This window comes from Melopsittacus undulatus, chromosome Z (genome assembly GCF_012275295.1).
Source record: "Melopsittacus undulatus isolate bMelUnd1 chromosome Z, bMelUnd1.mat.Z, whole genome shotgun sequence".
NCBI lineage: Eukaryota > Metazoa > Chordata > Aves > Psittaciformes > Psittaculidae > Melopsittacus > Melopsittacus undulatus.
Genome location: NC_047557.1, coordinates 27,406,853 through 27,473,826, shown reverse-complemented (window position 1 = coordinate 27,473,826; position 66,974 = coordinate 27,406,853). Strand labels below are relative to the sequence as shown.

The 66,974-nt window shown below is 40.1% G+C and overlaps 1 protein-coding gene across 1 annotated transcript; it reads right to left on the bottom strand.

Moving 5' to 3' along the window:
• Positions 1-18,274: 18,274 nt before the first annotated feature.
• Positions 18,275-30,469, bottom strand: ZNF366 (zinc finger protein 366). The gene is made up of 4 exons (XM_005155023.3): positions 29,162-30,469; positions 26,924-27,115; positions 21,210-21,384; positions 18,275-18,869 (listed from the first exon to the last, which is right to left on the bottom strand). Exons 1-4 carry the CDS (start codon positions 30,458-30,460, stop codon positions 18,334-18,336), a joined length of 2,202 nt encoding a protein of 733 aa, XP_005155080.1. The 5' UTR covers positions 30,461-30,469; the 3' UTR covers positions 18,275-18,333.
• Positions 30,470-66,974: the final 36,505 nt, after the last annotated feature.

Genomic DNA, 66,974 nt, shown 5'->3' with positions numbered 1-66,974 from the left:
AGACAATGCTCAGCAAATTGTCTGCATAATGGCTGTTGGAGCCACCAAAAATGTGGAGAGGCATTTAATCTTCTGCATGTTGCTTATTGCACCAAAGTAGCTAGAGAAAAGGAAACTGCTCTCAGATGCTTTACCAGAGTCTGGTTAGCAACCTTCCACATGAGAATTACTTGATTTCAAGTCAGTTATTCCTGGTTTACACCATAAGAAGGCAATCAAGTTCATTGTAAGAAGACAATCAAGTTATATTCCTGGGTCTAAAGCCACTAATAAGAATGAGCAGTAGTTGTAGCAAGGTGGGCATCTATTTCTGTGGAGAGGAACAATTAGGCTTTAGTTATCAATTGAAAGTTATTGTTTCATTGCTCTGACCTTGGGTTGCTTTTTAACTGATTTAGAAATATACTCAGCAGTGTCTGCTTTGCTGTAAAATGAAGGCTTCACTAACTGCTATTTACCTTAATAGTTTTCAGATTGCAACCCACATAGCCGCAAAAAGGGAAACATCAGCTATATTTACAATGTCAAAAAAGACAACATTTTTTTTCCGTAAGCTTTCATCTTGTTTGCTCCCTTAAAAGCACTAAAAATGAATAGAAAAGAATTTCCTGGGGAAAACTCTGAAACACTTAGATAAAATAGAAGGAAATGACAGTGAAAGAGAATGACAGGCCTGTATGTCATGGATGGGGGTGGGAGATTTCAAATTATAAAGCAGAGGGTAAGAAGCAGTGTTTCTTCATAGACAGTGGTTAAAAAGTCGTGACATTATTAATCATTTGTATAGGACAAGAGATTTGCATGGCTCTGTACTGTGAAAGATAAACAAATATATGGATCTGTCATGGGTTTACATTTTAAAGGAAGAGGAAAAGTCAAAGGAACACAGCACTGCACATGTAACCATCACAGCTTTCAAGTTTTAGAGAACAGTTGAAGTTTTTATAAGGTCGGGAGTAGCTACAGTTCAGAAACACTTTCTGAGTAACTTCTGTCAGAAAAAGCTGTTTCAAATCAACCTGTCTCTTTCCTTCAAAGCTGTATTGATTTCAGTGAAAAATTCTGCAGTCAGCAAAGGTTTAACTTCATAAAAGATTCAGATTGCATTGTTATTTGATGACATTAGATGATATTACATAAGTAGCATAAGTTGTGCTTGTATATATTTCTGAGCGACTGCATAGCCAGCAGAGAAAAAGATGTGTTTTTGTTTTCTGTGGTGGTGATTCACAAGAACAGGGAGAGTATATTTGGAAGCTGAGACAGTGGTTGCCCTCCATTTGCTAGAAAGGAACCCTACAAACACTTGAGCTTGGAAAGCATTTTTCTAAGGTAGTGTATGAAATTATTTTTCAGTGACACATACAATAAAACAAACATCAAACTGCCACTCTCATGGAAGTGGATTTCAGACTGCTTTGGGACCAGCCAAGCAGATCGCTTTGACCCTTTCCCATAGATGAAGTCAACTTTCCTATTTGATCCTAAACTGGATTAGGCAGGGATATGCCACACTCCCAAGCAGCAAAGCATTGACTAAATCAGTGTTCATGAGTCACATCTAACAACTGCTACAGCTAAGAGCAAGTTTGGCAGAGGGATCACATTGTTATACCCTCTGTTTTGTATATCATCAGCTAGAGTTATTTTTCAGAACAATGCTGAATGCCTATTACATACTACTTCAAGTATGCAGCATATTTTAATACTACACCAAGCAGACACTTCATTTTCATGAATGTCATGACAGCAGTCAGGGAAGTAATATGTATGTTTTAGATATACAAGGTGACCCTCAGGGATGTGAAACCAAAATAATGTTAAAGAAGATTAAGTAAACTGCATTGAATTAATTTTTTGTATGCTGCTTTTAAGAATTAAATTTTTAGGTAGCTTAATTAAAATTCAAAGGGAATTTACTCAAATCAAATTCATGCTTCCTTAGCCCCTAAGAATCTAAAGCTGTAAGAATGCTCCATTTTAAATACACACCTTTATATAACTCAGATTCATCTTCTCAATTTTGATCATGTTGTCAACCTGCTAGTTGAATTCTTGCATATTCTGAAGTGTTTTCTTTCAATAAATACAACATTTCTAGGATGGAAGATGCTGGTAGCTGTCAGACTTCATAATTTTGACATATTGGTGATGTCAAACCTCAGTATAGCTGGCTGGTAGACTCTCATATAACCTCACTGAGAAAATAATTATATACTCTTTCACCTAGCAACAAGTGAAACAGCAGAAACTGCTACCAAAGTCACAGACCAGCAAGCAGCTAAGGAAAGCCTGGACTGTACCAGTCAAAAAGCTTTTTCTGGGACAATTTGCAAACACAGTTGATGTGTTCAGACTAGATCATAAAGGTGCATATGTGGGAATGCGAAATGAACCTACCAAAAAATGCAGTCAAGGGCCAGTCAAGGAAGTACCAGCAGCATGGCCCTGGAAGAAATCCAAAGTAGGAGTGAAAGTTCTAATTTTGGACAGAATACTGGCTTAAAACAGATTTAATTCTCTAAACAAAGAAGCTGCCTTCTGTTGTTTGTCCCTACTGTGTACTCTCTTTGTAAATAAAGAGCAACACACACCCCAAATCTCAAACTCTCCATATTTAACTTGTTTTCCATCAAGACTCTTGGCTGCAAGCAGAGTTATGTGCCTGGGGTACTGAGATTTGGTTCATAGCTACTGTTTTTCTAAAATCCACTGCCTTTGTTATCTCCATTCTCCAGCTTCTTTTGCACGGCTACAAGGAAGTATTGATCTTTGGCAGAAAAAAAAAATAAAGGTCAGTTCAGGAATCTGAACGCAATTTGTTTTTTCTCCTTGTATATTGTGCATGAATATCTTTCTCTCCCTGCACTGCTCCCTGGCGATGTGGAGCACCTCTCCAGAAGGGCATAGAATCGTAGCATCATAGAATCAATTAGAGTCATAGAATCTGTTATTATCACAGAATTATTTAGGGTGGAAAAAACCTTTAAGCTTGTTGAGTCTAACCATAAACATAACACAGCCAAGTCCACCACTGAACCATGTTCATAAATGCCACATCTACACCTCTTTTAAATACCTCCAGGGATGGTGACTCAACCACTTCTCTGGGCAGCCTGTTCCAATGCTTGACAACCTCTTTGGTGAAGAATTATTCCCAGTATCTAATCTAATCCTCCCCTGGCACAGCTGGAGGCCATTACCTCTTGTCTTATTGCTTGTTACTTGGGAGACTGACACCCACCTTGCTACAAACTCTTTCCAGATAGTTGTAGATAGCAATAAGGTCCCCTCTGAGACTTCTTCATACCGGACACTCCCAGTTCCCTCAGCTGCTCCTCATCACACTTGTGCTCCAGGCACTTCCCCAGCTTCATTGCCCTTCTTTGGACCAGCTCCAGCACCTCAGTGTCTCTCTTGTAGTGAGGGGCCCAGAACTGAACACAGGATTTGAGGTGCAGCCTCACCAGTGCCCAGTACAGGGGGATGATCACTGCCCTGGCCCTGCTGGCCACACTATCTCTAATACAGGCCAGGATGCTGTTAGCCTTCTTGGCTGCCTGGGCACAACCTGGCTCATGTTCAGTTGGGTGTTGATCAACACTCCCAGGGAATAAGTAAAAAGTATGAGTGTGAGAGTATGAGCAGTAAGAGATCACTTTTGTGTCAGCTGAAAAGTAAAATATAGGTTCCCCATTTCTTTTCTCCTGCTATTCCAAACCTCTCTTTCCCTTTCAGGTAAGGAGCTAAGGAGAGCTTTATACAAACACATGGTTTGTATTGGTGCCATGGTGTTCTTGTGTGAAACAGGTGGTTCACCTATCTTGCTGTCCTCCAGGATGAACCTTGTGCATCAGCTCAGGTGACCATACTAAAGAAAACCAATGCAGGCTGAGGTAGCCTTCCTTTAAAAATAGGATTAAGAGCTCTGATAAGGACAGAAAAGGAGAGGAGGAAAGTCATCTCAAATAACTGGTTTAACTGACAGATGATGAATCTCTCTCTAATAGGTTAGCATTCTTGACAGCAAAATGAATGTAATCAAACTGCACTGGCACCTTGAATTCAAATTTAGATTACAATCTCCATGGCCCACTTTATTTAGCAAGGATTTCCAGGTCATACATATGCATATGAATATGGGATAAATGATGCTGAAATACAGCCTTCAGTCAAGACCCATATCTTTATAGGATAGGATTTTTCTTTATCTAGCTCAGCATCTTTGACTGTCTGCATTTCTGTTCAGGCAGAAGAAGAAGGAAGTTCGCATGTCAGGAAGATTGCTTCCTATTGCAGCATGAATAACCCAACTGGTAGCAAGTTGGCTGTGTGCCATTCAAAATTGAACAGCTAAGTCAAACTGGGTCAGGTTTGCACTTTACCAGGATAATACTGTCCAGTCAGACACCAACACAGGAGTATTTTCAGATCAGTCTGCTAAGCCATGGGAGGAGGCAGAGAGAGCAAAGGAAGTTTGGCTCTCAGAAACCTTGTTTTATCTTCTACTGTAGAAAGCCAACTGGCAGCTGATCAGGCATTCGAAGTTGAAAGGTCTAGTGGCACCTGTTTTAGGTACATCCCTTCCTCAGTTATTGGGCTGAAAGTGTAAGCATCTGGCAGCAGCCTTAACTGACATCTAAAGCTGTTTTCCGTTTCAGCTGTGCAGTGGACTACATTGATGTGTAAGTTCTGTGTGCATGTCTTGCCTATGGGCACAAAGCTCTGGCTGATATTGTCATCACTGGTGGATGAGTTAACTGCTTTCTGGCTGACCCAATCTACTGCTTGTTAAAGACAGGCAATAGACCTGGGATACTGCCAACACCTGTTAAAATGGCTCCATGAAGTCCTTTTTACTCTCATATGTCGTAAAGCAGAAGCCGGTTCTGAAAGTCAATTCAGCTTTCCTGTGGATTATGGTTTTAAAATTTACCCTTTTGAAAAAAAACATCCCTCAGATGGTGGAAGACAAGAGAGTTAAAACTGTCATTTAAAGTTGGAGAGTGTAATTGCATTCCACCGTTAACACAAAGCTACTATTACTTTTTTGCACAGTGAACCTTAACATTCACAGAGCAGCATGCAGTTTTGCTCTGTATTTTCATTTGTTCTTATATTAGTAACATAACCACCTACCTACTTCCCACCAGAAGAGAGGATTTTCCAGTTTCATCTACCTACAAGAAAGAATTAAAAAATAAGCTAAAGAAAGAAGGAGCAGAAGGGAAAAAAAAAAGGTTGCTTGAAAAGACAGTCTGATGGCACTTGCTATTCCTTCTTTTACAAATAGTGGTGCTATTCCTTCTTTTCCAAAGGAGAGCTCCTTAATTACAAAATGTTCCACTAACAGGACATTATTCAGGCTCTACATAGGTTAGGAGGTGGGTTCTGAGCAGGTGAGGAATGAGTTCAAGCACCTCCATCAACAAGTGAGGTCACCCACTCAATGAGGGAGATTTGTCAGTGGGAGCAGCAAGATGGAAAGAGGCAGTCTGAAGAGAAGAAGTTTTGTTTCTCCAGTGCTTGGAGGGAAAACTGAGGTTTTGATATGTAACTTTGCTTTAAAGGTGTTGGAAAGCTATAAGGAAAAATGAGAAGAGGAGCATAAGGACTGGTTATCCTTGTCAGATGGCTATTGGAGGCATTATGAGACAGGCTCGTACTCCGCAGAGGTAAAGGACCTTGGAAAATGGAGGTACGTCTAAGTGCAGGGAGAAGCTAGAAGAAGTGAAATACAGAACTGTGTCTCAGTTATGACTATATTTTTCTGCCCTGATGAGTTCTGGGGCTGTTTTTCAACAGAGCTGGTGACTCCCAGAAGTATTCATGCTCTCCTGAGAGGCATGTTTCTTAAAAATAATTCCTGCTGATGCAACAGAGCAGGTCAAAACAAGATCCTGTCTCTTTCATCCACTCACTGAGCTTTATAGGAGAGAGTGTGTGACTCATGGTAGTGGTGATGCACAGATATAGTGTAGTCCCTTTTTGTATGCCTTTTGCATCCCTTTCTCCCACCAGTGGCAGGCTGACCCCAGTGCCCTAGCCTGGGAGTGCATCATTTCAGCAACCCTAGCAGCAGTGCAGCATCTGCTTCGGCCTAGAGCCATTGGGTCAGTTTGAAGCTTGTCACCTTCTAACATTGTGGGAAAAATTCTCACATCTCTTCTGTACAACTGATCTCAGTGGCTTGCACTGCACAAGAACAAGCTGGAAAGCTTTTGCCCAGTAACCAGTTTGCAAAATACAGTGGTCAGTAGGTATCAGCTGAGGAGGTGCCTTGGCTGGAGAGGACAGGAGGCTGGAGATGTGTGGTTGCTCTGATGGCCTTTCTTCTGGGCATGCTCCTGCTTAACTGATTCAGAAAGTGGCAGGAGGGTCAGTAATGTGAAAGTATATTATAACAAAACTGCTCCATCATAGCGCTTGAAAAGCCAAGTATTTAATTAAATGTCCTTGAAGAATTTCCAGGTTTGAATAACGTAGGATAGTTTTTTACTTCCTGGGCAATTAGGCCCTGTCTTCATGTTAACATCATACAGAGACTCTAAAAAGAAAGACATTTTAGGGATATTCAATGTATACTTTAGAAGGTGCTTAATATTGGTAAAATTATTTATGGTGCTGCTTTATGAAGCTGGTTTTTGGGGATTATATGAATGGGATGAGACCACCCTTCATATCGTTATTGTAGGTTTTTATGGTTGTGGTCTATACAAAGTGATATTTTTCATGTGTTTTTTTAATGTCACATATGGAAGTAGCTGCATTATAAATATACTCTTTTAGACTAGATTGCTATTTCATAGGATATGAAGACAAAGGAGAGATTAACAATCATTTTCCACTATGGGTGAATCTGTGTTTCCACTGCTTGCTATTACTCACATATTTACTCCATTACATTTTACTCCATTACAATTTTACTTTTGCTGAAAAGTTCAAACCCAGAAACACTGAAATGTTGACATTTTTTATTAATCTAAAAATGTTTTAATAGAATCATAGAATAGTTAGTGTTGGAAAGGACCTTAAGATCACCTACTGCCAACCAATGTCACCATAGGCTCCGTCCAACCTGGCCTTGAACACTGCCAGGGATGGAGCATTCACAACCTCCCCAAGCAACCCATTCCAGTACCTCACCACCCTAACAGGAAAGAATTTCTTCCTTGTATCCAATCTAAACTTCCCCTGTTTAAATTTTAACCCATTACCCATTGTCCTATCACTACAGTCCCTAATGAGGAGTCCCTCCCCAGCATTCTTATAGCTCCCCTTCAGATACTGGAAGGCTGCTATGAGGTCTCCACGCAGCCTTCTCTTCTCCAGCCTGAACAGCCCCAACTTCCTCAGCCTGTCTTCATATGGGAGGTGCTCCAGTCCCCTGATCATCCTTGTGGCCCTCCTCTGGTCTTGTTCCAACAGTTCCATGTCCCTTTTATGTTGATGACACCAGAGCTGCACACAATACTGCAAGTGAGGTCTCATGAGAGCAGAGTAGAGGGGCAGGGTCACCTCCTTTGACCTGCTGGTCACACTCCTTTTGATGCCCAGGTTGGCTTTCTGGGCTGCGAGCGCACACTGCTGGCTCATGTTCATTTTCTCATCGACCAACACCCCCAAGTCCTTCTCTGCAGGGCTGCTCTGAATCTCTTCTCTGCCCAACCTGTAGCTGTGCCTGGGATTGCTCTGACCCAGGTGTAGGACCTTGCACTTGGCATGGTTAAACTTCATGAGGTTGGCATCAGCCCACCTCACAAGCATGTCAAGGTCCCTCTGAATGGCATTCCTTCCCTCCAACTGAACCACACAGCTTGGTGTCATCGGCAAACTTGCTGAGGGCACACTCAATTCCATTGTCCATGTCAGCGACAAAGATATTAAACAAGACTGGTCCCAGCACCGATCCCTGAGGGACACCACTTGTTACTGGTCTCCAGTTGGACATTGAACCATTGACCACAACTCTTTGCGTGAGGCCATCCAGCCAGTTCTTTATCCACTGAGTGGTCCACCTATCAAATTGATGTCTCTCCAATTGAGAGACAAGGATGTCCTGTGGGACAGTGTCGAACGCTTTGCACAAGTCCAGGTAGATGACATCAGCTGCTCTACCCCCTGTCCATCAGTTCTGTAGTCCCGTCATAGAAGGCCACCAAATTGGTCAAGCAGGATTTTCCCCTAGTAAAGCCATGCTGGCTGTCACCAAGCACCTTGTTGTTTTTCATGTGCCTTAGCATGCCTTCCAGGAGAATCTGCTCCAAGATTTTGCCAGGCACAGAAGTGATACTGTCTGGTCTGTAGTTCCCTGGGTAATCTGCACCTTGCTTTGAAGAGAGGACTAACGCGTCTTACTCATGGTCCTGGCTGTTGGAGATGATGCTAAGTGTACCTGGGGTTGTCATTCTCTCTGCTTGTCTGTCACACTGGAGTGTTCTTTTTTCTTTGAAACATTTCATAAGAATGGCTCTGCAGCAGTGGTCTCAGAGAAGATCACCCTGAAAAGTCCATGTCCCCTGTAAGAAGGTGATCGGTAGTTTATTACACAATAGAGCCCCGAAGAGTTGGTCAGAAAAAGTAAAATGGAATAGAAGGAACCTTTTTTTAAAAATATGAAATAAAAAAGCATAAGCATTAGATAATATTTGCTAGCCTGCCACTACCTGTCAAAAATGCATACAAGTAGTTACTTGCACCTACTCTTCTCAGTATGCATTATCAGATCTAAGCAAGTTTTTTTTCTACATGGAAGCCTAAAAATGCAGAACTAAATCCATGGGAAAAAAAAAGTTGTGGAAATACACAATTATAAGAAACAGAGGAAGCAGGTCAAGCCATCAGCAAGGTTAATAGACTCCTGCAATTAGACTAATGGGGCAATGGAAATAAAAAAGACCTACATTGTCCAACAGGGTATCAGTGTTGTGTGGTTCCATTCTGCACAGGGGTTGGATCTGCTGATATAAATCAGGTAGAAGGATCGCTAACCTCACTGCTGAAATCAAGCATGTTAGTGGATGTCATCATCAGATGCTCATTACTAAAATATGTACAGTTATTCAAAATGTATTTGTCCCATAGCTGTATGTTACAGAAGCATGGGTGGAACAGGCTGCACAATTATGCCTCATCACCTTCAGAGTGAAATTAGGCAGGCTAGCTTAACCTGGATATGATATAATTAGAATGGACGAACTACACTGGCATGGGTGACATTTGCACAAACCTCTCTCATGATCCATCCTGCTGGCTGGCTGTGGGGTGGTTGCCTCACACAAAGTAATGGTAACACTGGGAACCCCAGATATTTCTGTAGAAAATATTTCAGTGGCATTAATTTTGCTGGTGTCTAGTGTGAACTCATGTGAAGTCTGCCTCATACAATCCTTTGAGAACTTGCATTGTTTTTAATCCCAGTTTAAAGAAAACTCTCACTGGGGACAGCTTCTAATTTTTTCCATAAGTAAGAACAGAGTTTACTGGCTGAGTAAACTCTCAGGCAGTACATGTGCATTTAGCAGACCTATATCATCTTGGACCTGTCTGGTTTTGGTGTTGCTCTCACACTCTTCCAAGATAGATTATAGTAGGCACAATCCTGTTTCAATTTTAGTGTAACTTTCTTTTCAGCAAGACTTTACCACTGTTGTCAGTTTTCATTATATTTATGGTTAGCTGGAGGGTTGATTCTCTCTCTTGTATAAATGCTTTATATACTAATTTTAAAAAGTCATCTTGGTCTATGAAACAAATAAAAAAGATGAAGAGTTAGTGTTTCTAGAAAAGTCACATAGCTTGTAGCAGAAAATGGCAAGATACCACTCTGTATTGATAGATATTTCTCTGGGTTTGTATCTGCCACTTAGCTTGCTAAACAGTATTTCTTTTAGGCACATTTCTGCGGCACCTTGTCTGACAAATTTGTACTGCTCCCATCTCTGTTAATTTTATAACAGGTAGAAATACATTTCATATTTTCACACAACTCCATCATTCTCATTTTATTGCATCCTGTCTTTTAGTTGCCTAATCAGTGTCTTGATCATAATCTATTCTTCAATAATTTTCCATTCAGAAGTCTAAGGGTACTTAAATACTGAAAATAGTACAGTACAAACAGAGAATCTCAGCTCCAAAAATACAAGCCAACATCATCCATGGATGTAAATTGACAGAAGCTTGTTAAATAAAATGCCTACACTATAAGAGATTTTTCAGTCCAGGAAGTAATTCACTGTAAGGCAATGGTGTCTGGCTCCTTCCAAACAAAATCAACTATACAATTGCACTGAATATACAGTGCTTTTTCAGACAGGGTAAACAGAATGATAGGACACCAGAAGGTTTATCCACAAAGTGTCTGTTCTCTGTCCAGCTGTACTTTCTTTGCAGGCTGATCTGTAAAGAAAATTATGCTGTATGATCCAACACACCATCATATCATATCTGGGAACAGCATTAGCAGTGATCTCTATATAGTGTTTCATCATTTGCAAATGCTGAAATGACTGATGCCCTGCATGTGTTTTTAGATCAGATTTTTGCACCATGAACCAGTGGGCAAACACATTTAGCTGTACCACATTACACAAGCCATAAAGCAGATTAATGGGGCAAATTTGGCAAGAAGTTGTATATGCAGCCTTGTTTCTTAAACTAGAATGTTAATTTGTTGAAAGTCTAACACAATGCAGTTTGACTGTGACTTACTCAGAGATACCCTGTACCATCTGTATGTAACTAGGGTTATTTTTTATGCAATATTTCACTCCTTTTTGTCGTATCATTGGTATTAATTTGTCTGTCTCCATGAAAATACTTTGGATATTCTGGGCCTGTCACCATTTTGCTACAGGCACAGAAAAGCCCCCTGGGAAAATCTGAGAGGCTCTCTTTCTCTTCTGCTTAATTTCTGCTTGTTTGAAGACATAAGTGAGCATAGCTCAGTTTTCAAGAAAAATTAAAAAGGAAATTTGCGAAAAGGACCAAGCATGCATTCCTAAATTATTTGACTGGCAAAGGTGAAATTTTGAGATTTATAATCTTCATAGCTGTTTTTACCTGTGATGAAAACAGAAGGGAAAATAAGGAAGTAAGAAAACAAGAAAGCAAAAAAAACTTATTTCTGTTTCTTTTAGCCTCTTATATGCATTTCTAGTGTTTGTATAAACCTTCTTGCACTTCTAAATGTATGTAACTTTCAGAATTAGAATTATATCTATTTTCATTATTGCTTTAGTTATTGTATATCCAACATTCCGGTTGCTTTCTCTTGGTGCTCAGAAACAGATTAAAGTGTTCTCTGTAAAGTCTGATGATGCCAGATCCATCAGGTTTTCATCAAACCAAATTCAAGAGTTTAATCATCACTTAAAGTGATGTATTCCATTACAAAAAGAAACTCTGAGCCTCCAAATTCAGAATCATAGAATCATAGAATCATAGAATAGTTAGGATTGGAAAGGACCTCAAGACCATCTAGTTCCAACCCCCCTGCCATGGGCAGGGACACCTCACACTAAACCATGTCACGCAAGGCTTCATCCAACCTGGTCTTGAACACTGCCAGGGATGGAGCATTCACAACCTCCCCAAGCAACCCATTCCAGTACCTCACCACCCCAACAGGAAAGAATTTCTTCCTTATATCCAGTCTAAACCTCTGCTGTTTAAGTTTCAACCCATTACCCCTTGTCATGTCACTACAGTCCCTCATGAAGAGTCCCTCCCCAGCATCCCTGTAGGCCCCCTTCAGATACTGGAAGGCTGCTATGAGGTCTCCACGCAGCCTTCTCCAGCCTGAACAGCCCCAACTTTCTCAGCCTGTCTTCATACAGGAGGTGCTCCAGTCCCCTGATCATCCTCATGGCCCTCCTCTGGACTTGTTCTAACAGTTCCATGTCCTTTTTATGTTGAGGACACCAGAACTGAACACAATACTCCAAGTGAGGTCTCACAAGAGCAGAGTAGAGGGGCAGGATCACCTCCTTTGACCTGCTGGTCACGCTCCTCTTGATGCAGCCCAGGGTACAGTTGGCTTTCTGGGCTGTGAGTGCACACTGCTGGCTCATGTTCATTTTCTCACTTACCAACACCCTCAAGTCCTTCTCCGCAGAACTACCATGAATTTCCTTTTTGCCCAACCTGTAGCTGTGCCTGGGATTGCTCTGACCCAGGTGTAGGACCTTGCACTTGGCATGGTTAAACTTCATGAGGTTGGCATCAGCCCACCTCACAAGCATGTCAAGGTCCCTCTGAATGGCATTCCTTCCCTCCAGTGTATCAACAGAACCACACAGCTTGGTGTCATTGGCAAACTTGCTGAGGGCACACTCAATCCCACTGTCCATGTCAGCGACAAAGATATTAAACAAGACCAGTCCCAACACCGATCCCTGAGGGACACCACTCGTTACTGGTCTCCAGCCAGACATTGAACCATTGACCACAACTCTTCGAGTGCGACCATCCAGCCAGTTCTTTATCCACCGTGTGGTCCACCTATCAAATTGATGTCTCTCCAATTTAGAGACAAGGATGTCATGTGGGACAGTGTCGAACGCTTTGCACAAGTCCAGGCAGATGACATCAACTGCTCCACTCCTGTCCATCACTTTTGTAGCCCCATCATAGAAGGCCACCAAATTGGTCAGGCCATGCTGGCTGTCACCAAGCACATTTCTCTTTTTCATGTGCCCTAGCATGCCTTCCTAAAGAATCTGCTCCCAGATTTTGCCAGGCACAGAGGTGAGACTGACTGGTCTGTAGTTCCCTGGGTCATCCATTTTCCCTTTCTTGAAAATGGGGGTTATATTTCCCTTTTCCAGTTGTCGGGAACTTCACCTCTCTGCCATGATTTTTCAAATATGATGGCCAGTGGATTTGCAATTTCATTTGCCAGCTCCTTCAGGACCCACGGCTGGATTTCATCAGGTCCCATGGACTTGTGTACATTCAGGTTCTTAAGATGGTCTCGAACCAGATCCTCTCGTACAGTGGGCCCAAGGTCTAGGTTTTCACAGTCCCTGCGTCCGCCTTCCAAGGCTCCGATGCTGCGTTCAGAGCCTTTGCCAGTGAAGACCGAGGCAAAGAAGCCATTCAGAACCTCAGCCTTCTCCAAGTCCTGTGTAGCCAGTTCTCCCGAATGTTTCCGGAGGGGGCCTACATTGTCCTTAGTCTGTTTTTTAGCTGCTACATACCTATAAAATCCCTTCCTATTATCTTTAACATCCCTTGCCAAGTTTAGCTCCAATTGGGCCTTAGCTTTCCTAACTTGGTACCTAACTACCCTGACAACATCCCTGTATTCATCCCAGGCCGCCTGTCCTTGTTTCCACCTTTTATAAGCCTCTTATTTCTTGTGAATTTTTCTCAGGAGCTCCTTATCCATCCAAGGAGGTCTCCTGGCCCTTCTGCTGCACTTCCTTCTGAATCTTTTGCTTATTCCTCAAGTTACAAAGATGTATTTACTTACTAAACTTCAGTCTTATAACACGTCTGGTTGTTTCTTTTTTCTTTCTTTTTACATGTTGCAGATCTTTGAAATATCTTTAAGATAATGATTACATCTTTGATTTTTATCTGGTGTAAAGCCACATTAACAAATACCATAATCATCCCAGAGCATTTTTATGTCATCCCTGCAGTCTGTAGTAACAAAGAGATCTCTCTACCTCAAAGGATCTGGCAGCTCTTCTGCTCTTGTCTTCAAGGCTTCCCTTTACAAGGACCACACTTCAGCGGTGCTGAGTGAGGCATGACCTTGTCAGACCAGCCCCATACATTTACTATATAAAATAGCTAGAGTTCCAGAACTTCAGATCCATTTCAATACAAAGCACAGCAGCTTCTCCAGTACATATTTATTTGCTTAAATTAATACAATACCTCGTACATGCTTTTACTGTTGAGTTATAAAGCCAGAAGCTGAGTATTCACAGATATTTGGTCTATTTTTTGAGCTGGGGCTTTGAATAAGAACACAGCATTCTACGCAAAATAAATATACATCATTTTATTTGCAAAATCTGTTAGAAGTACAAAATGTTAGCTCTGTTACATCTTGTTCAGCTAAGCAGACATGACATTTTCCAAACTGTTAATAATTATTAAAAACTTCTTGGAACAATAAATACAGTACTTATATTACTTCTTAACTGTACACTCATAATAGCAGAGTCCAGCAGCACCATATGAAGAGAGAAATAGAATAGCTAGTAGATCAACAGAGAGCTGTAAAAAGGTGGGTGCAGTAGCATTACCTGGTCTTTCCAACAACTTGTTTTACAGGACACAGCATAGGACAAACTTCTATTATAATATCACAAGTGTTTTATCATTTGAGATGCTAAACACAGAACACCTGTCTTTTCATTTTCAGGCTGGAGGCTGTCCTCAACCAGGAAGAATTCAGGTTAACAAGGAGACGGCTGAGACCTGGTAGCTGGATATAAACCAGTTTGTTCTGTGGTTACCTACAACTTCCCCTTCCCAGTAAATACGTTGTCTTTCTTCACCCAGTTTTTGACTTTTCATCCACATGTACTCTGTTTTGTACAGTGTCTTGCAGAATTCTCCCTGCTGACCTTAACAGCAGACAAGCCTCTAATATAGTAAACCACCTGCATTCACTTGCCCATACTCATTATGGTGTGGCCAATTTGCCTCTCCTTAACATGGCTTCTCGAAATGTTATATGAGTTTGGAAAGCATCTTGGATGTATGAGTTTGTGGCCACTCTTATTTGCTCTGGTGCTGTTCAAGAGGATGGAATTAGGCTTCTTACAATAATACACAGAAAGAGTATGGATATGATTTAATACAGAGGTGGTAAAGATTGGGCTTTAGTTTTATGTGTTACCACAAGCTGAACACCCAAATAGCAGAGAAGAGTCAGGCAAATACCTTTTTTTCTACAACATAACAAGAAGAAGTTACATAGATTAGGAAGGAAGAAAATGAAAAAGAAAATATATCCCCTAAGGTCCAGGACACAGTACTTCTGAACCTCTATTCAAAGCATAACAAGGAAGCTAATCTCTCAAAAATTAGAAATGGGAAATAACTTCATTATGAGAGCAAATTTCTATAAAGCATTTTCAAAGCTATTAAAAAGCAAAGGCTGTTACTGTCTGTTCCCAAAATGGTGCCAATGTAAATAGCGTGAAAACAACTTATGTTTGAAAAGCAAGGTGCTTCACAATGAAGACTGTTATTTCACTTTTAATTTGTCCCTTGGGGCCTCTTTTTAACAAGTGTCTTAGACCCAGCTGCATTATGCTCTTCAGTAAGGAGGACTATCATCTCCTAACCTTTTTGCTTGGGTCACTTGGCACTGTCTCCTTATCTTAGTAACAGTTTTGTTTGTAATTCCTCTGACTGGTGACTTAATGGTTTTAGATGAGTTCTTTACTACTCTAACATGAATTAGCCTTGGGTGTTTGTGAATTAGTTTTGTGTGACTATGTGACTGGGCACAGTCTCAAGGATTCATTGTAATGGAATATTCTCTGCTTTCTAGGAAGAATGAAAGAAAATGAATTCACATTACAAATTATTCTCAAATAACATTGCCATTCTGGGGGTCTCTACTCCTTTCCACCTACCTGTATGTGGCTGGCAGTTGGTTTTGCTCCAGTAAGAAGCAGGATTGTAGAAGTGGGTAATTTGGCTGCAGTGACAATGTGGCTGAAAGTGTTTGGGTTTACAGACAATCCAGACAATCCAGAACTGTTTGCAGTGATTTCCTTTCCTAAGGACATGTCTGGCACTTTCCCTTTTGGAGTCTGTAAGGGAACTTCGAATTGTACACATACTTCCAGCAGATGTCAGGTTTGTGGTTATGCTATCTACTGGGACCTGAGCTCAGCTGAAAAAGTTTCCTCTGCTCTGTTTACCTGGAGTGCTTCTGGTACGTATCATTTGTCTCTTTCATTATAGGGTTGGTCTAGCTGTGCCACAACACTCTCCAATGCATAGACAACAGAGCTTTACAATGCAAAGGCTGCATGTCTTTACCTACCACAAAAGTGAAGGGAATTGCTATGTTCATTTGCATGTTCACCATTCTAGAAATTACAACCAGGTTCCTGATTTGCTGCTTATTCTTATTACAGGAACTAATATGCCTGCAAAGACAGAGTGGACTGATCTTGGTTCATGAATATCTGGAAAGCACACTACTTTGAGTGAGACATTTCTAAGAGTCAGTGGCTCCCAGATCTTGGCTGTATGCACTCTCAAATAGGAGCTTTTGTCTGACAGAGACAAGGTACTGCCAAGAAGGTAACCAAAGAACTTGTTCCTATTTCTAACAGGCAAACTCCTAAACCATGCTGGATTTCTACCTGATCATTTCCCCTCTACTCTGAAAATGTTCTGATTCTTCTGCTTAGCCACAGTGTCTTCCTGAAAGGAAGATGGCTCCTTTTCCAAGAGGAGTTTATAAGCACTGGAAACAAATTGAATGTGTATGATAAAACAATTCATCACTGAAAAAATATGGATATGCATCTCTGAAATACACCTTATTTTGAAATACATTAATTCTAGGCCTAACATGACCTACATTCCACTTCAATTTGGCATACACTGTATGCCAGCTGTAGAGTTCATTACATTTTAGAAGAGAAACCTGTATGTTACAGCTTCTTCTATCAACAGCTTTTCTGCTCTTCAGAATCTTTATTATACTGTACTTGAGCCATGAAAATTGAAACTGCCTTCTGCAACCTCAGACCACACAAACCCAGTTTTATATGATCATTAAGGGCTGCTGCTTTGTGAACACTGATTAACTGGTAGGTATGAGAATCATCAGTTCTGAAAGATGAGTGGTTTCCAATAATGGCAGAGAGTTGTAGCTACATGACTTTAGCCTTAGGAAGCCATAAGTCTATGATTATATTTAATTATAACTTGCTATGTATTAAGCATGACAGCAAGGTAATTCAAATCAAGACCTTGGCAGGTAAGGGAAGAAGGCAATCATATTTGGATACGATGTACCATATATATAGATTTAAACTATTTCAGTGGGAATGTCTAAATGACATAGGACTAATTAAATGACTTATTAAATTTTATTTCCTTATAAGCAATAGGGTAGAGTGGGGCCGTTTGTAGTCTACTTTGAAGATGCAGGAATCAACAGTCTGATCAAATTATGCAATTAATGGAATGTTCTTAATGGAATTGTGGTTTCTTAGCATCTGTTATGAGAATCAAAAGAATAAAAAGTTGTGAATGACTCAGTAAAAACAGCATGAGTGGAATTCTTCTGAAAGGCCTGGAGGTTACTGGTCAAACCATGTTGATAAAGGAAAAATTTCTGACTCGGTAAAGAGGAAATACAAAAACAATTTTCCTCTGTGATGTGGTGCTTGGCCTCTAAGGGCTCTTTATTCCATATCTCCTAAAATAAAATCTACTCAGACCTGTGTATTTTGATGTCAGCCTTGCTAGCCAAGACAAACTGAAGAAATAAATGGCAAAATTGCATCATTTTCTCTATTAAATTACTCATATTGCTTTATGTGTAATTACAGCAAAACTTGCAAATGCTACATGCTGCTACTGTTCATTATATATTGGTCTGAGCAGACAGTTGAACATGTCAGCACAGTCCATGATACTTCACTTGAAGAACTGATGAATACTCCCATACTGACTGAAACACAGCAAAGCACAAACATCTTTGTGCCAGAGAAATAGCTTCTGTGACTGCAATAAATTCCAGTCCTCACAAAGCTGCCCTTCACCATATCACAAAACATTACTATTTCTTCTTAATTTCTTTCCCATTTCTCATTGTAAGTGGTTGAACTGTCACTTCACTAGATGGGAGTATTTGGACTGTGTTAGTTCTGAGAATGACAGCACTTCCATGTGCATCGTGTTTAACAGTACTCTTACTTACACTGTGAAATACTTAGCACTGAGATTTATATTTTTTGAGATTTATAGTTAGGATTCTTCATATGTTTAGTCAGATAATAAATCAAATGCTAGAATATGTTGCTTTTTGATAACTAGAAAATTGCATATGTCTCTACCATCCCAGATGAAGGAAAAATAAGCTTCTTTACCTACCCCACTGTCTGACTAAACATAAATGGGTAAGTATTAAAATGTTATTTTGCAATATCTGTTGCATTTCTTTGTGACCTTAAACTGCTTTATACTTTTAATATATGTGTTTTACCTTAAATTATTTTTATTCATTGGCTTGTTTGTTTCTGAAGACTACTACAAAATTCCAGGCTTTGGCAAATTACAGTTCATGTTAAAAGTTATCTAGTTCCCATTTTCCACATTTTTTAAATGTCCATTTTAAATGCCTATAAGCATTGCTTGTTTTTCAACTTTTCTTTCCAGCAATTCTTTCAAGCTCTTGTTCCTGTGCTTGAAATACAAGTAATCAGAGAGAGAGTGGCCAAGCCCGGCCTTTTCAAAGGATCTAAAGCCGAGGTGTTCTTTGTTGTTTGCAAGGTCTCTCTCTCCTTGGCTCTCCTGTTTGTTTGAGCTTCCTATTCTATCCTCCAGTCGTCCCTCACTTTGCACTTCTTCTTTCTCATTGCAGTAGGACTCTCTGAAGTCTTTCATCATGCACTCAGGTTTGCCAGACAGATCATGAGCCGTGTATAGCTTATTGTCATCCTGGTGGTATATGGCAGGGGTGTATCTCTCTGCCTCATAGCAGTTGTCTTCCTCCTCTTCCTGGCAAGAGCTTCCCTTGGCACTCTCACCATCTGAATGAAATGAGATTCCCTTTCCTTGGCTTTTCTGGGAAAGATCAAAGGGCTCTTCCTGTTCCAAGCTTCTTAAGACATTTGTCTGGGACAGAGCAATTCTTCCTCTTCCAAAACCTTGTAGTGGTTTGAGGGAGGAGAAAAGGAACAATTTATATATAGGAAATTTTACGTGATACATGGTAAAAAAAACAGAACGTGAGGTGGCCTCCTATTTCATACTTTACATTTGTTTTCCATTCAGCTCTCTTCAAGTACTTTACTGTTTACATCTCATGACATCTTTTTTGAGATACTGTTAAATAAGTACTATTGTATACACTTCACAGCCAGGTCAGGACACAGAAAACATTGTGCTGGACATGACAGACATTGGATTAGGGAGTTAGGGGTAAAAGTGAAGTGGCCTGGCCTCTTTTAACTATTTTTGCCAGTGTACATTCCCTCTTCCTTATTTTTTTAGAAATGAAAACTTTGATCTGAAGCATCACACGCCATGACCAAAGCCGCAGGTTTTGTACTTTTTTTTTTTTCCAGAGGGTTGGAAAAGATTAAAAACATTTTAATGTGATTGTCCTATAAACACTTCTGTTCAAAGTTACTACTTCAAAATGAAATAATAATCAAGTTTCGGCAGCCTACAACCTTTACTCTCTGTAATTGTTCCTCTTTCATCCACTGAGAAGCCATTCATGCCACTGAAAAAGCTCTGTGCAATAGGTAGTGCTTTAGCTTGAGGAAATAATTCTGAACAAATGATGATTTTGAGCAGTGCAGTGTAACTCTGAGCATAGTCCTGGATCTTGTTTATCTCAATACTTGCCAGCATCTCCTATCTTGCTGGAAATCCAGGCATTACCTAGGAGGCATCCATGGACTCAAATACACTCTGAGTACTGGTACACACTGAAGAAGATTTGGACATTGCAGGCTTAGTCCATTTTAATTAAAAGAATAATGACAGTACTAGGGTGAAGATTTCGCTTATTAGCAAGTACCTATGAAAGCTTCTATTTTATTTGCTTTAGTTTGGTTTGGGTTTTTTTCCCTTAGTAATGATCTATGCAGCCTCACTAGATACAGCTGCTAATTTGCAACAGTTTATATTTGTTAAAATGACTCATGAGGAGGTGGCAACCCTTACAAATTGCCTTGTGTCTGACAGCCTCAAGGGCTGAAAAATCCATGCACACTGAAAAGCTCTTAGGCTGTCTTCAATTACAAGTGATTGCGTAACCAGCCTGGTGCTGTGGGAGATTTACAGGGAAAAAAAAGAGCCATTTATTTCATTAGCTGTTGGGAACTTTGTAAATTTTTATGCCTAATGTAGTTAGAGTGTGTGTTTTATGTTTTGCATGTGTGTTAAGCTGCCTTGAAGCTTGAATTTGAAGAACAGCAAAAAATCTTACCCATGAAAGAATTATTTATCCAGAAAGTCTTAAGACACAAATATCTTGGATACTGAAACTTTTGAAACTATCTTCCCTAATTCCCCACTTCCCTGGGTAGTCAAAAGTCTATGTCTCCTCCTATCCACGTTTCTTTGCAAACTGGCTCTTGAGCCTTTGGTAACATCAGCTATGTCAATATGGTACAGAATAGCCAAGGCTTCTGGACATAGAGCCACGCAGGCTTCCATTCCAGACTGGAATTCAGAGCAAGATCCATGGAATGTTCTAGCTTTTTTGTTCATGTCAGTTTTGAGAGAATTTATGATGTATGTCAAACATAAGAGAAAAAACAAACTCCTATGCAGATATGAGTGGGGAAAAAAATGCCTGCTTGTCCATAGCTGCTAGGCTGTGGTCTGTCATCCTCTAGGAATCATGTCTCTTGCAATTGTAACATTTATTCAAAAATAATGGAACTACGCCCTCAGTCAGGCAGATTATGTCATCCAACCATTCCCCTGCCCAGCTACATGCGCCACAGCCTCACCGAGACTGAATCTCCACCAGCTCGCTCCCATTTGTATCTCAGAGTACCTACATGCTGGGAGAAACTCTATGGTGCTGTGGACGTTACACCTTCTCACAGCAATGGATGGGGAGGCCTGGGCATAAGTACAAGAAAATTTGGTATGGCTTGATAAATCTTCTACACTCATACTACTGAATGTATTCTCCCTAACACCTGACAACAGCAATCTAGTACACTAAAATTATTTCTTTTCTGCTCATAAATGCTGTCACATTTTGTCTCCATCTATTCCTCCATCTTGGTCTGTACCTGTGTGTTATCAAATATCTAGTCTGAAAGATCTCCAAGACAAGGGTCACTACCTTGAGGATCTCTGATCTGTATCACTGAAGTGACACAAATAGTTAATGACAACCTCCAGGGATTATGGTATTCAACCTCTTCCAATCACATTGGATCTGTGGTACAAAGCCCATTTGGGTTTAAAGACATGCATCTTCAAATCTCTCAGAGAATAGCCTTGCTGAAAAATATTACCTTGGGAATGAAATCCTCGTTCCATAACCCCATGTTTGACTTTCATGTGCCTGGTTAGGTTCCCCTTCAGGGTGAATTTGCTGGGACAGTAGAGGCACTTGAAAGGCTTACTGTCCGAGTGCAAGTGCATGTGTCCCATTAAATTATGCATTCTGTTAAATTCTTTTCCACAAAGCTGCAAAAAAAGTAAAAATTAAAATTATTAGCTCAAGCGGGTACAAGCAGAACATTTTGAAAGGAAATAGGACCTGTTCTTTGCAACTTGAGCCCTGGCAGCTTCTGGCTGCAATTTGTTTTTCAAAGATTCAGGAAAAAAACTATGGATCGGAATATGCATCTGAGTCTGATCTACCTAGGGCCTTCTGCCCTGCTGTCATATTTTAAATCTGGTGAGTAGAACACACAGTGAAGGGTTCTCCAGAAGCAGGGAATGTTCTTGTAAGGAGGTGAGAGGCCTAAGTGTGTAACCTGGAAGGCTCTTAATTTTAATGAAATGCAAAGTATAACTTTCTGCACTGGTGAACCATTTTGTTTGCAGTTTATAAATCTAGCCTTTAAACAGGAACAACACCAGACAGAGACAAGAGATACAAAATAAAACTAATGAAGAGTTTCTGTGAAACAGTCAAGCAGAATATTACTTCTCGTTAAGCAGAAATGAAATGGCTGCATGTTTTGCTTAAACTAGAAAAAGCAATTCCTTTTTTTTTTTCCTTTTTTCTCCCCCATTTTTCTCTGATCCTCTTATCTTCTGTTTACCAACTTCTGTGTTTCAGTCTCTCTGGTGAGTAAGCTGGAATTTAAACAGTCATGGGGCTGCAAGAATGACTCAGCTTTTCCTGAAGCATGCTCCTCACTGATCATGTTCAACGAGCCATTGATTGTGCAAGTTTGCCTTTGATGAAACAGTAAGGGGGATTTTTTTTTCACTGTTATTGTTTATATAGATGGATCCTTTTGTAATCTAGTTCCTTGTGAGTCAAAGGTATTTTCAAGACGTGAGAGTTTGAAATCACTATTACAAGCTTCTAGTCTTGTCTTCTGTTCTTTCCTTATTAGGATTTATAATTTTATTCACATGCAAGTGTCTGTTTCCAACCTCTGCAAACTTTGGTGTTTGCTTTCTACTTCAGGTCCTTTCTTAGGAATACTTTTACCATCAAATTTTTTGGGTTTTTTTACAATCTTTATTGCTATATGAACCAGAATCATCATTACTGAGTAAAAGAAAATTCTATCAGGCAGTGTACTCATTGAGGAGAAAATGACTAAAAAACAATTATTGAGAATCTACCAAAATTTTGGTCTAATCTGAATTCTGATTTAATTTATTTGGATAGTACAGAAGGTCTGTTACAGCACTTTTTGGTTCAAATTCACAAAGCCATCACCTGGAATATGTGGATGAAATGTAGATAGTGGAATGATCTTTGGTGACATAGTACTGTATCTTTTGTATTTTAAACCATTTCTTGAGGGGAAAATAGAAGCATTCCATTAATACAGAAATTTACAGGGATATTGTGTTCAAATAAAAGCTTGGGCTGAGTTAGTGCTGCAAAAAGAGAGTTTGGAAATACTCACTTGCTTTCAAAAACTATTTGCTTCAGCTGTGTAAGTTCTTTTCCATTATTTGCTCTCTATGATCTTGCTAAAATTAATATTCTGACAAATTTATCAGCAAAATTTTCACCAAGATGGCGAGCTGGGGTGGGGGAAGCCACTGAAAATGAGTTATCAATCAGTAAAACTAAAATGTCTGATTCCAAGGGTCATTCATCCACTTAGGAAAGAGGACTGTCTCCTTGCATTTGAATGAAGTTAATATGCTGGATGACTTGTAGTCAGGGAAATGAATGCACAAAAAACCCCCAAACCACTCTGAAAGTGATGGGGGAAACAGAGAGGAGAAGCAGCACTGATGAGCACAGAAAATTTGCAAGGAAGAGCAGCAGCTGATTATATCTTAACAGCTGCTGGAATGACCTATGACATGTCAATGTTTCTCAGGCTACAAGAATGACAATAATAATACCCCTCAGCAGAAGGCTTCTAGTCATCTGCTTGTGTTGTGGCTGATCTGTGTTGTCACCAGCTTTTGCTTTCTGACAGCTAGGTCTTTACTTCTCTATCTAAACTGGTAATCAGGAAAATAAGGTTAATCAGGTGCTATAACTTTATAAGGTATTGATTATTGAAATGAGTCTAGTAGAAGCCTTTTTTGTTGTTGTTTTGTGTTTGTTTTATTGTGGGTTTCTTTTTTTTTTTTTTGTCAAGGCAATAATTATTTATCTCCATAATGAAAGGCCAGGACTGAAATTTTGGGTCTCTGAATAAATGGGGTAGGTTTTCTATTTCCCAGTCTTAGGGACGTGTAATATGTTCTTGTCCTGAAATCTCCCCTGAGAACATGAGGAAATGGTACCACAGTGGTGTGGCAGGAAAATGAAAGAAATGCAGATATTAAAATTGTTTTTTGGGATGATTGCTCTGTGTGGCATTGTCTCTGGATAACCTATACATTTCAAAATGCACGTGATGACCTTCAGATGAGTGTTCATGATCCAGAGGATGAAAGGAGCAGGTTTTGTGCTCATATGCTGGAAGAGAGTGACCTAGAGCTAACTGGGTTTCACGGCTAGTGCTTAAAGAATAGCCTGAGCTTGCAGACCAAACCAGGAAGGTGTACAAGATTTTCTGTCTCTGGGAAAGGGCAGGGTTGTGAGCACTGATCAGAGTCCTGAGCCAGCTGCGTGAGAGGGAGCTCCAGCAGAATTCTTCACAGAGCCCCTTAGCAGTGAAGGGGAATCAAAGGTCACGCAAGAGATCTTGGGACAGCAGGAACAACACGGACCTTTTGTTAGGCTGTCTATCTTAGACAAAGTAAAGTTCAAGCCCTGAAGAGAAGGACCTCAGCTGCAAGTCTGCTGAACACAATTCGTTGCACTAGCTGGTGAAATGGACTGAAGTAATTTAGGTCAACACTAGATTTTGTCTTCCTAAGTCACCAATTGAAGCACCACCTTTTCTAGATTTGTCAGTCTGCTTTGTTTCTTCCAAAATACTTATCTCTCACATTTCCTTTGGCTTTGATTCCTGTTCTAAACCCATGATTTTAGATGGGGAAAAAAGTGGAGTTCAGAACATTTACTGCAAAGTGTATTTGGCTGTGCTGCAGAAAACTTCGTTACATTCTCTACTGGAGGTCTAAAATATTGCTGACTTCAGCACTAAAAGCAATGGTAAGTTTCACAGAAGCTTCCTCTACATATCAGAATTTTTCTATTGCACCAGTTGGTGCAACTCCTTCAGAACTCTTCAGTGGTTTTGGGTGGAGGGGGGTTGTTTTTCTTTTAAACAGAAATTAAAAAGGCAGCGTGGGCTCAGGCCTTTAAACACTACAGAGAAGTTCAATCTTCAGAGGAAAATTAGACACGGATCCTGGCTGCAGCTGGATGAGGAAACAGAAGGGACAGCTATTTGCTACTCCCTCACTTCAGATAGTCTGTGCTTAGCTGTGATTAGACACATAGGAAAGACTCATGTTTTCTTTTGCTGTGAGAAAAAGGTAAAGAAAACCATTGCATGTGGTGAAGTAGAAAGGCTACTGGCTGTGCTCTCTTTCCCTTACATTCTTCCTTTTTTTTTTTTTTCTTCATAAGAAGGGTGTTCCTTTCCTCAAAGAGAGAGGGAGAGGGAGAAAGACTGTAAACTGTCCAAAAGGACCGTGAGAAAACAGGAAGCTTTGAAAAGTACAAGAGAAAGCAAGATGAAATCTATTTGCAGGCGGTTCCCCGGGGGACATGTGAGCCATTGTTAAAGCAGGCTGTTCATACAGCTATATCCTTCCTTCTGCTGAGGAGGAGCTTGGTGCCAAAAGGCTGCTATCTGGTCATTGCCTTAACCCTCTGAATACCAGCCAGAATACGTGCCCAAGTCTTTCAAGGGCCCTACCAGAGAACCAAGGGATGTTTCTAACACAAAAGAGCAAATCCTGATTCTCCCTTTGCTTATTACAAGCTAGATTCTGTTCAGGGGCATCCCTGCAGTCATGGGAGAAACTGGTTTACTGTGCTTACTTGTTTCTTTCCTCCTCAGAACACTGGGTGGGGACAAAGATGTAAAAAAATGAGAAAAACAGGTGTTCCTGGTGGTACTCCAGTTCCCTGTTCAAGCTATTGCCATCTCCAAGTAGAAATAGTCTGTCATCGTCAAACCCTAAGCTGAACACACACTTCCAGCTAATCTACACATGCTAAAAAATAATGTGGGTTCAGATACTGTATCAGAACAGTTGATCAAACAATTGAGTTTCTTTTCTGAAATTTGAGGGATCACAAGAGGACTTTGACCAAATGGGAACAAAAGGACAGGTTTGCGGGTATTAACACAGAATGAAAGTCTACAGAAGATTTGACATAGAATTATGCAAGCAATTCAGTAATAGAAATTATTTTATCAGTCTAGACTAACACAAACCTAGTATACAAAATATCTTTCAATAGGACATAAATTAAAATTAAACAAAACCCTAAAGCTGGAAGATTTTGCTGCTATTTTTTCAAGGTTGTCAAAGCAAAATGCATTGACTAATTCTAACATTTTCCAACTAAGATTATCACTGAATGCCACATTTTCCTATGACATTTTGAAATTCTACATCTTTCGAGACAAAATAACACCATTTAGTTTTTTTTCACCCAACTCTGCTTCTCAATGACACTTTCTTTCTAAGAAAATATTTAATTCCATAAGGATGTTGGATGAAAGAGTTCTAGAAATTGCTTCCAGATCAGTCTTCAGTTACTTATGCTTAAACTGGATAATATGCTCCACTCTGTATTTATAACCCTCTTAGAGGAGATCATAGTAGGAATAACACCTACAACCTTTGACTTGACAAGGTGTGACTAAAATAACGAGACAGATAGGCAGCAAAGGAGCAGATTAATGCCCAATAATGGATAAGAATAAAAGCACAAACAATTCATAAGGAAGATATTAGAAATAAGCATAGTCAAGAAAACCAAAGCTTTAAAGGTTTATGAGGAGGGAGAAGAGAGGACAACCTCCGATGGGCTGGTGGAAGGCAGCAAGCTGGAATTCACACAGAATCCTAAAAAGGCCAGATGGTCTTAGAGGCTGCTTTGTTGGGATACTGATGTCCTACCCTGAATTTCAGCCTGGTAATTACACTTGGCCCATTCAAATCCCTTCTGCAGTTGTATTTTTCTGTAGCTTTCTTTGGGTGTTTCTCTGAACTGTCTCACAGCATCACTACGTGAAATTGTGGCTGCTGCTTTTCTATAGTCCTCTGTGTGGGGTGCATAACTTGAACTGTGTTTTTAGTCACTGTTTCAAGCTGTTAAACACTTACACTTCTGTTTGGATGGCTGTACTAAGCAAATGTCAGGTATGCCTGTTGTCCTCAAACTGCTGTGGCATTGAAATGATCACAAAGCAAAAGAAAAATACTTGAGGATGAAAGATACTGATATTGAAGGGGAAAGGAGTAAACCACAGATGTTTACCTCCATTATTTTGTGCTATATAAGCAGAACCTTGATAAAGGCAGAAAACCGGGCCAGTTTATGCTAGTTTAAATGCAGCTGCAAATTAGTCATGTCTTATTTTTCTATTGCTATCACATCACAAGATCATAATATCACAGAAATATCCAGGGTGTTAATGCCTCTGCCACCAAATGCACTTACCTTGCATTTAAAAGGTTTGACATCAGAATGAACAATCATGTGGGCCTTGAGAGTCTGCTTCTGCACAAAGCTCTTGAAACACAAATGGCATTGATAGGCTCTGATGTTGGTGTGGATCAGAACATGTCGCTTCATGTTGGCCAGCAGAGTAAATTCCCGGCCACAAATTCCACATTTGTGCTCTTTCACACCCTGTGAGAAAAGGAAAAAAAATAAATCAGAAAAATCTGTAGGTGGAAAATTTTCTAGGTCATTAAATGTTCAGTACAAAAATACATGAATTATTTATTCTTCATTAGCAAAGCAGGTAATAAATTATTTCAGTTTTAACATCATTTGCTTGAGTGGTAGATATTTATGTATTTCTTTCCTGGCAAATTCTTACAAAAATCTGAGAAAGAGAGAAATATAAGCTTAATGTTTTGTTTCCATCAGTAAGTTTACAAATCAATGAGACATAGTCAGGAACAGAGCTTCTCTGTCCTACTCTGTTGCATATATTAGGTATTGGTCAATGTGTGTACTTAATAGACAAGAATAAAAGTTAACCAGTTAAGAGGCTAAAGTAGTGTTTGCTTTTGAATGTCATTGGCATCTAAAAAAGCCATAGCCCTGTTTTGAAGAAAGCTATAGAAAATAATCTGAAGCAACTGAGAACTAGTCAAGCAATGTAACCAAATGAGGATACACATGTTACATTCGATTTTTACCTGGTGTTTACAGAGCATTTCTAACACCTTTTATGCCATCCAGTCAATTTTCTAATGCATAATTCAATATTCTTGCTTATGCCCATGTGGTCTTAATGCCAGCTCCTCAAAAACTCATTTAGATGCTATGAAAATCAATGAATTTACCACTAAACACTTCAAGAGTTTGAGGATAACTTGCTGAAGGTAATGGGAATTTACTAGAGAACTGCTGAGAGCAATTACTCCTTTTGCAGGCCCCATAACAAAGAACACTCTAAACCATCCCTACTTTTGTGCTAATCACTGTTTTTCACAGTTACTTGCAAAGCTAAAATTGTGAACACCAACAGTGTCTTTAAGTGTCTGCCTGTCTAATGTGAGACTATATTTGGTCAGTTAAGTGCTGTTAATTATGTTCACAGCTGAATCCACCTGCAGCTGTGGACAAAGAAGCAGAAGCTCTCTAAAGGCTCAGGGCATTGCATTTTCTGTGACAGAAAACTACCAAAACTGATAGAATTTGGCATGGTAAATCCAACGACCAGGGAATCTCCAAAGCCAGCAAAAAAAATATAATGACGTAGTAGGAAAGAAAAAGCAAATGTGGATGTAGAGGTTGTTGGTTTTTAAAAGCACATGTGTCTATAAAACTGAAACGCTGTAGCTTTCTGTATTTTTAATGTCTTTCATATAAAAGCCAAAATTCAAGTCTTAAAAGTATGCAAAGCAAATTTTTATAAAATGCATAGAGTTTTGGCTTAACAGCATTTTTGTAAAGGTGGATAAGCCAATTTCAGATATTCTTGAACAGTTATGTTTTCGCTATTTTTGAAAGCAGTCTTCCTGGAGGTGTTCCAAAGCCTGCTCCAGCCTAAACTGACTCTGCTGTCATTGTTGCCAGCAGTGGCAAGACTCCTACTTGATACAAATTACCATCCTGCTTGTCCACTTTTGTTAGCCGGCATAACTTACGTGAGAGGGGGAATTTTTCTTAGGTTGTTTTGGTTGTTGGTTTTTTTTCCCCCAAATGTCTCATTATGATGATTCTTCCAAATCTGTTGAGTAATAATATCTCTTTTTTGCTGCAGTCTACTGCCAATCCACCTACATCCCAATTAAGGGAGCATAGCGATAGATCTGTTTTTTTTGGTGGAAAATTTCTGTTGAAATCTCAGGGGGGGGTTATACAGCTCTACAAAATTATGTTATGTTACAGGAGGTCGTTCTCAAGATAAAACACAGAGATGGAAACATGCAAATACAGTTTTGAGAAGTAATATAGGTGGTTTAATTGGACTCCCACTTATGACAGAGCACTGTTTGTGTGTACTTTCTTAAGACAGACAGAGACATATGGCACATACTATTGCCAGTGCTGCTGGGGCTTTTGCTCTACATAAAACTCTCCAGCTGGCAAAGGGCCAGCATGAGGCTCTATGATCTGATTATCTTTTTTCCAAGGAGATACATACATGTATCTTTAGTAGCCTGTAATCCCTGTGCTACCTTCTGATGCAAAGTGAGACTGCAACCGGTTCTGGCTTACCTTGTGAGTTAAGGAGTGTTGTTTGAGGTGGTGGGGTTGCACAAACTCCATGCCACACTCAGTGCAGATGTATGGACGGATGTCTTTGTGCTTCATCATGTGATTTTGCAGCTGACTTGGGTACTGGAATGTCTTATCGCATTCAGTGCAGTTGTATTGTATAGGGCCACGGTGGGTTGTTAGGTGTCTCTTCAGCTGAGCCAGGGTTGGGAAGTCCAGACCACACTCCACGCAGATGTTCTCCCGGCCGCTCTCATGCTTAGACTCGTGTGCTTTCAGCTCACTGGGGTAGGCAAACCCCCTGCCACAGATCCTGCAGTTGTAAGGCTTGATGTCACTGTGTTGCATCATGTGTCTCTTGAGGTGGCTGGTTTGGGTGAAAGCCTTGTGACACACCTGGCACTTGTGTGGCCGAGTGCCCTGGTGTGTCAACATATGTGTGTGCAAGTGACTCAGCTGCTTGAAAAGCTTGCCACATCGGGTGCAAGCATGTGGCTTAATGCCACTGTGCCCCAAGATATGGGTGACCAGGTTGTACTTGGATGTGTAGGACTTCTCACACATGGGACACTGCCAGCGTTTCTGTTCACCCCCCACATCAACATAGTAACTGTCATCTATCTGAAGGTTGACATCTACTCTTTCCACTTTCTGTTTATTTTCACCACTTTCTCTTACTTCAGATCTCCTGAAGGGTGGCTCTGGAGGTCTTTTCATTTGAAAGGGGTTCCTGAAATGAAAGCTTGGTGGCACAATAAAAGGAAACATTAAGCCAGGATGGACTTTATGATAATAAGGGTAAGGAGCCTGCATGAAACCTGGGCTACTGGGCCATGTCATGTTAGGCTTCACTGATTCTTGCTTAATGGGCTTGGCTCCAAAGTGCTCCAGAGTTCTGTAGAACTGAAACCCAAAGTTGCAGAGGTCGATCATCTGGGAACTGTACTTGGGCTGTGCTGGCTGTTGGAACACCAAGGAGAGACTAGAAGAGCTTATATCATTGTGGTCTTCAGGTCTGTCTGGTGGTGATGAAGAACCCTCAAGGGCAATGGAAGGAGGCATTTTTGTTGGCATGCTCTTACGTTTCCGAGACCCTCCTTCCAAGGACCCCTGAAATGTTTCCATGTCTCCAAGAGGAGGAGGGCCATAGTGGAAATGTGAGAGATGCGGTCTGAATTCTTCACCAAATTGAGTTGTTCTGTGTGGCTTTGTAACAGGGCTTAATGGCTGCAGGCAGCGAGAGAAGGAAGAGGCTGCAGTACTGTCCACATTGAAACTCGTTTCTTCATTCTTCATCATGTTTGATTTTTCCTGTGTTGCACAAATTCCTTCAAATAAACAAACACCAAAATCTCTTTATTTCTTCCTGTTCTCCTCGATTTAACATTTTATGTTATTTATCAAGTTTGACCCATACAAAATCTTTGCAACATAAACAAGTGGTACCATGTAGTGACACATTACTTTGTATCTGAATTTTTATGGCAAGATTTCTGCTTAATTTAATTCAACCACTCTACCTGTGGGCAAAATCTTGTCCTTGGCTGTGCATGCACAGGCTCTAGAAATTGGCGGTGCATCTAAAGGATATAGCAATACAAACAGTAATGTGCACATTTATTATGGTTGTGACATGAAAAGCCAATGCCAAAAATTGTTAAACTTCTTTGTATCATTAACATGTGCTGCTGTGAGAGAAAACAATGGCCAAGAGATCTAAGGACACTGTGTACCATCAGGTTTTGCGCCATGTTTCCTGGCTTCTCTCACTTTGTATTGTAATAAGAAGGCGGAGATTAATTTATTTTCTTTGTTTTAATCCCAGAGATATTTACCTGGCAGATTTTGAGGAGGAAAAAACCTTTGACAACTATCCAAATTGCTTCCAGTTTTATAGGCTTAATGTGGAGGGTTTTTTGTTTCTAAATAAATGGGCAAAATCACCACTATCAAACCAAATACAGATTTAATGTCAACAACCCCCCAGGTCTCCAGAGGAATTGATACTTAAGAATGCTCCAAGCCTTACTAGTCATAGACTGTCACAAAACAGATTAATAATTATCTTCTGGCAAAATTTTATGTTCCACTGATCAGCCGTATCCTGGACTGCAGCAAAAGAAGCGTGACCAGCAGGTCAAAGGAGGTGATCCTGCCCCTCTACTCTGTTCTTATTGAAATCTGACTTGGCAGTATTGTGTGCAGATCTGGTGTCCCCAACATAAGAAGGACATGGAACTGTTGGAACAAGTCCAGAGGAGGCCACGAGGATGATCAGGGGACTGGAGCACCTCCCATTTGAAGACAGGCTGAGAAAGTTGGGGCTGTTCAGGCTGGAGAAGAGAAGGCTGCATGGAGACCTCATAGCAGCCTTCCAGTATCTGAAGGGGGCCTACAGGGATGCTGGAGAGGGATTCTTCATGAGGGACTGTAGTGATAGGACAAGGGGTAACAGGTTAAAACTGAAACAGAGGAGGCTTAGAATGGATATAAGGAAGAAATTCTTTACTGTGAAGGTGGTGAAGCAGTGGAATGGGCTGCCCAGGAAAGCTGTGAATGCTCCAGCCCTGGCAGTGCTCACCGCCAGGTTGGGTGACATGGTTTAGTGGAATGTGTCCCTGCCCATGGCAGGAGGATTGGAACTAGACGATCTTAAGGTGCTTTCCAACCCTAACCATTCTAGGAGTCTATGATTCTATACACAAAGCTTCTCCTGAATTTAGGGTTCACCTAAAATATTGAATTTTGTTTCATGTTAAATAAGGCTGCTACCTTTTGTCTTGGTTTTCCAGAACCATGGAATCATTTAGGTTGGAAAAAAACATTAAGATCCATGAGTCCAACCATAAATTTAACACTGCCAAGTCCACCACTAAACTACGCCCACAGCTGACACATCTACATCTCTTTTAAATACCTTCAGGGATGGTGACTCAACCACTTCCCCAGGCAGCCTGTTGCAAAGATTGACACCCCTTTTGGTGAAGATATTTTTCCTAATATCCAATCTAATCCTCCACTGGTGCAACTAGAGGACATGTCCTCTTGTCCTGTCACTTGTCACTTGGCAGAAGAGACCCACACCTACCTCACTACAACCTCCAGTAGATAGCAATAAGGTCCCCCCCCAAGCTCCCTTTTCTCCGAGCTAAACAATCCCCCTTCCTTCAGCTACTTCTCCTAACACGTGTCAATTAGACACTTCACCAGCTTTGCTGGCTTTCTTGACATGCTTCAGCACCTCAGTGTCTCTCTTGCAGTGAAGGTCCCAGAACTGAACTCAGGATTCAAGGTGCAGCCTCACCAGTACAGAATCACTGCCCTGGTCCTCCTGGCCACACTGTGTCTGATACAGGCCAGGATGGTACTGACCTTCTTGGCTGCCTGGGCACAAGCTGGATCATTTTCAGCACCATCAGTCAGCACCTCAGGGTCCTTTTCCACCAAGCAGCTTTCCAGCCACTATTCGCCAAGCCTGGAGCATTGCATGGGGTTGTTGTGGCCCAGGTGCAGGACCCAGCACTTTGCCTTGTTGAATCTCATACCACTGGCCAAAATCCATTGATTCAGCTTGCCCAGATCCCTCAGCAGAGACTTCATATCCTCAAGCAGATCAACACTCCCACCCAGCTTGGTGTGATCTGTAAACCTATTGAGTGTGCACACGATCCCCTCATCCAGATCATTGATAAAGATATTAAACAGAACTGGCTCCAGTACTGAGCCCTGGGGTACACCACTAGTGACCATCTGCCAACCGGATTTAACTCCATTCAGCACCACTCTTCTTGCCCTGCATTCCAGCCAGTTTTATACCCAATGTAGAGTACACCCATCCAAGCCATGAGCAGCCAGTTTCTCCAGAATGTTGTGGGAAATTGTGTCAAAGTCTTCACTAAATTCTAGATAGACAACATCCACAGCCTTTCCATCATCCACTACCCTGGTCACCTTGTCATAGAATGAGATCAGGCTAATCAAGCAGGACCTCCCTTTCATAAACCCATTATGATAGGGCCTCATTGTGCTTGTCCTGTACATGCTGTCTGATGGCATTCAAGATGATCTGCTCCACAATGCTCCCTGGCACTGAGGTCAAACTAACCAGCCTGTAGTTTCCTGGATCATACTTCCAGCTCTTCTTGTAGATGGAGGTCACATTTGCCAATCTCCAGTCAACTGAGACCGCCCCAGTTAGCCAGGACTGCTGATAAATGGTGGAAAGTGCCCCAGTGAGCACTTCTGACCGCTCCCTCAGTACCCTTGGGCAGATCCCTCATGGCTGCATAGACTTGTATGTGCCTAAATGGTGTGTCAGGTCAATAACCATTTCTCCTTGGATCATGGGGGCTTAATTCTGCTCTTCATATCTGTCTTCAAGGTCAGGGGGCTGGGCACCCAGAGCACAACTGATCTTATTATTAAAAACTGAGGCAAAGAAGTCATTAAGTGCCTCGGCCTTTTCCTCATCCTTTGTCACTCTTTCCTTTGCATCCAATACAGGATGGAGATTGTCCTTAGCTCTCCTTTTGTGGCCAACATATTTATAGAAATACTTTTATTGTCTTTTAAGGCAGTAGCCAGATTAATTTCTAGTTGGGCTTTGGCCATCCTAATATTCTCCATGCATAACCTCATTACATCCTTGTAGTCCTCCTGAGGGATACACTTATCTGTGTGTGCATGTGTGTTTATGTACATGCATCCATCCAGCCAGGCAGAGGCTGTGCTGGAAAACCAGACATATTTTCCCTCTGTCACCTGTGACACATTGACGCTATTTATAACCCCGTTCTTGGAAATGCTGGGGGGAGAGCGTGAAGGTGGTTGGAGTATTAAGATACTTCTCTTTCTTTTTTAGGAGGCTCCATGTTGGTTAAAACTGCTTCTAAATATAGATAAAAGCACATCTCTGTGACCTAGTTAGGCCATGGACAAAAGAAGGCATTTTAAAAATGTGCTTGCAAGCAAATTATTTCCTTATAACAGGTTAGACTGTAGAATCATCTTTGAGATACTGTTTGAAGCCAAAGGCTCAGTGATGAAATTTTAAGATGGAAAATTTGCACAAAGGGATCAGTCAGTGCACAGATAAGGTGTAGTAACTGAAGCAAAAATTGTAGGAGCTCTAAAATGTTTATCAGAAAACACCTGTGATAGTAGAAAAGGCTGGAAAAAAATGCTTAAAACTGGGACAAGTGTTTAATAATTATACCAGGATGTGACTTTCAGTCCCTGGCTCACTGACTGGATATAGTCTAAGTATATATACACACAGCATGTGTACACCATTTTTGTGTTTGTATGTGTATATAAGTAATATAACCATGCAGTGCGTGATCCATCAGAAAGGATTGTTAGGGGATATGCATTCTGCTATGTTTCCTTGTCATCCTAAGTCCCTGGGCAAAATAAGGAGCAGTTAAATCTCAAAGACTCTTTGGGTGCAATGGCTTGGCTTACTAAAGAGGAAAAAGGGGAGAGGAATCCTTTGAATAGCGAAAAAGACTCCACTCAGTTTTTTGTTGTTTTTTCTTCAAAATTCAGTTTAAGCAAAGTTAAACTCCCACAGTTTGAACAGAAATTATGCCTGTACACCAAAGTCTTCCCTTCAAGTATCTTTCATCTTGTGTAACTGATTCTTTCCCAGCAATACGGGTATAAAATGCTTCAGAAAGCCCACAACAATTGAAAACCCAGCTATGTTATTTACTGCTTTTGTTAGATTATTGGAATACTGCCAAAAATACACAGAAGTGACAGAGTTGTGACTAATTGCTCTCTTGTCTCTTGGCTGCCAGTTACTCCCTTCTTCCACTGCCTGAATTATGCAAAATTTCCATCTTTCTGGAATACAGAGTCATGGCAAAGGCTGTAGAATGGCTTGAAATTACTAGAAAGGGTTAATTTTGTTGCACTACTAACCTTTCGCTGCTTTCACTGAGCTTATGGCTTTATTCCACTGTCCACAGCTACACACATCACAGGACCAAACCTACAGGGGAAAGTATTTAAACAGTCAGTGACCAGCAGTCAGAGAGGTGCTACACAATCCAACAAAAGAGGACCTAAAAGGGAGGGAGAGCACAGATTTGCAGTGTAAATATTTTTTTTATATTTACAATATATTACAATATATTGAAGTGTAAATACTTTCTGTTCTTTATTTTTTTCTCTTCAATCTGCCAAACAATATGGTGTAGAAATTAATTAAGGAAAGATTAGCTGTAACCTATCATCTGTTTTCATGATGGTAGCAAACCCTTACTAATTTCTAGGGAAGCATGATCTTCACTTGACCAGAACTTAATTCCATAAATATGTGAGTCCTGAAGAAACCGTAGAAGAGACTACAGATCTGACCACCATGCAAGAAGTATCTAACGAGCTTTGAAGCTTTCAACTGCACCCCCCCAGTAATTTTGTTCTGTACGACTCTGGAGTAGCTGATCTCATTTTAATACCCAACAATAAATAATGAGGACGTAAATTGAAAAACATTTGTTTCAAATATCTCTTAGGGATCTTTTATGTTTCCTATAAAAGCACTTTAAAACCTCTTTCTTCCGCACTTAGTATTTGAATTGTAATGCTACGGCGGCTTGTGATTCTAAACACTGAGTTTAGTTTAAACCTGGGTAGATATTATAAAATCCTATCTTTTATCAGTAGCATTTCAGCTCCTCAGTTTTGAAAACTTGGTCTGGAAATCTCACTGAGACAGGGGTTTTCATGCTGTATTGGCACTTAAACTTAAAAAAAAAACACTAAACCTAGCAGTCCAGAGCTTATTAAAAAGTTAATTTCTTTCAAACAGACAATCATCCTTACAGTTTCTTTCTATATGTAAATACTTGTAAATACATGATTTTGAAAAATAGAATGTCAAATAAGCTCCCTCCCCACACTTTCAAAAAAAGAAAAGAAATACTACAGTGAGTTCAGGTACTTATTGAAATATTTCCACAATAGAATATTTGTGCAACACGTAATGACGTTGTTAACTTCCATTAAAGAGGAACAGTTTAATACAGAATATGAATCCCCTTTTATTTTCTCATTTATTTTTATCATATTTCTACAAAGGATTAAAGATGTAAATCATGATATTCACTCTACAAGCATATGATTGTTACAGTTTCCAGTCAATATACTGCACTGAAGTCAGCAGCAAATTTTCTTTAGACTTCAGTAGAGCAAATGTTCTGCATGAAAGTGTCTTCTAATAATAAATGTGAGGCCGTGAATTTTCTCAAGCTCAAATACTGAATACTACCGTTCTGATTTTGCTCTTGGGCAACACAATGCTAAAACCAGAAACAACACCAAGATGAGTGAAGGTTTTATGTACTCTTTGACAAAGGGGAATGGTCTACTTTATTAGGAGGTATGCATTTGTGTTTGCTGTTTCACAAGAAGATGAAACAGAGGAAAGTGGAAGAAGTGTAAAGGTGGTTGAATAGACTGAATGGCTTCTCTTACTGGAAGAGAAGTTCCACATTTGATGGAACATGTATGACTGTAGAAACTGTGCCCTGTAAGAATGTATTTCTGTTTTCCTTTTGAGGCCTGAAATATTGGCATCTGTAGGGAAAGAATGAAATCTAACAGCTGTTTCTGTATTGGAAGTGGTGTAGATCAGTGAAAAATTACACACTACTATATTTCTTGAGGTAAAGTTGACCAGCTGGAGAGCTTCTGCCTTATTGAGCAACCAGCTGGGGTTTTTTCAGTCACTGACTGTTGTAACCTGTTATATACCTATGGTCATGGTTGTCTTAATAGAATCTCCTTCATTCAGTTCACATTCCCAAATAGGTTTTGGAATGTTTTTAAATGCACTAAATGTTTTGGAATAGGTTTTAAATGTACTCAGTCATACTGCTGTTGAACTAAGCACCAAATTCTTTGCTTAATTTTCACTTATTTACTATTTCTATTTATGCAAAATCCACATCAGTCTCTGGATCTGACCAAAAGGAGTTTTAAGAATTCATCTCATTTCAGCAGTGAAGCAGTGTTTCTTACTGCATCTACACTGATTTATCTGTCAGACTTCGAAAATGCTAGGAATACTTGTACAAACATGAATGCATCCACTCCTGGTAACTGAATATTTTGAGTAGTACACATCTGATCGCTCCTTATATTATCCATGCTAATTTCCTTCAGTGATGGCATGAACTCTCCATGAACCCCTTTTTTCGTTTCTCTTCCACTTCTTTTCTGCTGCCTCCAGAGTGTGAGTGAAGTCACGCAACAATGCTGCCATTCCTCATTTCCTCTTCTATTGGGAATTTAATAGTTTTAGAAAGTTGTAAATCAATCATTTAGATGTTTTTAACCTGTAATTTTCAAATGTTTCTTTTTTGTTTTCCTGGTTTTATAGCCTGTTGTGAGTAAAAAGTTAGACTAGATGATAATAATCTTCCATAGCTGTAAAATCTGTGCACCTGCTTGTTATTTGTACAGTCAATTTTTTGTTTGTAGGTAATAGTGCTACAATACTGCTGCAATAATGAATGATGCAGAAGTTCTAAATATGCTTGGAAGACACAAAGTTATTTCAATACGAGGTTCACTAGATATTGGCTCAGACTGTGATGGTTATTCAATATGGATTATTTGTATAGGGTTTTTTTCAAATTAAGGTATATTATTTACTCTAGGCTTGAGTGACTGTAGTCATTAGAGTAGGGTAGAAGATAAAAGATCACGTTCAAACGCTTACCAGAATTTCTCTAAAATCTGTGTCAACTCTCTAATTCTTTAGAGAAGCCCATGCAAAGTGTGTTGTCCATCCATGTTCTCCCAGTATAAACATCCACATTTCAAGCACACGAATTTGAAAAATTTACTCCATTAACATATACTGAGTACATGTTTTTATACTTAAGTATATGAACCGAGTATGTGTTATATACTCAAATCAGCCTTGAAGTCCTTAAGCTACATTACTTGAAGCTAACCTAAAAGCTGATTTACATTTTAAACGAAGAGAGCACTTCTGCTGCAGTGTACAGACAGGAGAAAACAGAAATTTGGACTACCTTGCAAAAATAAACATGGATTTAGGGAAAGTATCCAAAATCAATGAGTGCAGATACTGATTAGGAAGACAGAAATGGTGGGGAAACCTTAAAGAAACAGGCCTGTGCTGGAAACAAAAGCCATTGTGGAGTTTCGTCAAAACTTCTCCATACCACTTCTACAAACAGTCATTTTCTCTCTCTCACATGCATGCAGACCTGGTATTAAATGAAGGCCATGATTTAACATCTCCTTTATTGTCATTTAAGCTAAGGCTTCTTGTCACATGCCTTTGGAAACAAGTTGATCATGAAAATCATCTGGAATACTGAAAATGAGAAGTGGACCAGATCATGTTTTTTCTTCCTACATTAGTATAATAGTACTGAGGATCTCAGTGTCTTTTTCACTTCTCCCTGGGAAATTACCTTCATCTGTTGGTATCAGGCTTCAGGAGAAAACTTCTTCTTTCCATTAACAAATGTGTGCTTTTTTTCTCAGCATATGGTAAAGGAAAACTGGTAACATATGTAATTCTTCCTAAGGCATAATTATTGCTCACTGAGGTTTATGAGAAGACTTCTAATGAACTCTGAAACTAATCCGTCACAATTTTCTTTGTTATTTGTTACAGATTCTGTTGTCCAGTGAGATATGAATCCAGCTATGCCATGACCAAAATTTACTTTTAGCAAATGTATTGTGCATATATGAAAAAATTTAACTCCTATCCTGAGACAACATGCTAGCAGATGGTAACCTTTGCAGATAAATGTAGTAGAAAATATACGATCACACACATAAGAAATTGAACTGACTAAAAATCTGACATGTTTAAACATTTTAACATGACTCAGTAAACAAATGCAGCAAGAAATGAACTTTCAAAGATGTCCTATATGTTATCCTTTTTTTTTTCCTTCGTTGACTCTGTTTTGGCATGTCTTCCTTGCTTCATGTCCAAAGTTTGATTATTTTGGATATTCCTTTCTCTAAGTTCTTCCTGTGCAGTGTAGCTGCATTAATATTGTTTGGGGATGACACCAATGTGAAGAAATGGGTCTTTTTTCAGAAAATTGTCCAACACAAATGCCCTCCCTGCAATGTCTTTGTTATTCCCAAATTTTAACATTTTAAGTTACATCCTTTTTGATTTGTTTTAGCTGGAAAATACAAAATTAAGGAAACATACCAGTTTGCCTGGATTGCCTATAAAGTGGCTTTTGCAGTCATCTTGGATACATGTGTAACTTGGTTTTGTACTCAATTTTCAGGGAGCAAGACACTATGAGCACTTTTCCAGTAATACAGTTTTTTTTTGGTATTTCTTGTAATAGAAAAAAAATATTAAAATAGGATCAAAATTAATGTGCATTCACTTTTGTATAACCTCCAGATCATTTTTGTTTTGATAATTATAGGAAGTGCTAGTGAATGCCCCATCCCTGGCAGTGTTCAAGGCCAGGTTGGACAGGGCTTTGAACAACCTGGTGTTGTTGAAGTTGTACCTGACCATGGTAGGGGGGTTGGAACTGAATGACCTTTAAGGTCCCTTCAAACCCAAACCGTTCTGTGATTCTGAGGTGTTAAACTAGATTCTGAGATTTCCTCTGCTGAAAGTGTGGAGCCATCCCATCACCCACCCTACCAAAGCTGAGGCACTCTTCGTGGCATCATGAGCGCCTATAGAGTGGTTTATGGCATAACTTTTCAGTGGTGGCATTAATTAGACAGAAAAAAATTGCCTGGTGTTGTACTGAGCTGGTCTTATATAGAATCATAAAATCATAGAATAGTTAGGATTGGAAAGGACCTCAACATCATCTAGTTCCAACCCCCCTGCCATGAGCAAGGACACCTCGCACTAAACCATGTCACCCATGGCTTCATCCAACTTGGTCTTGAACGCTGCCAGGGATGGAGCATTCACAACCTCCCCAAGCAACCCATTCCAGTACCTCAGCACCCCAACAGGAAAGAATTTCTTCCTTATATCCAGTCTAAACCTCCTCTGTTTAAGTTTCAACCCATTACCCCTTGTCCTGTCACTACAGTCCCTAATGAATAGTCCCTCCCCACCATCCCTATAGGCCCCCTTCAGATACTGGAAGGCTGCTATGAGGTCTCCACGCAGCCTTCTCTTCTCCAGCCTGAACAGCCCCAACTTTCTCAGCCTGTCTTCAAATGGGAGGTGCTCCAGTCCCCTGATCATCCTCGTGGCCTTCTCTGGACTTGTTCTAACAGTTCCATGTCCTTTCTATGTTGAGGACACCAGATCTGCACACAATACTGCAAGTGAGGTCTCACGAGAGTAGAGTAGAGGGGCAAGATCACCTCCTTCGACCTGCTGGTCATGCTCCTCTTGATGTAGCCCAGCATACGGTTGGCTTTCTGGGCTGTGAGCGAACACTGCAGCTGGCTCATGTTCATTTTCTCATTGACCAACACCCCCACGTCCTTCTCTGCAGGACTACCATGAATTTCCTTTTTGCTCAACCTCTAGCTGTGCCTGGGATTGCTCTGACCCAGGTGTAGGACCTTGCACTTGGCATGGTTAAACTTCATGAGGTTGGCATCAGCCCACCTCACAAGTGTGTCAAGGTCCCTCTGGATGGCATTCCTTCCCTCTAGCGTATCAACAAAACCACACAGCTTAGTGTCATCAAACCTTGGTGTCATCAGAACCACACAAACTTGCTGAGGGCTCACTCAATTCCATTGTCCATGTCAGCGACAAAGATGTTGAACAAGACCGGTCCCAACACTGATCCCTGAGGGACACCACTCGTTACTGGTCTCCAGCCGGACACTGAACCGTTGACCACAACTCTTTTGAGTGCAACCATCCAGCCAGTTCTTTATCCACCGAGTGGTCCACCTATCAAATTGATGACACTCCAATTTAGAGACAAGGATGTCATGTGGGACAGTGTCGAACACTTTGCACAAGTCCAGATAGATGACGTCAACTGCTCCACCCCTGTCCATCAGTTCTGTAGCCCCGTCATAGAAGGCCACCAAATTGGTCAGGCAGGATTTCCCCCTAGTAAAGCCATGCTGGCTGTCACCAAGCACCTTGCTCTTTTTCATGTGCCTTAGCATGCCTTCCGGGAGAATCTGCTCCCAGATTTTGCCAGGCACAGAGGTGAGACTGACTGGTCTGTAATTCCCTGGGTCATCCATTTTCCCCTTCTTGAAAATGGGGGTTATATTTTTCCTCTCTCCAGTGTGAGTGTTGTATTCTCAGCTTAGTCCTGCTGCCAACAGGACAGTGAGTGGAAACCAGAGAGCAGTATGGCTCTGTTAACCTCTGAACATCTGTAACAGGGACTTATTGGTGGTGCCCTGAGCAGTACTTAAGCCTCATGGACCACCTCTAGTTATTTTGATGTACATACAAAATGCCCTGTGAGTATAGCTTGTGTTTGCTGCTGGTTTGGTTCTTTATTTATCTTTTTCTTATCCTCCTTTCTTCTTTTTTTCTTTTTCTTCCCTCTTGTGAGTTTTCTTAGTTCTTCTCTTATGTTTCCTTCCCTCTTCACTTCTCTATTCTATCTGTGGTTCACTCCCTCTCTGCTTCTCTATTCTATCTGCTAAAATTGTCAGCAGCACATAGACAACCTAGATAATGAAATGGATGTTAAATCCACAGGCTCTGAAGCTGTTTTCACAAAGTCACCCCAAACCAGACACACATGATAGGAACCTGCAAAGCCCAGCAAATTATCTCATCTAAAAGTGTGTAATGGAACAAACATTACAAATATCCTCAGATGAGCACTTCCACCTTCCTGATTCTTTGGTACCAGCAATGAATTCAAGGCTACTTTGGGGTAGGAACAAAGTGGAGAAGGAGCAGTTATTTGCTGGCATATCTATGGGTACACAGCGAAGCCCTGCCTTATCTCTGCCCACAGCAGCATGGGCCTTTCTCTTTCCCCACACAGAAACCTGTTAAGTGTAGCCTGAAATAGAGCTGCTGGTGAGGTAGAGGAGGATGTAAAACCAGACATATCAGCACAGGCTACTAGTGTAGCTACACCAAGATACTTGTGAAGGATATAAAAACCAGAAGAAAGTATTGTGACAGCTTTCCAGTATCGTCCTCAGTCCTCCAGCTCTCTGTGGCTCAGAGCTTTCCTGACCCAAAGATGTTGAATTCTGACTTATTCTATTCCTTGAAGAATGGATGAGGATGAAAGTTATTTAATATAAAAATTAAAAGACAACTGTTTTTTGTGGGATAAGGGACATACAAAGATAGGAAGTGAGATAGCTTTGAGTGCTTTGGTGGAGGCTCTTGTACCTCCAGAGAATTAGAGGGAAGCCAGAACAGTGAGAGCTGCACTGTGCAGGAGGATAGATGCCTACCTACTCTCTTCTCAATCTACCTCTCTAGGAAACACTTCTATTTCTTCTCCTGAAAGTCCCCTGAAACCAATGTGTACTGAAGGTTATTTCACTCGTGCCTCACTTTCTACCCCCCCATCAAGTCTTTCAACAGCTGACACTGTCCTGTTTCAACTTCTCCTGCCTTTAGAAGCCATTACTTAGCCACTCTAAAGCTAGATAATTTTTTCTGATAAGCCTTTTACTGTATAGCCTTTACGTTAAGGGGTTTTAATGTACAATACCTTTCTTTTGTTCTTTCCTTGTTGACCAAAATGGGAAAGTGAAACACGTCCATATACTGAATAGAAGTTTGGAAGATACATGGGGGTGAACTATTTGCCTCAAGCAGGTTAACCAGTGCCATAGAATCATAGAATAGTTAGGGTTGGAAAGGTCCTTAAGATCACCTCATTCTAAATACTCTGCCACGGGCAGGGGATGCCTTACACTAGACCATGTAGCCCAAGGCTCTGTCCAGCCTGGCCTTGAACACTGCCAGGGATGGAGCACACACAGTGTGTGGCACTGGAGGCACACCTATGTCCATGTCAAGAAGAAATTTTCTTAGGTACCCCAGGCTAGTTTTGCCTGTTTTCAAACGAAAACACAAACACAAAGCTGAGCTCTGAGACCTGTTTTGCAGGAAGGCCTGAATTTAGATTGAGGATGTACCGTAAAAAATTGTACTCACCCATACTTGTCCCTTCTAGAGCTTTTGCACTACAGAGAAGGGGTCGTCTGTCAGAATGAACTAAAGGGAGCCTGACACCATAGCCAAACCATAAACACAATCACTCAGGAGGCGGATGTGCCTTTAACTTTCAATGAACCTGGAGAAACAACACCTGGAGGGGTGCCCAGACCTACAGTTACATGGATGGAATCTGCAGCCCCTGTCTATCCCATTTGTCTTCTCTCTGCTCCCTGCCCCTTGGCAATGGCATTTTTGTCTGTGTAATGGACCAGATTCAGCAAAAGGGGAGCAGGGTTACCCTTACAAGCTCTAGTTAGGACACTCTCTTAATAGGCTGGAGATGTGGGTCCAAATTCCCTGGGGAGAAAGAGGGAAAATTAATCCAAGTCTCCCACCTTGTAGCTGTTCTATTTTGCACCAGATTTGATGTCTTTGGTGTATATTCAGTTTTATACAAATACTCTTACAGGACTGGGTCCCCAGGAGCATTTTCTCATAGGTATACTGAGTTTTCAGACCTTGCCCAGCGTTCAGGGCTGGCCATGATGGTGACATTGAGAGCACATATACAGCAGTACAGCTTCAGATATGCTGTCTATGAATTAGCTGCTCAGTCAGCAGTGCTGCTGGCTCCTGGGCAAAGCTTGATGAGGACCTGGGGCTCCCTTCAAGACTGCCCACTCAGGAGCCAGACTCCTGGTTCCCACACTCCGGTGCTGAAGGCATCCTCCCCAGAGCTACTCACCTCGGCAAAAATCCTATCTCTCCATCCCTGCTTCCTGTCTACTTCCATATCTGCCAATGCAAATTAAAATAGTACATTTTTGGCACCATAGGAATCCTATGTATTAAATAGTTTTTCCTCTGAAAAATTATCAAATAACACTAATGAGGGTTTAGGATTTTTTTTTTCTTTTCTCACCACACAAATATTAAAAGAGATGGGCTGAACATGAGAACAAATAAATGGTATTAATGTAAGGAAACATCTAGTAGTAATACAGTAATATTGAACAGAGTGTGTGTGGTCCCTGAAAGAACACTTTGGGCATAATCTCTCCACCTACAAAGCACAGCCATTAAATGCTACAGAGTGAAGTGGAGACAGAGGGTTTTGAGCTGTGCAGTAGTATTATTTTAAAACAACGGAGCTACACAGAATACCCAAAATTAGAATGATCAGAAAAGCATGCCCTTCCATAACCCTTATGCTGCCCTGCTTGGGCTGTTGTTTCAAAAGTAAACCTTTCACTGGCATTCATGACCTTTAAAAAGGAAATAGATTGAGCTTTCCTTCCTACTGTAGTCCCTGTGTCGTTATCATCTCTGTGAAGGCCAGAAAGATGGTCTGGTCTCCTCCTACCTCTTTGTTATCGTAAAGGGTAACTAAGGGCCACTTTCAGCCTTGGTTCTTCAAGCCATCCTGCTGGCACCCTTAGCACCATTAGCAGTTAATAGCACCTCCCAGGCATGGCATTTGTAAAGCAACAGGTATCTCAAAAAAGAAAGTACCAGGTGAAATGTGCACTTCTGCCTGTAGAAAGGCCAAGAGATGATAGGATTGTATAGGAGACTTTCATATAAAGTCTCCAAAGCAGATTTTTTTTCGTAATGAAAGTCTAGACATGGAGAAGTATTATTAATCTTCAGCAGGACCATTGGTTTAAGTGTTTATTTTGCATTCAGTTCTTTGTTTCACACAATACAAAACTCATAGTGAAACTGAAGTAAAGTAGTAGGTATCATGTGTTTCAGTAAGACATTCTATGTCCTAAAAGAAGTAAAAGAAGAGGATTTAATCCAGAAACTGACAGAAATAAGAAGAATATATCTGCTACTGAACACTCCCTTTGGTGTCCAGTTATTAAAAGTAATTACTATATGAGGCTTTCTTAGATTTCAGATGAAGTTTGAGCAGACTTGCTGGAAAAGCTGCTTGGCTGAAAGGACTACTTAAGCCCTATTAACCTCTATTACTCGCAATAAAACTGGCTCAGTAGTGACTTAGACATTTCCCTCTGAACATAAGTTCAATAGGAAACACAGCAAAGGAATGAGAGATGTCAGTGACATTCCTAGGACACCACTGTGTTTATTCCATTAATACCTAAATAGAAAAAAAACATATAGGAATCATAAGCAATGACACAGAGTTAAAGATGGCTCTTAAGGCAAATTTCTGGGGCATTGGAACTGACTATTTTCTATGTATCTGCACCATGATTAAGGAGGTCTGCTTTTCAGTCTGTCAGAGTTAAAACATCAAAACCACTTTGATTAGGTATCTATTGTTAAGAAAAATATCACCTTTACATACACCTCACAACTGCATTCAAATAAGCATTAACTTCTAAAAATCAGTTGAATTTATTTAAAGAGTAATGTACTTAGTTATTCAGTTCCAGCATAAATGGTATGTTTGATCGATCACTCGAAGTGCCTACAAGAAAGCAGTTTAAGATAACTTCCTCCCTGACTTTGCCCTTCACCTGTACTACCACACTTGAGCTTTCTCCTTGACTAAACAGCAAAAAGCAAATGTTCTCCCTCTCTGATCCCCAAGATGCATCATGCCTATGGTCTTAATTCTTTTGTTGGCTTCTAGAAAGTTTTTAAAATAAACAGTTTGTTGCCACAACTGAAGAAAATCTGAAATTTAAAACAAATTTTATATTGCTTCAGTGATTTTGATCAATTGGAAAGCAAACCTCTATGTAAATCAACTAACAGGGAAAAAATCTTGAGGTTAACTTTTTTTAAACTGAAACAGATTTAAAACTCCAATTTTACTGAATTCAGTAAATTAGCATGCAGAGTGGCAATGGCAGCTCAGACTTAGCCAAATGTCATAAGCAGACACTGGAACAGAGTCCAGAGCTACAAACAAATAAGAAATTACCTTTTGCCAAAGGTGGGGTGGTGGAGGTTGGAGGTGAAGAGTGAGAAGAAACCCAACATAGTTTCAAATCTGAAATTCTGAACGTTTCCCAAACCACTCTAATACTAATCCTTCACCATTAGTGATGCCAAAGGCTTGTTCTGGGTACTAACTTATTTCAGATTTTCATTACAAGAAAAAAGAAACAAAAGAAAACATCAAAACACAGTGATGCTACCCCATGACTAAGAATGGCATCCAACAATATAAAATGAAGTTCTGTGAAAACCACCTTATATATCAAAACCATTTCCTTAGCAATCTGCTCCTCCTCCCCTCAACTCCTCCACCAACCCCCTAATTCTATTCAGGGATTCTTGCCACATGCAAAAACCTGGAAGATTTTATAGAATTTATTGCTGTGTTTTGGAAGGAATAGCTGTGTTCTGGGAGGAAGAGCAGGCAAGAGGACATTACCCAGCGAATAAATAATTGTGTGAATTGTGTTCCGATTCACTGTCCTAACTGTGCTCAGTAACTTCCACTCATATTTTCTTGTGTTTGGTATTGAACGAGCTTGTGAAAATCCTCACTGCAGTTATGAGGGAGAATCCAGATCCTGATCATTTGCCTGCAGAATCCAGTGATACCTGTTCGATTGCATTTCTTTACCTGCAGCTTAAGCTTAGGTGGGCTTGCCTTTGTAAAGGACATGAAAAAGTAAATTAGTGTATTTGGGTAAAAGCACATACTTTTTCCAGTTTATAAAGTCGTTAGTAGCAGACACAGCACAGAGGCCTCCACAAAACAAAAGGTCTTTCATTGCTGCAACGAAGAGTCTAACAGTTATGTTGCAACCCTAACCATAGAAGACTAAAGCATTAGTGTATTCTGCACAGTCAGAAATAGTAAAAACCAGTGAAGAGGAAGACTGGAAGTCATCTTGTCCCTCCCAGCCAACACACATGTAGCTTATCAGAAGGCCTGGTGTCAGAACAAGCTTCTCCCCCAGAAGGGACAAAACTGTGTACTCCCATTCCAGAACTGCCACAGCTGCTTCTGTACCCTGGGAACACCACCCTGCCAAATTTTTTCCAGAAGGAGAAATTAGGTGGTTTTTAGTTTTCATCAGGCCTCAAGAGGCTGTCATGAGTGATGCCTGCTTGATGTGAATTATTATTCCTTGTAGTACAGCATCATCTAACAATTAAAAATGTATGAACCTTCTTGTAACCTTGCTTTCAATTTAAAATCAGTTGTACCTTTCTCTAATTCATTACCAAAAAGTGATGTTAGCAATGTATGAGACTCAGTTTACCTTGTAGCTCTTTGCAATTAAATGAACCTTCAGATTCAATGAACATTTGTATTTCTCAGTATTCTCTGAATTCTAGGGCTGCTAATGAGAATAAGAAGCTGGAAAGTTTGATGTTTCCAGATTACTTTTTTTACGAGTATTGGTAGAGAGTAAATGGGTTTTCAGGAAACACTCTTTTATCCTAAGTTTTTCTTGTAAATCACATGAATGCATATACATCCACAAAGTAGAAGGGAAATGTGTCAATGTTTTAGCTTTCACAGTGTCAGACAGAGGGAAGAGAAAGTTACTATTTTTTTTCAGCCTTCATTCAAATAATTAGTAATGTGCCGTTCTAACATACGAAGCAGGAAATAAGGAGTGAAAGTAGAAAGAAAAAAAAATTACAAATATTCACGTAATTTCTTCCCATAACCTTCAGAGCACAAAAATATTTTCTTTCAATATATAATTACTTTGCTTAATTACTTCCAGTGACGTTAGAAGTCTTTACAATATATTAAATATTTTCAGTTTAGAAGGAAAATGCGATGTTTTGCTTATCAAGATTAGGGTAACACTAGTATAAAACTATTTGTTTTACAAAAGCAAGTCACCAAGTTATTAAGTTGGAAGAAACTAGAACAAAGATTAAATACTATTTTTCTTTGGATCATTAATATTTTAGAAACCAGACAAGATACAAACGTAGATGCCAGATGGACATAAAGAAAAATCAGACATCCAGTATGCAATTCAATACGTGTTTCAAGTAGTCAGTGCGTATATTAAAACATATTATAGACCTCTTTGTTGGATGAAAATCTTAGTATCATTCCACTACATTTAACAGCAATGGAGAGCTGTGGTCTCAGTTTCCAGATATCAACTTTCCAGCAGAAAGAAGATAATCCCAGGTCACCTTTTTCCCAGATTTGTTTCTTTCCTTTTAAATGATTCACACTTTTCATCTCTCTATAAGGCTGACATTCCTTCCTTTTCAGTGATCTTCTGGGCTTGTAAACTGGAATGGGGAAAATGAATGCATTTAAGAAGAAAATGCTCATAACAGGGGGTCTATTTCTAAAAATCATTCGGGGTATAAACTTAGTTCATCAAACAAATGAGTGATTTTGCAACTCTCTGTAGCAGTCTACACAGCACTAATAAGGTCAGTTTGTTTTATTGGGTCAGTTACTACTGGGGAACACACATCAGTGCTCAGAAGCAACAGACCATTTCTTATCAACTAATACAAAGCTATTTTTCTCTGCATAGCTTTACCTGACTTGTGTCCTTAGACCATGGTCACAGAAAACCACTGTTACCTTATGCAGCCTTTACTGCTTTTGTTTCTCATGGTGATACTCTGATGACATGACTGGCTGATTGGAGCAGTCCGTTCAGATAGATATCTTTCTGTGGCATCAAGCCTTTGCAATATCAAGGATTGCAAGCAATGTTAAGTACTTTCTGGATAATCCATACTCTTCTGCCTCTATATAAGGCTTATTTTGGATTGCTACCATGATTCATCCCCCTGTGCTTCTCCCATTCTAAATCCTGCCTGTCTGATGCTACTAGAAACAGCACCTAAAAGACATGCCAATATGCTCTTCTGTGAGATGCACATCATGCCTCTCAGTCCACCACTATCTGCTCTACATCCAGATAGTCCTGAAGCAAGGCTCTTACTGATGTTCTTATTTGAAAGAATGCAAAACCAGTAAAAAAAAAATTCAAATTATCTCCCGGTCAAAAATCTACATTGCAGGTTCAAAAATGGTAGTAGGAATGTAAATCTATGTTACTATCCTGCCTCCAAAACTCTGATTATCAACAGTTTTCATTATTAAAGAAGCTGGTCCTAAATACAAAAAGGCAATTGACATTTAAAAGAAAGACTTTTATCAGTGTCTATGCTTTTTGAATCAGACCTGTTAACCTAGGATTTCCATAACTATGACTTCATTGTAACATCTTCGCTGTCACTGTTGTAGTTTTGTTTTTAATTTTCAGAACAAAAGCAAAATCTCTATATATTTTCTTCCATTATAATTCCAAACAAATCAAATGGAAATAGTTTATTGGAAATGCAAATGAAACATTAAATAATTCTCTGAGAAAATACATACACTGACTTATGTATGATATATACATAAATACAGCTCTTAGCAAGAGAAGCAATAACACTTTAAGCAAAATAAACCGAGCCTCTCTGTTTTTACTCTTGGTTTATTGCTTCAATGTTATTTTTTTATTAACATAGAGGTGAATAACTGAAAATTCCTTTCACAAGCATTTAAGTTGTACCATAAGATGGTATTAGATTTGTACTCAGTGCTGTCTCAGACTATACCCTTCCCTGCTCGCAAATATCTCAGCTTCTGGGATAAAGATTACACATCAGCTAAAAATCTCCTCTTCCTGACACCTGAAGGAAGGTATTAGTTGTGTTACAAACTACCATAATACTAAATCATTTACAGTTATTTCAGCAATAAATTACACAATTTGAAAACAAATAAACTCCAAAGGATTGCTCAGATGTACTATTTGAAGGAAAAGTAAGAACTGTAAGTGAAATCTAAGAATTGATTTCAAAATTCAAGGTCTGTTTTTCACTGTCAAATTATTAAGCGTTTATTCAAGAAATGCTCTTTCTGTGTGCTTAGTATTTGGGAATGGGTTTAAAAACCACATATACTGCTTCTGGCCGCCTACTATGGATATGAATGCACATTCTTATTTATGTATTTCAGACAATCTCCCAGAGAAAGAGTGCACTGTATACATGTCCAGATTAAGAATACATTAATGTCTAGTATCTTCAGAATCAAAACTGGTACCTGAAGGCAGCAACTGGCTCTTACCTACATGACAAGCTGAATTTCTGAACTAACCAGACCAAAACTTACAGGCAATTGCAATCCAGACTAACACTCTACAGCTTGAGAAAAATCCCACTGCAATTACAGAGCTTATGTTTAGGGTTTGTTGTTTGGGTTTGGGGTTTTTTTTATGTTTGGGAGACTATTTCTCACTTAAAGTGAAAGTGTTTTTCCATATATTTGACATGTAACTTGTCACAATAGCTGTCCAAATCATCTATTTCATTTGAATCAGTATTTAGTCACATAAAACATAATCTCATGTGTCCCAAGCGAAAGATATGGAAAGTGGTTTTCATGGCAATATCTGGCATTTACTTGCTGTTAGCAGAGGATTCTTCGTGGGTTAAGTATAACCATATAAACCTAATAACTGGTACCAACCTAAACCAAGCTGCAACATTAAGGTGCAGAGTTCGAGAAACTTCCTTTGGTAGAACCCATCTGCTGCTCCTGAAGCAAAGGGAATCTACAACTTACCCAGAAATCGGGCTGACATGGGGGTAGATCACTTCTTCCTAAAGAAAATCTTGCAGAAATACCCCAGATGCAGGGAGAAGAAAATCATCTCCACTACTTGGTTCAGCGAGGGGTGGGAGCAGAGGGCTGTCCTGGGCCAGAAGCGCAGCCCAGGTGCCCCGGTGGGAGCAGGAGCAGGGCAGCTCGAGCTGTCTTGCCAGCTCCCCGGGATGCCTGCCCGCCATTTGGAGACACTCTGACCGAGCTCCAGGCATCCTGCAGAGGACCCTGTGCTTCAGAGAGCAGCAACTTGAAGAAATACTGAATCAGAAGACGACCAAGCTTTCCTTTTGCAGAGAAATTGACACCTGTCCTAATTCTTCCCCCCCCCCCCCCCCCCCCCCCCCCCGGCATTCTACTTCTATAAAAGCCTCTGTGTGGGTGATATTTGAAACATATGCTCACATTCAATCACTCATTTTACATGCAACTGCTGATCATTCTGATACATTTAAGCCCAACATGAAAAATATTGATACCTACAACAATGCAAACAACAAATAAAAATTTGAATCCACCCTATTACCAATGCTGGTGATCAGCCTCAGTTTGACATGAAACTTTTTGTTTTCAAGTGAGAACCTGGAAGTATCTTACCATGTCTTAAAAGTCACCATTCCTACACTAATCATATACACAGATGAGTAGAGGTAAACATGTGTAATCATAAACACAATACAGTTTCAAGGGAGAAAAAAAAAAGTCCTAGTAATTCTTCTCCCACTATAGCACAGGATAGTGGGTTGGAGCAGACTTCAGTAGTGGCAGATGATATATGAAATACATCGATTTGCATATGACAAAGCTTTTGTCTGTCTTTCAGCAATGGCCCAGTGAACCTTGCTGAAACATCCAGGATAAGATTAGTGAAGCCTGAAACAAGATTCTGGTAGCAGAAGGGATATATGCAAAATTCTCAGCAGATTATGTTATGAATATTATCAGTCTCAATGGAAAACATTCTCTTGTCTGTGCTGGTTAAACAGTATGCTATTAACACCAGTATCTAAAAAACAGACTATAGGTAACTATAGCATAAATATACTCCTTGTCAATGCATATGGTTATTATCTTTTTATCAGTTAAATGTGCATCTGATTAATGCCTTTTCTTAATACAGAAGCATATATATTGTACTTGTAAAGAGTTAACCATAAATACATTTTTACTTAACTTACCAGTTGTTGAAGCTGGAAGGAGTCTTGCCCTAAACTCTCTACCTGCTGTCATGTTGGTAATCTCTGTCTCTTTCTCCCTTTCTCTCCCTCCCCCAGTGCAGAGATTGCAGTAAACTTAGAAAACTAGCAGGGACAGTGTTTCAAATGACTTAAGAAAGAGAACAGGAACAATCATTTCGTTCTCTTTTTTTTTCAGATGAGTACAGTACCTTCAGAAAGAAGGAAGGAAGGGAGGGGAGAGGAAGTCAACAACCCTTTGCTTTCCTGCAAAAAAATAAGGAAACAGAAGATAGCAATCTCATTTTCTCTCAAACAAAATGTTTGGAAAAATAAATATATCTAAATTAAAAGGAATTCCTCAAGTATTATATCTGAATTATTGGTGTCATAAAACCTACTTTACAGCTTGCTATGTGCAACTACATGAAATTAATTTCCAACATAGTGGGTAGGAATAAAACACAAGTATCTTATGCAGAGCAATTAGCCATAAGCTTTCATGAACAGTGTAGGCTTTTACTATAGAGAAGGACTGATCATAGCTGTATACATATGTCTTGTTTCCATGGTGATATAGGTACCCTCTTTACTGTGATCACAAGAAAATAGTACATTAGGTATTTATAGAAAGCTGTGAAATAAGAAATGGGATAAAAAGGGTCACAAGATTGATAAGGGTTCAGTAATCTGTAACTTATCTCAGAGATTTTCATCATAGAAGGCATGCTGCTGTATCCAAATGAACCAATTTGCTATTTTTTTGGACACATTTTATACTGTATTTTGTTCCTTTCTTTACTCATTAAATATATTTTGACAAAGAGATACTGGCCAGCTGGCAAGAGTTACACCTCAGATAAGTTTAGTCTATTGTGCTCTACTGTATTTTTTGTTTGCTTGTATGTTTTCCCCTAACTTCATCTATCATCTGAAGTTCACTTACAGTGATATTTTTTTCCTTTTTTTTTATATATATTCTTGCCAGTAAACACCTTCACACTCTCACTGGGGCTGCATTTTTCAGTTAATCTTGTAATGTGGTGCTGGAGATGGGGCTCCTCATTGGTGACTAATTCAGGGGCGAGTTGTATAAAAGACATAAAACAAAAAGCCATTTGAAATGGCCCACTCCTATAATCTCTGCATCCAGACTTTGCTCTGAGAGCAATAGCTAGATGAATGTTGCTAAAGTAAATTGAGATATTGCTATAAATCCATTGTTAATGGGAAGACAAGCTGGTATTCTATCCCATAAAAATTATTATTTCTTTTATTGTACAGTAATGAAAATTGATACGCTGCAAACCGACATAAGAAGTAGCTCTCTGGCACCTGTGTTCCTTCATGCAGTTCCTGGTGCTATTTCCAGAAGACATCTAACAATTTTTTTTTGGCTGGAGAGGCTTGTATTTTAATGTTCAGAGACTGAAAGCTTTGATAATGGACATCAGAACCTGACAAAGCAGTACAGGTGTTATGAGTGATCTCCAGTGTTTGGAGGGTGAATTTTAAAAACAAAAGAATGTAATGCACTTAGGTATATACTGAAAATGAAGTCCTTGATACTCCTTGGGATTGGAGGCCCTCCACAAAGAGATGTCTAGTGCATACCAACCACAAGGAAAGTAAAAAGACATGGGAAACCACCAAATTAATGTATTGTCCTGGGAGGGTCAATCTAATGGCTCAAAAAATTTTATTTTATTTTGAAATCGTTTTTCAAGATCTTAAACATGGTAGAAGCTTCCGGGTTTTTAAAGTTTGTTTTATCTATTTATTTGCCAGGCATGTCAGGTTAATGAGACCCTACACACTGCCATTATGTATCATTTTGTTCCTCCCCATTGGAGTGTATTGAAGAAATTTAGTTGAAAACCTAGACTAAGTTAGGATTATACTTAGATCAGACTAGATCTTCTGCCAGACTGACAGCTAAAAAATTAAAGCCTTGATTTCTTTTTGTTGTTGTTGGTTTGTTTTTTCTTTTCTTTAGCTCCAGTAAGGAATAAATTTTGTTTGGAAGCTTCTTCCATTGGCATCCTGTATGTTCAAAATAAAAATGAAATAAACATATTCAGCAGGCTAAAAATAATTTAAGCCTCTATCCAGCATGGATATAAGAGAACACAGAGGTAACTGCAGCAGCAATGGTATTTCACTTCATACTGAAAAAAATGAGTCCGCAGGCAAAACATGGAGACATTTACTGGTGTGCTTGCTTGCTTCAGGACAGTAATCTCATACATCTGAGCTGTCTGTAAAAAAGTAAGATTAATATCTTCCTTCCAGTCTACAATATACCTGTGGAATTTTAAGTGGGTAAAAATAATACACTTCTCACTTAGAGACAAAAAAATATTGAAGGACACCTAATTGTTTTCCTTACGTGACTATCCACTTTGCTTTCCTGGTTTCTGTTCTGCACTGCATGTTTACTGTAGACTGTTCAGGAGCAAGCAGGCAGAATGCTAATGGGACCAGAGACAAGTGGAGCTTGGCCTAAAGGACCCCCCTCATGTGCTGCAGAATGTGAAGGATGTGGCTGTAGTTACCAATATCCAGTTACATATTGTGATTTGTTGAATGGCTATGCGTCACATTGTTACACAGTAATATAACTCCAGGGTTTTCTGGTTGCTTGTTTTCTGTTTGTTTTTTAGTTATTATAATCATACTATATGTATTTAATTTTGTTTCTCACATTAGAATATATTAGGATATTAGAAATGATCCAGATATTTTACACTACTACGTGTCTTTCATGATCATAGTATGATCAAAGTATTCTCACATCTGTTTGCTTGTACAGCTAGATGTACTACTCTGACACATACATATTTTTACTTCTGAGTCAAGTAATATCTAACCACCATTTAAATTAAATACTGACATTTGCAGACTACAACCTTTGGACCAATCATATTTTTTCAGTTGTTTTGGGAAGAGAAAAGTAGGGATTTTTATTAAAGAAAGGAACTTTCCTGGCAAATACTTTATTATAATTTAAAGTGGCCTTTATAACTCATGCTGGGCCAAACTAATTTCTGGTAAATGACATTGGCTGAAGTCATTCAAAGACAGGCTTTTCCTGTACCCTGTATGTAATCATCACAACTACCTTTATTAAAACAATACCATCAAAAGCTATTTTAAAATAAGATGGTATGATTAAGAGGATGTGTTTTCATCTTTTAACATACATAAAGTTATGTGAGCAGGACTGTGAGCCCTATTCAGGTCAGAGGTGGATAAGAAATTGTCTTTAGTTGGTATGTTTGAATTTGATGTCACGTTTGAAGATCTGCAACACATGGAAAGTTGCCAAAGTATCCAGCAAGTGTTTTCGTCTGGCTATTTGACAGCAGTAAAGGTTGCAGTCTTACCCCTACTTAGACTGGAAAATTAATCCAACATTTGTTCTTGTTTTCTTGATGACCTCACTTGATTAAGAGTGTTTATGTACTCTAATATCCTCTAAGTGTACAGTAACATCTGAAATTACCTAACATGTTTACAAGCTTAGGCTGGTCATCTAATGTAAAATTTGTCACTCTTTAGGAACAGGCATATTCTTCCCTATGCAGTGATGTTCCTTACTTTGTTAGTTCTGACAATATGATAATATTTTGCCGGGAACTCTGAGTTTATATTCCAAGATAAATTTGAAATTAATGTGGATTTACCTATATTTTTCATCAGCCTGCAACTGCAGTCATTTGCATTTTAATTATTTTAGTCAGCTTAGGTAACATAGTCTCTGTCTTAAGAGAAGTAAACAGTAGTACTGATTTTTGAGGTACGATTTTGTCTTTTAGCTTGTGATATTTTTCCAAAGTATTCAGTGATTGTTCTTCAGTTGAAGGGCTGTGGGCACTTCAAAAAGGCCCTTTCTGGGAGCAAGATAGTGAACACCTACCACCACTGCTACCAAGTAGTATACCTCTGATTTATAGAGCCCAGGAAACTCTTGGGAAATCGGTACTCCATACCTGTGTGAAGGGCGATAAATTGTGTCTGAAGGGTTTTTTAAAATGAATGAGGAGAGAGAGAGAGAGAAGGAAAGAAGGAAAAAAGTTTGGGGGAAGGGAGGGTGAGTGGGAAGAAGGAAGGCAGAAGAGGAAAGGGAAAAAGGGAAGGGAAGGGAAGGGAAAGGAAGGGAAAAGGGCCCTTCTACTTGTGTTTAGGCTGGAGTTTTGGTATATTCATTTTTTTGTTTGCTTGGATTTGGGCTTGGATTTGCTTGTGCTCTTGTATTTTCGGATTTGTTTTGTACCTTGACACTTCTGAAATACAAGGCAGATCAAACACTGTACTGCTGCAGTCCCCATTCATTTGATGTTCCTACTTACTGATGTAAGACTTCCCCATAACTGAAGATAATTGTGTTAGGTCCCACACATATTAAAGGCTACAGCCAGCAATCAGAAAATGCAAACTAATTGGCTGCATGTGACAGAACATATGGTTAAACACATGAGCTCACATGAGTTCAAAGCAGTTATCAATAAATAAAAAGGGAGTGCTAAGAAATCTAGACAAGAATAATTAGGGGAAAAGTGGAGCTCTAAGGTCTGTTAGGTTTCCTCTGTTCTTCAAAAAGTTCAAATGGGTCTTGGATTTATTTTAATAAAACACTTTTAATAAAACATTTGTGGTAAAACTGCTGTTGTTTTGTAGAAAAGAATTTGGGTTTAACTTAAAGCACAGGAACAGAAAACCTACAGGAAACCCTCAAACTACTCTAGAAGTCTTTCCACTGGGATTTCTTTAGCTTTCCGTTTTGCTCATTAGGGCTGCTCACTTCGGTATACACCAAAAGCATGCCCTGCTACAACACTGCTGGCGGTCATTCTGCATATGCATAATGTCAGAATACCCCTTCTACGAAGTTATTACTCAGTAAACAGTGTTACATGGTTCCTGAATATTTCTGGAGAAGCTGTCTATGTGTGTGTATGTGTAGTGATTGACAATGGTGCTATTTTGTGTGGTACTTTTAATTATTTTTAGGAGTCTAGCAAGATTTTTAACTGGCAATTCTTGGTCTCAGGCAAGTCAGTAAAAAGGAGGATGGAGGAACAACCTGGGGTAGAACTGAAGACTGCAGTTACAGAACATGCAAGCTGCTAGGCTTGCATGTTTATGTGTTGAGTTTTATGCACGTTTTTTGTCTCCTATTAAACACAGACTTAAAATGATAGATATTTTCCCTGGCTGCTTGAGGTAGAGCAGCAAATGGAAATGACTGCAGCTGGAGGCACTGTTGTGACTGGTGCACTCTGACCCCTTAACCAAACTGGTGGCAGCTTCATACAGGCTCCAAAGGAGGTAAATGCCTAAGCCATTAATGGGGCAAGAACTCCTCCAGTTTCAATCTGTTCTCTGAAAACCCACAAAAAGGAGCAGAGTGACACAGTGAGCATTGATGCATATGAGCTTGAAACACCAATCACACACATGAATAGCAGGTGGCTTTTCCAAGACTCATTTATCAAGGAACAAAGAAAGTTGTGTGTATAGGATTTTAGTGTGTATCTTTGTAATTTGACTATGAGCCAACTACTTTATTCGATAAATAGGACAGCCTTTGTAAGCAGCCTTCCTTGAGCTCTCCCTAGCAGGCAGTGTGGCTGCATGGTGGTAACCTCCTCTTGATCTGGGACACCTCTCAAGGTTGCTTCTCAAGGCAGAGAGACCTTTTGCCAACAGCAGATCTTTGGTAAGCAACTGATACAATTCATAACATTGCAGTAACAGATTTAGGACTTGGTAACTTCGATTTTGTCTTGGTAGTTTTGAATCATTGTTCAAATGATTGTGCTGTACAAAGTAGAGTGAACCTTGCCATCAAACCTTGCTAAGTCACACTTCTACAATACCTTATTAAAGCTCTTTATTAAAACTCTTCTAATACCTTTGACAGTGGTTCTTTAAGTAATCTAAATCATTCATTTGTGACACATTTGGTCACAATGGCCACCTGCATATTGTTTGCTGTCTTTTGCTGTCTCCTTCTAAGAAGAAATCCTTAATAAAAGTTGCTGTTAGGTCTGATTACTTTATGATGTTGCAATTCCCCTAAATTCGTTTGAGTGGTTATTAATTTCTCACTGATGTTTAGCATAGCTTGTCCCTTTTGACAGGACAGGTTAGAGCACTAAAGCAACATTGCTGGTGCTGTAAGGTTTCTGCTCACTGGACTGTCCCTTTGAGAGGCTTTCTCAGTCTAAACCATTATCAGATCTGGACAACAACATTTGATCATAATTCCTTTTCTTGTGATTGGTGGGGATTTTTTGTAAGACTGAAGTTTCATATCAAGAGAAAATCAAATTCTTTGGCTGCAGAAGTTCTCTACCCTGTATCCTCAGCTGCACAGGCTGCTCCCGAGGCCCTGGCACATTCTTCTGATATTTCTTTTCTGGTTTAGAGAGAGAGGAAACAAGACAGCAGTAAACCAAACACATGCCCTGGGCAGAAACTGCAGAGAGCTACAGTGGGTGCTGGCTTGGGAAAAGCTACCTGGAAGCCAAACATCTACATATGCCATTGTCTTTTCCAGTGTCTCACAAGGAGTCTGACAATGAATAGGTTAATAAGCTGGGGAAAGAGAATAAACCCAAATGAGCTCCTGAATCATCCCTCTGCGTGGGGATGCCATTAGACAAGCCTGTTGTTCCCTTCTCAGACATGCTGTTCTTGCCTTTCTTCTATTTGTCTGAAACCACCTACATTGCAAAGGTTGTCAAGATTTGTGTAATGTAGCAACCTACATTCACCAGGCAGTGAGCATGAAAAGGGGAGAAAGAGGAATCATATGTTTTCTGCTTGGCAGCCATCCCATACACAGTGGTTATATCCGCACAGTACATGCCCAAGTGGCTCCAAATCAGATGGTTAACAAATAACAAGAACATAAGGAGCGGGTTTCTTCTCTGTTATTTTTCTTAATAACTTTAATACCACAGTTCAGGCTGTTGGAGTAAACCAGCACTCTCAAGAGCATATTGCAAATAGCTGTCAACAGGGTGCAAGTGGCAATGATACTATTCTCGTGCTCAGCTGCAATATTTCTTTTGTTTATTTTCCACACGTAAGGTTACAATGTGGATGAAGATTTTTATAATGCACGGCAAGATTGGTTCCAGCCTGCCCTGTATAACTGTGAAGACAATCTCTTACACCGGCATGAACCCGATGAAGTCCAACAAAGTATTTTGGATTTACTGTGCCACTAGACCTTCGCAATACCTGTCACCAGTTTTTTTTCTTGTAATTATTCTTTTTGTCTAATTTTTAAGAAAATAAAATTATGGACATGAGAAACCTATTTTATACTGCAGAAATAACAATAAATCCAAGTTTTCTTTGGCTCCTGAATTAATTGCTTTCTAAAGAAAAATTATTAGATCACTTACTTATAAAATTGTTCCTGTTTATTATTTTGTCTTCAACTCTAAGATAAATATAAGTTTAAACTTAAATTGATAAAACATAAAGAACTAAAATTTCAGAGTTCTTATACAGGCTTCATCTCCTAAATCATGTGTATTTCCAACCAACAGCTTGAGTTTCGATTCTATGTGCAAGAGGAATGTATATGCAGGAGTATGACCCATCTCTGCATGGTCAGTCTGTTTGTGTACTTTTCACAGTGATTGAGCTCACTGAAGAACACCGTGTTACTCTGAGTATCTTCCAATTTGAGTTTGTGCTAGGAAATACTCAGAGCAATTCACCCAGCTTTTCCAGTTATTAGCCTAGGCAGACAGTATTTTGAAAAAGCTGGCTGGATTTACTGAAATTGCTGATTTTCATGCAAAGTCTGCTTTCAGGATGAAATCAAATTGGAAACTGAATGCCTGATTCTGGTTTTGTCTTGATTTATTTCACTCTAAGTAAACAGAGCAATTCTGGAGTCACACTGGAAAAAACCTGGAGCCTGAAATGTCCCACATGTGGGAGAGGGAAGGTCCCAGGAGGGGAGTGAGAGGTTTCTGCCAGGAACAGAAATAAAAGACGAGATAGTTTAGGGTGGATCTGATACTGGTTCAAAACCTGTGAAACAGATTTTTTATGGGTGAAAATGATCACAAAGCAACTTAGAACGACAGGGAACATACCCTAAATTGAGTGAAGGAGAGCAAGATCAAAATTCTGTTTCTACAATAACATCTGAATATGTGCAGGATCAATGTAGCTGAAGCAAAGTATCAGAATTTGATCATTAAATCAGATACAAATCAAGGTGTTCTGCAAGGGCGGGAGCTAAGATGAAGCAAGTTTTTGCAGGGGAAAGAGCGACTGTCCTTGTAAAAGCAGATGGTTTAGATCCCTTTCCATAGGATGGCATTTTCGGGAATGTACACTGAGTGTGATTCCACACAGGATTAAGAAAAAATACCGAAAGAAGTTGATTCCTCCACTCCCCCCCACCCCACCCCCTAGTCCCCAGTGACTGGAATCACTGATGAGCTCTGTGCCACACTGAGCAGGGTGAGTGGGGGACAAAGTGTCATAAACTCTGACAGACAGACCCACACTGTGCCAAATCCTTGCATCTGCATCACACAATGACTGCATCCATGGACAAAGGTGGAATGTAGAAGTGCTCAGGCATCATGAGAATGCCACCACATGTCTGTGCAGATGACAATCCCTGCTCCCTGGCAAGGGACAATCAGACATTTTCATAGCAAATTCAGTTAATCAGCTTTGCATAGACAGATCTAGAATTCGATTCTTAAATTTCAGTAGTATTTTTCTCAAGTGCATATATTTTTCACTATTTTTCATGTTTGCCTTCATTCAGTTAAGAAAAATAAGGTTAATCAGATAAACCACTCATAAATCAGGTTTAATATAATTTACTGCTTTTTACAAAATACATAGTAAAAATTATTTTTTGATAATACGTTCATCTGAAAGATACTTCAACAATCTTTATGTTCTGTAAACCTTTATTTTACTGTTTTGGCAGCAGAAAAATCTGGATTTCAACTACCTCTTGGTAACTTTAAACTCTTTTATTGTCACTAGAAAATACCACACTCCTAAAGCTGCTTTAATGCACTAATATAAAAACAACTCACAGACATTGAAGACATTTTTCTTTTCTGTTCAATCACCCATGGCCAGCTGTAACATAGATTCTCTTTCCATCTTATTTGCCAGCAGCTCTCACTAAACCAGATTCATGGAGAGATCAACCACACAAAAAATCCTCTGATTTAGCACTAGCAATTTGCCCCTGTAACCTACTAAGCGTACAGCCCTCAGTCTCTGGTGCATCTCATAATTTTCACGGGCTTCATAAAATGTAGTGGCACCAACAGATAAGATTTGAAGCACTTTGCGGTTGAAAGACAGATCATATATCCTCAAAGAGTTGTGGTCAACGGTTCAATGTCTGGCTGGAGAACCAGTAACGAGTGGTGTCCCTCAAGGATCAGTGTTGGGACCGGCCTTGTTTAGTATCTTTGTCGCTGACATGGACAATGGAATTGAGTGTGCCCTCAGCAAGTTTGCCAATGACACCAAGCTGTGTGGTTCTGTTGATACACTGGAGGGAAGGAATGCCATCCAGAGGGACCTTGACACGCTTGTGAGGTGGGCTGATGCCAACCTCATGAAGTTTAACCATGCCAAGTGCAAGGTCCTACACCTGGGTCAGAGCAATCCCAGGCACAGCTACAGGTTGGGCAAAAAGGAAATTCATGGTAGTCCTGCGGAGAAGGACGTGGGGGTGTTGGTCAATGAGAAAATGATCATGAGCCAGCTGCAGTGTGCACTCACAGCCCAGAAAGCCAACCGTATGCTGGGCTGCATCAAGAGGAGCATGATCAGCAGGTCAAAGGAGGTGATCCTGCCCCTCTGCTCTACTCTCGTGAGACCTCACTTGGAGTATTGTGTGCAGTTCTGGTGCCCTCAACATAAAAAGGACATGGAACTGTTGGAACAAGTCCAGAGGAGGGCCACGAGGATGATCAGGGGACTGGAGCACCTCCTGTATGAAGACAGGCTGAGAAAGTTGGGGCTGTTCAGCCTGGAGAAGAGAAGGCTGCGTGGAGACCTCATAGCAGCCTTCCAGTATCTGAAGGGGGCCTACAGGGATGCTGGGGAGGGACTATTCATTAGGGACTGTAGTGATAGGACAAGGGGTAATGGGTTGAAACTTAAACAGCAGAGGTTTAGACTGGATATAAGGAAGAAATTCTTTACTGTTAGGGTGGTGAGGCACTGGAATGGGTTGCTTGGGGAGGTTGTGAATGCTCCATCCCTGGCAGTGTTCAAGACCAGGTTGGATGAAGCCTTGGGTGATATGGTTTAGTGTGAGGTGCCCCTGCCCATGGCAGGAGGGTTGGAACTAGATGATGTTGAGGTCCTTTCCAATCCTAACTATTCTATGATTCTATGATTCTATTAGAAAATGAAGTTGGAGCTAAACACTTCGTATCAATATCACCCATTCTTGGAAAAGACTAAAAATTCCATTTCTCAGTGTTCTGTGTGCCTTCATTGTAACAGTCCTAGCCTCACGTGTCACTGTGCTGTTCCCTTGGGAAACAGAAGCTCAAGGGTGGCTACTTGTGGGGAACGGGTCTGTTCGGGTGAATATCATGGGAATATATGGCCACAACTGCTCAGCAGTGCTTGCTGACAGGGAGACCTCCTTGGTCCCTGGTCCCTCTGCATGCATGGATGGCGTTGGTGCATCAGGAGAAGAAATGCAGAGGGTGTCCTGTTTCATGCAGGTACTAACAGCTCCCAGTACTTGAGCTCAGGAAAGCAGAGGTATAGTTTGTGTAACTAACTGTGTGATCCCAATATTTTGGGACACTTCGGGCTTTTAATGGTGACAGAAGAGAGGAGCCTAGTGCTTAAGCTGCCAGCAGAGTTAATGAGAAAGACTGAGCTGTTCAGAAGACTAGTCAGAATACATATGATATATGTCTAAAATTAGACAGTGCAAATATATCTCTTAGGTCTTAACATTGCTTCAGATAATTTCTAATTGTCTTATGAAGTGTCCCAGGCAGTTGATCACAGTTCAAAGGGGAAGCTGGGCCCACAAGACACCCACTTTTCTCATTGCTCTCTTGCTTCTACTTTCATCTGGCACTAAAATGCCTCCATGCCCTGAGACCACCAGGAATATGAGGAAAAGCATGAAAGAACATGCTGTACACACACATGGGACCTTCCCAACCTTCCCTGTTGAAGCAGTTGTTATTCCAACTGGACTGTGGAAGGGTAGGAGCAAGCTACTGGTAGTGTAGTGAATGAAGAGACAGGACAGAGCTGCAGCATGTGGGGCAACAAGGGTACCAGAGGCAGTGCTGAGGTGTAGAGACCCTGTGAGTGAACAGTCCCTGTTGGCACAATGATTCATCCATCCTACTGTAAAGAATTAGTCTCTGTTTGCTGGGTGTCATGGTTTAAACCCAACCATGCAGCTCATTCACTCACTCCCCCACTTTCCTTCCCCAGCTCCCAGAGAGTTGGGGATGACAATCAATAGAATGTAGCTCCCACGGGTTGAGATAAGAACAGTCCAGTAACTAAGGTATAACACAAACCACTACTGCTGCCAACAATAATAATAATAATGATAAAGGAAATAACAAGTGAAGAGAATACAACATCTCACCAGCCACCGACCCATAACTCACCCCACCCTGCCCAACCGCACACTGACCGATACCTCCTCCAACCCCCCAGTCCCCTAGCCCTTCTGGGTAACTCTCAGTTACATCCTGGGCATGACGTGCTATGGTATGGAATGCCCCTTTGGCTAGTTTGGGTCAGGTGTCCTGTCTCTGCTTCCTCCTGGCCTCCCCTCCTCCCTGGCAGAGCATGAGACTCACAAAGTCCTTGGTCAGAGTAAACATTACTGAGCAACAACTAAAAACATTGGTGTTATCAGCACTGTTCCCAGGTTGAAAGTCAAAACCACAGCACTGCACCAGCTACTGAGAAGGAGAAAAATGACTGCTACTGCTGAACCCAGGACACTGGGTCATTTAGCAAATGGGGCGTTATCATGTGACATGTGTGTAGCATGAGAGGATAGGAGGAGCAGCAAGACCATGAGCGGGTCATGTCAGGAAGCCACAGACTCATGAGTCAACCACCTTCTGAAAGGCAGGCAGGAAGCAAGTGGGAAGGTGATACATCAGGCCTTCATCTAAAGACCACCCTGAAGCTCTGAAGTGCTCTAGGATCTAAAGCACTGTGTTCCCAGTGGAAACAGTGCCTGGGATAGCCAGAGACCCCATGCTTTCTCTACCTGAGGAAAGGCTAGAGTGGATTGGTCTTTATTTTTTGCTCTCCTGAGTTTTCTTCCTAGTTTGCTGTTACATGTCATGAGGCAGCCTGTAGAAATGCAATGACTTCCCTACCATGCCTGCGTGTATTTTCAGACCTCATATTTTCAGGTGTCTGTATTATCAGATGCTGAAAATAAATATGTCCTTATCTATATATTTATGTAAATTAACTTTTTTTTTTTTTTATTCCTGCTACTTTCATTGGCTTCCTAGCAAGCCAAACCAGATTTAAATTCAACACTATATTTTGTATGACATGTATGTAAGAAACAGGAGGGGTATCAATGAATATTCACCTTTCATCTGTAGTTTTGTCTAGATGAAGACTAAACATGATAACTGGAAATAATGAAAAAAAACAAACTGAGGATGTTGGGGTTCAGCCTTTGCAGCATCTCTCCCCTAGTTTTAGGAGAGGTAAGATTTCAAGAAGTTATATGGTGTTCTGAAAGGGTAGATTTCAGGTAAAATATTCTAAAAACAGTGCCCACTACATGGCGTGACCATGTGCTTTGGATCCTTCTGATTTCATCTCACCAAAGATACCACTCAATCTATTTTGACAACTCATTTCTTTTACAATAGTCATAAAAGTGGAAGTAAAAGCAATAACTCAGTTATTTTGTTCCCTTCTATCATGTTTATTCTTTTTCAGGATAGCTCAAAGACATTAAAATATGGTTTCATATGCTATTGCGGAGCAGCAAGAGCACTGTCAACATTAAACAAATAGTTCTCACAACTACACTCAGAAAGCATGGCCTTAAGTGAACACTGTCATATTCAGATGTTGCAGTCATCGCCTTTTATGTCCTTCTTTGCTAAAGCAAAACAACTACATTTTGTCAAGACATACTTATGGGGCATTGGGCATTGTGCTGCACTCTCTAGTGAATCTGTAAATTTTGCTGGCATGTTTTGGATAAACCCCTCTATAAGTAGGTTACAGATAAATGAACTTAACACATCATCAGAAACTTGACTTGCAGTATGCTTAAATACTCCAACTGAAGGAATGCTTTCTCAGTTTTACAGAAAATTACAGCAAGACATGGCACTGTAGTTCCCTAAACATTTCTCAGCTCTTGCAAGGTGATGAAATCCCCAATCCTCATTGAAAAGAAGAAGTGAGGATGTTCAGCCACATCCTTAACAGGGGCCTGTGCTACTTCCAGCAGGGAAACTGTTATTTGAAGAGTCAGCTAATGAAGTTAGTGCCTCAAAGGAGAGCCACTGTCTTCATCCCACAAGAAATGCCCATGCTTGAATGTTTTGCATAAGCTGTGGTTCTGAAGCCAAGTCCTTGTCCAGGAGAGGATTTTTAAACCCAGGTTTTAAAAGGTGCCCAGCTCAGTTCAACATGTAAGCACGCAGGTAATGCTTATGTGATCGCCTGTTGGAATACAAAGCATGCCAGGTAGAAGTGATCTGTATAAGACTCCAGTTCTAATTCTTCCAGCCTCTGACCTGCCTCCAATGAGTTGCCCCATCTGCCTTAATTTTACACATCAGGTGTCTCTTTTGTCCCTAGATTATATTTTTGATAAAAATAGTCCTCTGTGGTTATTGGATAGAAATTTTGTAGCTTAGGATTTATCCTTCTCTTACAGTCTGTCTGATTTTAGGAATAGATTATGCTAAAATAAATGTGATAGCCCATTCAAAATAGTTTTTTATATAGTATGAGAGACAGGGAAAAAATCCTCCCACTAAAGTCCACTTCTGAAGCTGGAAAGTAGTAAATCATAAAGCTGCTGACAGTCTGTAAAACTTCCCCCTTTTCAGGATGGCATTTTACAGAATTAATAGGGCACCCCTTATGATTTAAAATAGGTCATAACGATAGACTGTAACAAATTGTTTAAAAGTGACCATCATGAAAATACATCAGTAAAGCTTTGTGAAGACTCACTTGTGAAGCTGGTTTGTTCCAGCTCCTACCCTCAGCCTTTACACACTTCCCTTGTTGCACTGTACCCAAAGAAGAAAAAAATACCACTCCTACTATAGCTGTTTTGCACTTGAACTGCCTGCAGGGCCCCAAAGAAACCAGATTTTTAAAATCAATTTCCCTGCCTGCTTTGCTTTTCAGCAGACAAGACCCTTTTCAAGATACAGGCAGAGCAAGGAGCACACTTTTCACCTGCAGTCCATGGAAGTGTGCATTCCATCCCCAGGGACCATGAGCTGGATCTGTGCTCTCCTTGCCCACCCTGAAATTAGGGACAGCATCATATAATCGACTGTGCCCAGATCAAATGAATATTATTGAGATGAGCCGGGAGAAGTAGTTTACCAATACTCTTTTGTGTGCCTGGGTGCTAGAGAGTAATCCACAAATCCAGCCATGCACAGAGTAGGAAAAGGCATATTTGCTTCACCTCTTAGCTGTGTGGTGTTTTTCTGTCTTGAGCACAAAAAAGCACATAAGTAATGTAACTTTGTGTTACCCCAAGTAAGAGATCTAAATCTCAATAGCTCATATTTACTGTGCTTTGCTTTGTTTTTTAAAGCCAAACCATTTCTTCCCAGAGATCTTAAAGAAAACAAGAATGGTTTAAATGTAGGCTGTTTCATTTGAATTGGAGATTTTTTTAAAAGTTCA

What these genes read in the sequence shown, in the direction of transcription:
- ZNF366 (XM_005155023.3), bottom strand. Translation starts at nt 30,460, where the DNA reads ATGATGAAGAATGAAGAAACGAGTTTCAATGTGGACAGTACTGCAGCC. An exon ending in AACACTCCTTAACTCACAAG is followed by an intron (nt 27,116 to 29,161) that starts GTAAGCCAGAAC and finishes CTTTTCTCACAG; the next exon opens with GGTGTGAAAGAGCACAAATG. An exon ending in ACGAGGATTTCATTCCCAAG is followed by an intron (nt 18,870 to 21,209) that starts GTAATATTTTTC and finishes AACCACTACAAG; the next exon opens with GTTTTGGAAGAGGAAGAATT.